The sequence below is a fragment of the Lepus europaeus genome, chromosome 4, assembly GCF_033115175.1.
Source record: "Lepus europaeus isolate LE1 chromosome 4, mLepTim1.pri, whole genome shotgun sequence".
Taxonomy (NCBI): Eukaryota; Metazoa; Chordata; class Mammalia; order Lagomorpha; family Leporidae; genus Lepus; species Lepus europaeus.
This window is the reverse complement of record NC_084830.1, coordinates 26,951,269-27,023,357: the sequence shown is the minus strand read 5'-3', so window position 1 is coordinate 27,023,357 and position 72,089 is coordinate 26,951,269.

The window sequence follows — 72,089 nt, the reverse complement described above, 5'->3', positions numbered from 1 at the left end:
TGTCCCAAATAAAGAATATGACTCTAGTGGCTTAATAGTAAATAACCAGCCCCTCCTACCATCACCCTGTAGCTAGAAGTCCAGGTCCCCAGGAGGATGTTTCCATAATGGCACACAGAAAAGGTTCTAAGTTGCAAACTACACCTGACCATTTTTTACATCTCCCACTAGTGAGCCAGTAGACGAAAAGGAGATTCTGTGTTGGCTGAATGATCAGTTGTGATGACCATAAAGAAACAAGTTTACCACCATACAATAAAGGCAGAGAAGATTGTGTCTGGAACTCAGAAACGTTCGCTTGAGAAATATCCGTTTCCAAAACTAATAACAAATGTGAGTGGGCAAATGAAGACTCCTGAGAAATGACCATGCCATCCCATCCACCAGGCAACCCAGAACAGCCTAAAGAATCGGCTGAAGGTGAGGAAATCTGGAAAGGATAATAAAGGAGGTTGATAATAATTATTAGAGATCCATATCTAGCTCCAGCAGTGAGGGAGCATGACTTGGATGGCTAATCTTTCTCCAGTCTTTCAAGAAACTACCACTTATCATATCCCTGGAACATTCTTTCACTTCCCATAAGTTCTTATTTTTTTATTTTTATTTTTTGACAGAGTGGACAGTGAGAGAGAGAGACAGAGAGAAAGGTCTTCCTTTGCCGTTGGTTCACCCTCCAGTGACCACCGCGGCCGCCGCACCGCGCTGATCCCAAGGCAGGAGCCAGGTGCTTCTCCTGGTCTCCCATGCGGGTGCAGGGCCCAAGCACTTAGGCCATCCTCCACTGCACTCCCGGGCCACAGCAGAGAGAGAGCTGGCCTGGAAGAGGAGCAACCGGGACAGAATCCAGCGCCCCGACCGGGACTAGAACCCGGTGTGCCGGCGCCACAAGGTGGAGGATTAGCCTATTGAGCCGCAGCGCCTGCCTCCCATAAGTTCTTATATAAGATATGCATGTCTTAAAGGGTGAAGAAGCTGCCTGGGCCTTTAAAGTAGTGAACTCCATTGGATAGAGTCCACGATCTTCCTAGCTTCACTTGGCATAACCTAATCCCTGGGCCTTGGTTCCCTGCTTAGTGGAAAGTCCTATCCACTGCCACCATTGCCTCAACTCCTACTATTTATCAATTTTTCCCTTCCTCCAAGAGTATGGGCTTCAACCTGATTTTCCTTATATCTATTGCAATGGGAATTCTAGTGGCTCCCAGATCCAAGGCTATGGCACCCAGATCTATGGAGTCTCTAGCTTTCCCAGTGGCTGCCCAGAGAGTTCAGTGAATTCAAGCTGCCAATATAGGACTCTTAATGGTTTTGAAGGACACTTTTAACCCAATACAAACAAGATGTGAGACGCTCACAGACAAATGACTCTTTCTCTCCCCACAGACTGCTCTATTTACCTCTAGAGCCATCCTAAAGGACAGAGCAACTGGCTCTTCTAAGGAGGCTCTGGGCAGCTCGGTAAGACACTATCTTGTGTTTATTCCCAATTTCCCTGCCTCACTTCTCATTTTCTGCGATTCTTGCTGTCTGAGGTTATATAACCCAATAAAACATTAACAAATTTTAGGGAATCATGCTAATATAATCATTCCTTGAACAAATTCTCATTTACCAATGTTGTTGGTATAAGATTCATGGAGTACATATATCATATATAGATAGAATATCATCTCTCTCCTTCCAGAGAATATCTTAAATCATAATAACTTAATACCACAATTGCCACACATGAACTTTGGTAAAAATAAAATCTCTTACTTTAATATGTGTTAATATACAAGGGCACTTCAAAAAGTTTGTGGAAAATGGAATTAACAGTTAAGTTTATTTTGGTGTCAAAAAATTAAAATCCATTATGGTTTATTCATAATATATATATATATATATTTAATGTATTTTTGAGGACATCTAATTTACCTTTCTGACTTCATAATTTGAAAATTTATCTCTTTAGAATTTTACATTCCAGAGCTTAAGTTTCTCTCTCAAAACTATGTCAACTGTCCATACAAATGATGTGGAAGCACACCAGCTAATGTACTTAGGTAACTGATTGGTAGAACTCAAGGACATAAGTGGACATGACCAGCACAGCATCCCACTATAGGCCACCTTCAGACGGACACTGATTGTTGTTCAAGAGCCCAAGTTGATGAGTGGTGCAATCATTTATGAATCCATTTAGATGAACCTTTATCTATTTAGTCTTTAAGGATTTACTCTGTAATGTGCTTTCACCTCACAGTCTACATCTTTAAACAGAAGTTTATATTAAGTTAACCCTATTTAATATACAGAAGCACTTGAGAATTCAATTATGATTGATGATGTTATTTTAGAGCCAAATTAATCCCTTTGGAAAACTTGAAGAATGATAAAAAATGATTCTGATCAATTTAGTGCTTTAAAATATGCATAATTTTGATTCAGTAATTCTACTTCTAAAGATATACCCTAAGGAAAACTATGAATGGTATGAAATGTACCTAGATAGACTGTTTTATAGAAGCCAAAATGAAAATAACTTTAGTGTGAAATAATAGATGTTTGGCTAAATGAATACAGAAAATACGAAAGTTGGAATAAAATTTACTCACTAAAAATGGTTCTATGACCATTAATGAAATGGAATAAGTATTCATAGTAGTTGAGCAACTGGCTAGATCTTTACTTGCTCTTCTTTTTCTACAATTGTATCAGATAGAAGTAGTAGCAATTTTTATTAGGAGATAAAAGAACTGTATTTATCATTTCAGGGCCAAATGTCCCTGAATAGCTATTTCATAGGAGAAGTGTTATATACGTACATACACGGTGGGAAATAAACAACTAATAAGATGAAAACTTAAAAAAAAAAAGCACTGAGGTATTGAGACTGAATTTGCCTGTATTTGGGGATTTTTTTTAAGTGCATCATGTAAGGACTATCAAGGGACTTTGGGATTGTATAAATTTGTTACATTCTCAGACATTTATTATGGTACTGGTAAGAACAGTGTTTGGAAAGGCAGACTTAACAACAAGAAGCAGCCCAACCATATACCCAATTCAGTGCCTACAAAATATGGGATTGCCATGCAATGAGTGGAGGTAAAGAATTTTTAAGCTAGAGATTTCATTCTCTCTGAGAGTGTCTACTTGGAAATAAGTTGCCTTCCTCTCAGAGACCAATGCTGAGTTACAGTGAGATAAAGTCTTGGCGAATCACTGGTCCCATTTCCTTTTCTGCAATTGTACAGCTTTATACAGCCAGCATCCATAGCCTTCCCTTTCAAAATCATCTTTTTTTATGCTGCATCCTAAATTTGTATTCAATCATTGTGGTTGTACCACATGACTTAGTGAAAACACAAACATTCAACTCATTGGTATTAAATTATACTAACTGGCAAAGCTTTGTATTATTTTCTTACATTTTTATTGAGGTAGAACATAACATACACAAGTGCACAAATCAAAAGGTGCCCTCCAGTGTTTTTCCCGACCTCGGGAATGGTGAGAACTCAGGTCAGAAAACAGGACATTGCCAGCCGTTGAAAGCTCTTCTGTGCTTGCTTGCTTGTAGTTACTACCTCATCTACACAAAGGGGAATCTCTTCTGACTTCTACCATCAAAGATAACTTTGGACTCATTTGAGACTTGGAATTTATGAAGCATAGAGTAGGCTATTTTTTCCATCTCAATTCTTTCGATCAATATTATGTTTGGGATACTTGCCTGTCTTGTTGTAGCAGTTGCAATTGGTCATTCTCAATGATAGGTTTTTCCTTGAGGACTAAATCACAGTTTATGTAGCAACTATTCTGTTGACAACTCTTCCAGTAGTGCTCATCGGGTGCTATTTTAGACAATGTTGTTGAAAGATGTTAGTTCTGTAAACATATGTATACATTTCTGTGGGTATGCATCTACTAGAACACTAGCAATTTTATATTAAAGGATAGGCACATGCTTAGTTTTAGTAATTATTAGACTCAAAAATTAAGATGATATTCTCTATGGCATATTTATATGTCACATAAGTTAAGAACTCTTAAGCTATTAAAGTAAATCTGCAACTATGGGATTAAACTTCCAAGGAGACATTTGAGTGTTAAGGAAACCTAAATTACATTGCAACTTTCTAAACCCAGCTTAGCTCTGCCTATAGTTAATTTTCATGTTGGCACACAGGGAGATCATAAAATATTTTACTAGTTTATAGTAATGCAAAATTGTTTCCATTCTGAAAACAATTATAAAATTCTTATAAGGTCTTAACCAGATTTGTCACAAATCTAAAAGAGCAGACATTTCTGGTTAAATTGTTTGTTTGAAATCCACACTTTCTTGTTTTCATTTAAGACATAGCTTTTGTTCAAAATTATAGAAAAAATGTAAGTTAATATTAGTAATAAAGAAGCATTAGTTCTTTAGAACCAAAGGTTCCTCTGAAGTGACAAAACATTTAGAATAAAAAATATTTGAAGCATAGAAAAGTTTTAAAAGTACTGTATAGTGGTTTCATAGGGAAATCCATCTTGAGACAAATAGTGCAAAGATATTTGCTAAACCTGGAACTTCATCATTCAGAAAGATTTACTTAGAACATGGTTAAAAATTAAAAACATAAGTTAAAAATGAACATATACATGTGTAGTTTTACAATAAGATGATTTCTTGAGATCGGATACTTGGTCTTAGTTTATCTGTACCTCTTCTACGATTGTGTTACCGTCTGATATATTCAAATTAATCCCATTCTGCCTCCTGCAAAAGATCATGAGGGTGAGGAATGTTTAAGTTCTCTTTAAAAACATCTTTAAAAACTATTTATGTGAAAGACAGATGGGGGAGGAGGGGGGGAAATAGAAACAGACAGACAGACAGACCAACAAAGATAATTCTCCCATCTGTTGCTTCACTCTGCAGATGCCCACAATGGCCTGGGCTGGGCCAAGCCAAAACCAGGAACTGGGAGCTCAACCTGATTACTCAATGTGACTGGGAAGGGCTCCCCTGCAGCCTCTCTTTGTGTACATTAGCTGGAAGCTGGAATCAGGTGGAGAGGAACTAGAACCCAGTGCTCTGTAATGGAATGTGAACAGCCCTAGTGGCCCATACATATTAGGCCAATTCCATTCCTTGTGTTCTCTTTATCTCAGGACCCAGCCCAGTGACTCGCATAAATCAGGACCTTGATTTATACTCACATTTGTTCAATCAAGTCTTTCAGAATAGTTTACACTCCAAACTCTCCTACAGTACAACCCTTCATAAATGTAACATACATAATGTCTATGTATTATATGGAATGGATCTGAAGTTTGATATCAGATCTTAATTTGATTCCACCAATTAGTGAGTAGGTAAATTCATTAGATTTTGTGCTTTTCACATAAAGTTAAGATAAAAATAATAAATCCATGTTTGTGCAGATGAAATGTGATCATAACAATAAAACTTCCGATGAAAGTAGGATAGATAGCAGAACCAAACTAAATATTAATTTTTCTCATCTTACATCATTGAAATTTTAGCAGATGGTTTTATCCTTATCCATACATACCTTTACAATGAATAATCTAGAGGATCAATGAAAAAGGGAATCCAGAGGTGTCTTCCCCTCCCCTGCCCACAATTAATGATATGTTTACCTATAGGAGTTTCTGGCTATCTGGAAATGGAGAAGCAAAAGGAAAATGGAGAGGAAGGGACATACTGGACTATCAGCAAACAAGAATAGAAATTCAGGAGTTAGTTTAACCACACTAAATTACAGAATTAAATAGTTATCCTAAATGCTGCCCTTTGTTTTCTTTTCTCTGCCAGATTGTAAATAGCAAAGAGAATGGCATAAGATAAAGAACACAGGTTTTGGAGTTTCAGAGATGTAGCATGACTATCTTGATTACATATAAGGAATTGGATTGATTCTTCTAAGATTCAGCTTCTGCTTGTAAAATAGGTGGTGGTGGTGGTGGTGAATAAGAGTCAGGGTTGTCAGTATTAAATAAGATGCATGCATAAAACTTTAAAGAGTCTTCCATAAAGCATCAGAAACCATTACTTCTCCCTTTTACTTTTTCCTTTGTCCTCTTGCCTTTACCAACTAATGACTCAGAGTACTTCCAAGGAAAGAAAAGGTGGAGAGAAACCAGACAGTATTTTGCTAATTTGATTGGTAACCGCTCCAAAATTACAATGTTCTCTGTAGTTCACTACTATCCATCAATTATGAATATATTGTAATACTAGATATGTGTGTGTTTTGCCATTTTGCACCCCTCATTTTACAGCAAAGCTTGTCTATTGTTTAAATAACAATATTTGTTGGGTTTACTAAGGCCCTTAAGAAGTAGTAATTCAACAACCTTTATATGGGAATTTTAAGGAGGATATATTTTCATAATTAATGTAAATCTTCTCCCTTTCCCAAACTGTTCCTCCTCCCCATGGCATGCTTTGTCTTGGGAAAATGGATGGCAGTTTTTTAAAAAGATTTCCTAACATATAAAAAGATCTTGACCATGAGTTTTCAACACTCTCATACTGAAAAAACAAAAACCACCCCAAACTATAGGGTATAGCTTTTACTAGTCTTCTTCCAAGCATCACCTCTCTTTAATATTGTTGAGTTCACATTCATCTGTGTATCCTGCCCATAAGAATTAGACATGCAAACACAGGACACACAAAATGCTTCCGCTGATCATAATGGCACCTCCTTTTTTCCATCCAACCTTGTGGATGGGATCAAATTGGAAGGGCCATCTTCCAAAGACCCCACATCACTGTTCATAGTGAGGAGCTAGCACTGTCTCTTGCTTGAAGCCAAGTCTGTTAGAACACTTGGGATTTGGTCAAAGGCTGCAGGTCTTAGTGCCTTTTTAGGGTGAAATTATGAAATGCAAGTTTGAGAACTTTCTTTTTTGTTTCTTCATTCTTTCATTCTTTCCTTTCTTCCTACTCTCCTTCCTTCTACTTTCTTTTTACAAATGTATTGATGTTTAATTAAAATACATTAAATTACACATATTTAATTTTTTTGTTTGACATATGCATACAGCTGGAAAATTATTACCACAATCATGAAACTAAACATTTTCTGAACGATTTTTTGAAGGAAATAATCTGCCCAAGGACCCTGTTTTCTCTAAGACTTAGAATTCTTTGCCTGCCTTTTGACTAGATGAGCCAATAAATCCTTTTGCCTAAGGTGGTTCAACTTGAGTTCCCATCATTTGCTACCAAAAATTATGAATAAATTTCTTTATTACTAGCATAATCAGAAAGATTTTGGGTGGTCATTTTATAAGCAAACTAAAATTAACATCAAAATTATTATCCATGCTAAATAAAATGCACAAAAAATCATGTTAAATGAAATAAGCCAGGCACAGAAAGATAATTACTACATGAGCTCAATCATATGTGAAACTATTAAAAAATTCTTCTCCTAGAAGTTGACGGTAGAATGATGTTACCAGAACATGGGGTGATGAGAAGCAAAGGATCTGAAAATGTTGATTATTGGCTGCTAAGTTACAGTTAGATAAATGGTGTTCTGGTATACTATTGCCTAGTGGGATGACTATAGCTAAGAATAATGTGCTGTATATTATTTTTAGAAGACTAAAATAAAAGATTTTGAATATTTTCATCATGAAGAAATAATAAACGTTTGAGGAGGGTTTTGTCAACTTTTGATTGCTCTAACTGAAGTATTTGAGTGTAAATACTCAGTACAGGAAAAGTTTATTTTGTTTTGTAGTTGTAGAGGTTTACAGTCCAAGATCAGAGGACCCATTAATTAGTTTAGCATTCAATGAGAGTGGAGGAATGCCTTAGAGGGAGGCTCACATGGTGAGCTCGGTAGCAGAGAGAGAAGCTAGGCCACACTTGGCTTGAAAAAAACCAAACCTCTCCAGAGAAGTACCTTCTTAGGTTAGGTCCCAATGACCAAAATACCTCCCACTGGGCCTATCTCCTAGAAGCCACAATTAGGTCAATTCTGCACCCTTAATCCATTAACAGAAGTCTTTGGAGTTTAAAAGTCTGTATGAGTTAGGGGAGCCAAATCCTGTTCAATCCATAGCAAGTAGTTACAAAAGAAATCCTAATTTGAACATTATACAATGTATACATGTATCAAAATAGCATAGGCTACCCCATAAATATGTACATTTTTTATGTGCTGGTAAAAAAAAAAATCAAGGGATAGGCATTTGGCACAGAGGTTCAGATGCCACCTGGGATGCAGATGCTGGCATCCCTCAAAGTGCTTGGGTTTGATTGCTGGTTCTGCTCCTGATTCCAGCTTCCTGCTAATGTGCACCCTGGGAGGCAGCAGGTGATGGCCCAAGTAGTTGAGTCCCTGCCACTCACATGAGAAACCTGGAATGACTTCCAGGTCCCTGACTTCAGCCTGGCCTGGCCATGGCTTTTGCAGGCATTTTCTATTTTTTTCTTAATGTGAAAAACTCTAAAAGTAACCCAGAATGTTTAATATGTATTTCATTTTTCTGTTCTTCATGAGCCCCAGTAAACTATGTTATCTTTTCAAAATCTACTCTGCTGAGATAGATGAATTGTTTAAAAGTTCCTGCTGTACAATGTGATAAAACAGATCTTTTCTGGTTAATGGACACTTGACAAGAAGAAGCCTGTGATAGACCTAACTTACAAAACAAAGTGAGGTGAGCCTATTGCCTCATCTTTCAAACTTCACATTTGTAAAAGGTGCTCATCTTGTTTTGGGTAAGAGCTAATTTTTAGGAAATAAAATAAAAAGAACATTTCGTTAGAAAAATTTCATTCCCAAAAGTTGATCCTGAATATCTTACCTTGGTTTTTGCTTAGTCTAAACTTGCCAACAAATCTATAGTTGCATTTTTGTCTCGAAGAATTATGGTAAATCAAATTTCAAAAACAAATATCAGGGCAAGAAGAAACAGGGGATACAAGTTTTACGGTTCATAGTAACATTGTTCTCTCTCTAAAAAATGACCTTGGTCATTGTAAAATGCATGTAATTCAATTCATGTATAAAAATAACATTGTGTGGGTTCTTTATTTTTAGGCATGATTATCAATGTCTTGGAATCACAGATTGAAGTAATGATTTAACCTATGAATAGGATGATGAATTGGATTCAAAGATAATAATTCACATTCTTATGCAAAACTTAAAAGGTGAATACTACGATCAATTTCAGAAAAACAAAAACTTCACTAAGTTTACTCATGAACTCATTACTCATTAATTGACATTAACTAAGTTAATTAACTCTACTCATTTGTTAGTCAACTGCTAAGCCTTAATCAGCCTTCACAAACATATAAAAGCCCTACCTTCGATCACCTTGCCTGGAACATACAAATTCATATTTGTTAAGAAGCTAGACAAAAAATAATTAACAAGAGATGACAGCACATCGCACTATGCATTGTATTAATTCCCTAGGTGTCATCAAAGGCTTAGTGCTTATGTTTGTTTAATAGTTCTTTAAATATTTTTCCTCTTTTCTAATTATCAAAGCTCATCAAGAATCATTTTCCAAATGTTTGAAACATTTACTAGTACTTGTAGTGATGTGATTTACTCAGGATAAAAATCTTTCATAAACTGATATGTATTAATATATTGGTAAGAGATCAATAAAAGAATAATACTTTATATTTTACCTGAGGGAGGGGGTGTGCTCAAAATTGACTAAAAAATGATGTTTAGCATAGCAATACATGATATCTGCAAATAAACTATGTTTATCACATTTGTGATTTTCCAAATTCCTCTGTTTCTATCTCCATGCTTAGGAACCTATGTCTCCTATACCAAATGGATAATGTATGTTCAACTTTGCATCCATGTTGCTCTGTATGAAGCATGTGATTTGTTTTTTAAAATGGCTAAAAACACCTTTAGTTAGACTCTGATGGATCCAGTTAGAGAATATGCTGATTTATATTGCATAGAGGTGGCATGTAGGGTAGGTGTTTGTGGTTGTCTTCTACTAGTTTACATTGGTTAAAACTGATTATTTGAGGCTGGAGTCTTTAATATAACTTATTGCTCAGAGCCTTTTCTGGTACAAATTATTCAAGAAAAGATGAGAGAGATAGGAAGAAGCAACTGTGGAGATATGATATCAAAGTTGAAATGGATATGGAAGATGGTGGAAAGCCAGTTGGTCAAGTTCCTTTGGGAGAAAGGGTGCCTTCCAAAAATCTCTGTTAGTGTGTGATTTAATTATAATTAGACATTATGAATAAGATGAAATAATAAAGAAAGAAATTAAAATATGGGACACATACAGAACTGATCAAGAAGGGATTATCAAGAGACTGTTACCCAACTACCCATTTGCAAGAAGCCTATTCTCACCCAACACTGTTTTCAGTTATGATTGAATGGAAGCTCTAATTGAATAGCCCTTTGTGGTGTCCAAGATCCAAGACAGCAAGTAGTTCTTTTGTATGAGTTCATAATGTTTCCAAGAATGAATTGTAAAACATTCATGCTTTCCCTGAACAGAGGCAAGCTGGTTTACCCAGCTTCTGGCAAATTTATTAAGCAATACAGACTCGCTACTTAATCCCTTGGTTTAAACAATATGCAGTTAACACAAATTAGTGAAGAAACAAACAGATACATAGGTCAGTCACCCAAAGAAAGATGTAAAAAGAACTTGAAATAAAATATACTTAAAACACACTGAATGGGTCAGGGCTAAAGCCCAGTACAAGATAGGACACATAAAAAACCATCAATCTGAAAACCTTCTTGGGTTTACAAAAAGTCTCTTCTGATCTCAGATTGTATTTATCTTCTAGATAGAAAAAAAAGAGGAGCAATAAATCTCTCCATATCAAAGGCCTGTTTAGCAGAAATAAATTGGAAGTGTTTGGCCAATTAGACTAAACTAAATCTCCCCTAGGCAAACTTACTATCGATATATATTTAGATTCTTGACATATTTAAAGGTAACACAGGAGAAGCTGGCTATCCAAAATAAAAAAAAAATGATAATTCTAAAATTTGAGTTCTCTTTTAAGTACATTCACTATAGCAATAAAATGAGCTGTTACTGTTGTACTGTATTTTGTTGGAACCAAAGAATTCACTGGAGAAATAATTAAGCTGTACATGTTACAGAAAGCTAAGACGGTTATTGTGGAAAGAGCATAGTGAACAAGTAAGTAAGAGCCAGATATCTTGTCCCATTGTTGTGTGACTTTGGGTCAGTCCTTAGACTCAATATAGTACAAGTCTGTAAATAAGAAGATAACAATAGATTATTCTTAAATTCCTATGAGCTCCAAAAATATTTGTGACTCTAAAGAGAATAAGAAAATTTTGTGGATGTATTATTGGACAGGATCTATATTACTTATCTCACTTCTGCATAACTGGTAAGATCCAGCAATGAGTTGTCAAGATGCATCCAAGAAAGACCTTTCATTGTCAAAACCCACAAAAAGGCCAGGTAGTTACATAGACTTTTAATAGCACCCTTAGTAAATAATTGATACTATCTACTGGGTATTTACTGTTCTAATTACTTTTATGGAAAGTATTATTTAGTCCTTGATATCATACTTTGAGACCAGCTTATGCTCATTTTGTAGATAAACAGATGCAGTTACTGAATCAGAAAGTTCTAAGAGACGAACTAGAATTTAGTTTCAAACTTTCAAACTCCAAAGTTCTAATATTTAATCATCACACAGTTATAAGTACTCTCTCTGGATTGGTATAGGTAATATAGTACAGTTTTGCATGAAGCTTCAACATGTGCTTCAAGAAGAAGCAGAACACACACAATTTCATTTAAATACTCCAGGTCTCTATGATGGAATTGAACATTATCCCTCTTCCTTTAATCTATGTGAAAATATTCATGAGACCATCTGAGAAAAATGAATAAGTTATGCTAGTTTGCTGAAAGTGCAAGAGTAACTCCTTGGAATTTAACAGTCCCAGCATCCAAATGGTGTTGTATAAACTGCACTAAAAATTATAGATGACTTGCATTCAAGTCCTTACCTCACTCATTGTGGATGAGTCCTTAAGCAAACCAACTCACAGCTCTCAGTGTCAGTTGTCTGACCATGGAGAAGACTCCTCTTTATTGTGAACTCAATGCAAATAGGTAAGATAGAAAGAAAGAGGGTTGTTCAGGTGGGAATTTTGTCAGGCGCCAGGTGATGTTTCGCGAGTTACTCAAACATCTGCAAGTCTCACTCTGCACCTGAAAAATTTACAGGGGTAAACGTTCTCGATGTTTCATACTCTAACTCAGAATAATGAAAAATAAACCCCTGCATGAGTCCTCGAACGCTGTGGCAGTGCTCTACCTAGAATGTAACCTATTCCTGCATACCGCCTCCTGGACATGTGTGTTTGCTCAGTCAGTTGTCTCCAGCAATGGGAATGGATTTGTGCTGAGACAGTTTTCTTTGTTCTGACCTCTCTTTCCCTTCCTCTTGTTTTGTGCCTTGAAAGAATGCATTGTTTTAAAAATATCGCTGGCAAATTTCCTCCCAGTCCACATGGGCATCAACACCTCCTCGACCTTATTAATAGTAGTGTGGGCTCCAACAACTAATTAGTTTCAGAAAAATTAAGAACATTATACACTCCTTGACCTTATTAAAAATAACAGGGACTCCAATGACTAATTAGTCACAGCAAAATTAAGAAAATGACACATGATCTTAATTGGTAAATTGAAAAAATATTTCACAAATTCACATTTTGTTAAAATGTCTAACAATATGTGTATCTTACATAATTTATGGAACTTAAAAGAGAATGGCCCTTTCTGATATGCTAAATGGAATGAATGAATATGTGCATTGCTATTATATGTACCTCATTCTTTTTACCCAGTTGTTGTCTATAAAAAGCCAGAAATGACTGGTAATTTAAATTGTAAAGCTATATTCACTATGAAAAACGAGTAGACCAGTGCATAGAATAGTTCCTATCCATCCTACTCTGAATTACTCTATTCCGTACTTTATATTAATAACTACTTGTTATGTTCTTTTGATTCCATCAGGTGAGAAAATACTAGAATGAAAGACCCTTAAATAAAAATGATAAGAAGGAAAATACAAAAGATATCTCAGGGCTGTCACTTGTGTCAACCATGTAATTTTGTAATTTTATGCTCCAAATGAGGATGCATTGGAAACTGGAAATGGGCACTGTTAAAGATTATACTAGGAAAATAGGAGTGAACCATGTCTCTTTTGGGCAAATCGAGATACACGGTTGATGTATCATTTATGTCAAATAAGTTCAAAGTCCAAAATATTCCGTAAGTGTTCAAAATACATCCAAAACATGTTCTGCATCCCCTCAGCTCCCAGTCTCTACTGCTCCACAATTAAGTCCTATTCTTTTCCCTGGACCTGCTGCAACAGCCTCACAGCAGTCTCTCCTTCCACGCTCACCAGGCCCCATGACTGTTCAGCCAATTTTCCACACAGAAACCAAAAATAGAATTGTAAAGCAGTGGTTTGCAACTGTAAAGTGCAGGGTCTTAGTTCACCCGAACGAGAATGGACTAGGTCTGAGGAAAGGTAAGTGCACTGCTCGCCCATTCCCCAGCCTCCCATGATCCCGGAGACAATCAGACGCCATGGGGAGTCGAGTCAAGTAGGAACTCATTTATTATTGCACAGTAAGCTTCTTTTAAAGCAAAAAACTGCAGAGCTATAGGGAGGGGAAGAGAAGCCAGCCAATCGTTTTAAAGGTTACCCTATCATGCACTTGGTTTCCATAAGGTTCATGTGCTGTTCTTGCACTGATGCCTGTGCTCAATCAAGTTTTCTTGTAAACAACTTGGACTCCACCCATCTAACTTCCTCTTGGTGCCATCTTTGCCACCCTCATGCCCCACAGGAAAGATGTTTGCCCCTTGTTTCAGGACCTGCATCAATGTCTGGAGATGATTTGGTTTTCACAACTTGGGGACCACTAGTGTGCAGAAGCCAAGGCTGCTGTAAAATCTCCTACAGTGCCACATGACAGCCTCCACACCAAAGAACTACTGAGCCAGAGCTGAAAACTTACAAAGTCTGAATCAGATCCCATCATGCCTTTTGTTGAGATTCTCTGATACAGGTCAAATAAAATCCAATCACCTGACACATCTGACCCTTTCTTATCACCTAAATTCTATTCTGTGACTCTCCTCTCTGACTTCATGATCCTTTCTCACATCTGCCTGGATCCTGACCAGGCCTCTCTTTGGAATTCTCTCCTCCTGGGATTTTTTTGTGATGGCTTTACCTCTTCTTCAGGCCTCAGTTCAAGTGCAGAGTCACAGAAAAACCTCTCCAACTGCTGTAACTGCTAGCTGAAGGCACATGTTCTCCCCATGGGCCCTGAACACCCTGTCATACCCCATCCTCACTGTGCCTTTAGTTCTGTTCTCTTCAGAGCATTCTAATGACTGGAATTATTTATTTATTTACTTATGAGGCTTTCAAAAATCAATTAGTCCTGTTAAAATCTCCCCTTTTTTGGGGATAGTATTTTACCCTTGTATCCTCACATGATAGAAAGCAAAGGGACAAACAGGTTTCTCTGGGCCTCTTTTATTTGAGTGCTAATCTCATTCTTGAGGGCTCTGTCCTGAGGACCTTATCATCCTCCAAACGCTGCATCATCCTCCAAAGGATTTCAAGACAGGAATTTTGAAGGAATAGAGACATCCAAACTACAGCAGAGTTGTAGTCCCTATGGCAAACCTAATCTTTAACTCTCGCCGTCTGTAGCACTGCCTGGCTCATTTCGGTGGAGTTTATGATCACTGGGGTTATTTCCTTGGTTTACTGATGAACAAATCAAACCATACAATTTAAGCTCTCAGAATCAAATAGTATGTGTATAACTAGAATTCGATTTCCATCCAGTCGGAATATTGACAATTTTAGTGACAGGTAGATTGGGACATGTTATTTCACTTCTTGGGATCTTGTTTCGTTCATCTTGGAGGTTCATGGTGGAAGTGGGCTAGGGAACTGTTGGTAGACTAGAAGAAATTTGTACTTCATTTTACCTTGAATATTTAAGAGTGTCAGTGCTCATATAGAAGATCTTTTACAGGTAGAAGGTATTTGACAAGTAGATAAATGCTTTTATTGTTGAATTCTACAGAAGACACTTAATATAGACTATGAGCATATGAAACACTCTTCTATATCCAGCAGTTCCCTTTACCCAACTTTTAAAAAGACTTATTCTTTCACATTTTAGGAATTCTCACTCCTATCCTAATAGCCAAAACAGGTAGGTCTGCTCTTTTTCCACACGAAAATGCAGTTCCTTGATAGGTTAAGCTCCTTGGCTTTCAACCTCCTTGCTTATCCACTCAGGAAACTGGTTTACTGCCTCACAAAACAGCACACCCATGAGATTAGCACTTAATTATGACCGACTCAGTAGCTGGGCTATAGACTCAGGTTCAGTTAATTCACTCAGAATATGTCTGGGCTTTGTTTGTTTCATTTGGATGGCAGTGACAAAATTTTGCAAATAATCTACTATGGATTTCATCTATTCTGAAAGAATATAAAACTCTTGACCAGGTATTTCGTCATGTCAGTGTACAATGTTAAATAGAATCTAATATAAAATCCCTCTACATTAAAGAATAAACAAAAATTGGCTACATACACTTAGACCCATATTTAAATTAATTAAAAATATCTCCATTTTTATTAATAGTAAAATCACTGTTAAAATCTCATGAAGATGGCTAGCTGTCTATGACATAAAATACAGCAAATATTTTTGGTTCATCTCTTTTGATTGATTTTGCCAGCTATTTCCAAAATGAAATGAACCCTTAAGGTGAAATATGAAAGGAATTCCTTTGTTGCATGCAGTAGCTAGCCTTCAACATCTTCCCTTGGCCTTCATCCTCTGGTGTAGAACTCTCCATATCATGCTAGAGTTGGTCTGTCTGGCTAAAAAAAGACAGGAGGGAAGAAAGAGTGTCTCCATTAAGATGAGGTCATAAATGGCTCTAAGGCTACCTTCTCTCTTACGCTTTTGCTCTCTTTCTTGGATCATCTGTTCTGGGAGAAGCCAGTTGCTCTGCCTTAAAGAGAAGCCTCCATCCCACAACGCTGGGGACCAAAATCCTTGGAAGGAAGTCCGTTAGTTCTAGTTCCACCTTCAGTTGATGACACTCCAGGGCAATATTCGAATTGCACTATCACAGGATTCACCCAAACAAACTGCTTCTGAGTTTCTGATTGACAGAAACTGTGAGCTAGTAAGTATTGTTTTGGCCACCACATTTCTGGACAATTTGTTATTCAGTAGTAGAGAGCTTGTACTGCAGGGACTGAAGACATTTATTTTGTCATTTATATATTCTACATCCTTTATTCAAGCTCCCCCAAAGAAATGAAAACTTCAGTGGGTGAGATAATGTTATAAAGATACATGAACTATATGACAATTTTTATTTTATGTATTGCTAGTTAAAAAATAAAAAAATTCAGTGTTTGAATTTTGTTTGCTTATGGAATTATTTGGAGACTTCATGGAAGATTTTTATTACTAAAATTTAAGAGACACACATAGAAAATTAGGAAAAAAAAATTAAAACAACTGGAGAAATTAGTCCCAAATTGTAATAAGGGCAATAAGAGAAGTAGCTTAAAAATCTTTTGTGGTTCTATATTTTTCTGTTTTGATTGAGTAAGCTTTTTTTTTTTTTGACAAAGGAATCTTTTATAGAGCCTTAAATCCTGAGTCATAGCCTAAATGTTCCTTTAGGAATCTCAGAATAAAACCAAAGAGAAATTGGACAAAAATGCTAATAAGAGAATTGAATGGGCTCCCACTTGAAATTTTATCAGAAAATGTCTGGTAAAAATAAAATGACAGAAAATATCCTTACCTGCTTCTTAATCTCAGGGAGAAGCTTTCAGTACTTTACCTTTTAACTTGACATTTGATGTGTTGTTTTTTGGTAGATACTCTTTGTTACATTAGGAAATTTCTTTTATTCTTCATTTGCTAAGAATATTTCTTCATGAATAGATGTGAGAATTCTAGCCCATTCTGAGACAAAGCCAAGTAGGAGAAGGGCTTCTCTCTGGCTATTGTATGTTCTGTGAGGTAGATGCATTGACCATATTCCAACTTAAACCATAAGAGGTTACTTCAAAGAGTCTGTAAACACAGAATGGAAAGATAAGCTGATTTTTGGTGCTAAAATTTTTGAAATCCATGCGTAGTTTCTTTATAACATGCATTGTTCATGAAATTTTAGAAGATCCCTAATATGTCACCATCCTTTAATCCCCCTCCATTTGTGTTTTGGAATCAAACGCTGAGCATTATAAATGTATAAAATGACAATGTAAGCATTGTAAATTATAGACTGGCACAAAACGTTGTGATTGCTTTAGTATTATGGTATAAAAAGCTAATTAATATTAACTGTAAATGACAAGAATAAAACACATGTTGAATATAGTTGCAGTAACTTAATTTTCCTCTCTGTAGACACCATACAACCTCTGCTTATCCACATAGTGTCTCTCAAATATCTAAACATTACCAATATTGAAAAGTCGGCAAATTTCACATAAAATATTCATTTTGGAGTTCTTTAAAACATTTGGTATCATAGGACAAACAGTCACAAACGAAAACAATTGCCCGGAGCCACAGGCTACTCTATGAAAAATTCTTCCAAATCTTACTGCATGTAAATGGGGAAAATTGTTAGAGGTTTCTGCAAAAAAAAATTTTTTAAGATTTTATTTATATATTTGAAAGACAGAGTTACAGAGCAAGGGAAAGACAGAGAGAGGTCCTCCATCCTCTGATTCATTCCCCAAATGGCTGCAATGGCCTGAGCTGGGTCCATCCAAAACCAGGAGCCAGGAACTTCTTCCAAGTTACCCACATGGATGCAGGGGCCCAAGCACTTGGGCCATCATCTATTGCTTTCCCAGGCTGTAAGCAGAGATCTGGATGGGAAGAGGAGTAGCAGGTATATGAAATGGCGCTCATACAGAATTTCAATGCAGCAAACAGCAGCTTAGGCTACTATGGCATAGCACCAGACTCAAGGTGTTTTTCCCAAAATTTAACAAAAGTGATAAAAATATTTGACATTGGCAATATCACGTAATAGAGCTAAAAAATTCCTCTGAACTGTCAATAATAGGAAAAAATGATCATCCATGTTTTCAGAATGGTTTTTGCTAAATATACTTCTAGTTGCAACAAAAATATAAAATGATTGTTAGTTAAAGAGGTAGTTGTGTTAGTTATTGACTATAATGAAGTACCTGAGGCAGAGTAAATTTATAAAGAAATGAGGTGTATTTAGCTCTAAAGCATGGTGCTTCAATCAACTCCAGTCTGGCGAAGGCCCCATAGCCGATGGCTTCTCAATGGCAGCAGTGTGGGCAAGAGTGAGGGATCACATAACTAGACAGGAAAGCAAAGAGCAACTGGAGACTAATTGGGGTCCCAAAAACCTTGTTAATCCCTTGCAAGCACATCTTACGGCACCTGCTGTTATCAACACTGAAGACCAAGATTTCAACACATGCACCCTTGTGGGGTAAACGACATCTAAACCAAAGCAACAATAAGAATATTTGAAGCCAAAAAATGTAGAAAAAATTATTTCAGAGATTCAGTAAGCAATTAATTAACAAAAATATTTTTTATTTCTCTGGATTTTATGATGTTTAGAATATTTGCCATACTGCCCAGTTTGCAATTTATTCCATTTTGAATCAGTGTTTTTTTATAATGCTGCATTTTTTTTCTTAGAGGATCCCACAAACTGAGATATGTTGCTATCAGTTATCAATTGAGATAGAGAAAATAAAATAGTCACATGCCAGATAATCCAAAAGAATACAACATATATAGCAAGATATTAGTTGATGCCTTAAGAAAACTATTTAAGGCACATTTTAGTGAAATTAATTCTCACTATGCTCATTCTGCAAAAGTCACATATGAAGCCAAAACATTCTCCTAAAGGTCTTCTGTTTTTCCCCATCACCAGAATGTACTCTGCTGTACTTGGATGTGGAAGATGAATTTGGCAAAGCATTTCAAAAGTTTTCTATGAACAATTTGGAATAAAAAGGGTATTATTTGTGAACCAGGATATAGATAAGCGAATTCACAGTCATTATCACATCAATCCAATTTTTGAGGAAGATGCACATGATTGTTGATTACAGTACAGATTTTCAACACGATGAATGAAGAAATGTTGGCTTTTGGGATAGCCTGCTGCATCTTGGCTTTCTGTAATCAGATGCTTGTCAGCTGGAGTAACTGTTTTCATTCATACAGGAAGTGAGGATCATGAAAATGTTTTTCTTTTGGGTAGCAGAATGATTTAGAACGTGGAGCATGGAAGTCAGAAGAACGGGGTTCCCATCATCTTACTTGTTAGCTGTTTAACTTGGATAAGTGCTTAACCTGGGGAAGTCTGAACCTTCTTATCTCTAAAATTTGAGCAATATCTCCTTCAGGAGGTTTTTTTATGATAAATGAGAACCAAACACTAACTCAATACTTGACATATAGCAACCACTACTGACTTCAACCAAACTTCAATTAATATAGTACTATCAAGAAGCAAAATTGAGGGGCTGAGGATGTGGTTTGGCCACCAACTGCAGTGCCAGAATCCCATGTGGGCATCAGTTCGAGTCCAGGCTGCTCCACTTCTGATCCAGCTCTCTATTGTGGGAAAGCAGTGGAGGATGGCCCAAGACCTTGGGCTCCTGCACCTGCGTGGGAGGCCTGGAAGAAGCTCCTGGCTCCTGAAAAGGTCCAGCTCTGGCTGTTGTGCCCATGTGCGGAATGAACCGGCAGATGAAGGACCTCTCTCTCTCTCTCTCTCTGCTTCTCTGTAACTCTGCCTTTCAAATAATAAATGATAAATCTTTTAAAAAAACAAAGCAAAATTTATTCTCAGAATATGTCATTTATTTCAAGGTAAACATGGAACTGATTTTACTCCAAAGTTAACTTTGAGACCATTGCTAAAGAAGCCATAAAGGTGTAATAAAATTTTTAATGTTTCCAATTTCATCCATTATGAATTCCTAGAACTCCTCAAAGTAGGAAAGAATGACAGAAGCAAAGGCCTCCTTGGAAAGTTGTGCTACCAGAAAACAGGCAGGAAAGAATGTACTCAGTTGTCATTCAGAGTCTCACTCAGAATTTAGACAAAGGCCTCTGTTCAAAAAGAGAGACTGAGAGATATACACTCCATCCCAACTGCCCCAAAGCTCAGTCATTCGAGTTAGCTACAGCAAATATCAGTTTGGTTTTGATCACTGCCCAGATAAGCATCTCACTCATCACTACATCCATAATACAGGTCCACACTTCTAGCAGAATTGTTCTGTTGTGTATTTGGCACTGTGTGCTGCAGCTCAGTTTAGCGAAGCTTGTTTCTTTTGTTCAAAGGAGAGAAGCTGTTTACAAATAATCTGTATATAATTAGTTACCTGGTTTTCAAACTATCTTCTTTTTATTTCCTCTCTTTCTTGTGAAGCCATCTGGGAAAGCTGATTACTCCTAAGTCATTATAAGCTAATATGCAGTCTAGGTAGGCTGGGTTTTGAATCTCTTTGTTAATGCTGGTTAAATACTTAAAACTAATTAGACCATTTTAATAGGAGTCATTTATAGTTCGTGCTGATATATGCTACCAATTATATATTTATAAATCTTAGTTTTTGTGTTCAAGTTCTATTATGCAGGTGTGCAAGAAAAAAAAGGTAATTCCCAGGTGAAGAAAATTACATCAATGCAATATAGGTTGTCACTAATAACAGGAGAGTTAGACACAAAGCTTAAAGCACTAAATACTGAAATATTTTCCATGTATCTTGATGATTTCCACAGGTGAACACATAGATTCTTGCATTACTGATGGGTCAGATATGTAACTTAGACAAATGTAATTGTGCAAAGTTTTCACACCCATCTCAAATTTTAAGTCAAAGAATCCGTCATTGTTCCACATTTGAAATGGTTAAACACAGCACACAACCCAGGGCCTACAAAAACTCATCTTGTTTCAAAGAGACTGCCAATTTCAAAATGAACTTCAAGTTTTATGTTCCTTTGAGATAAATATGAATTGAACATCTACTTACTATGGGATTTGTGTTATGAGAATGTATGCAGACTTTTTTTCTCTTCTGTAGCAGCAAATCCATACTTGTTTAATTTTTGTCTTTATTTTCAGGACTGCGGAGTTTAGGCTCATTATATGAAATGCAGATAAGGATCTCAAGTTCCTGCTGGGAGCTACAGTACGTTCTGAGATATAAATGAGAACTAAAATGGATTATGATTCCTTACTGATTCGAGTAAACACTCTCATACATACATTAAAAGCAATATTTTTAAAGACTTTTAAAAATGTAACTAACTTCCAGCTAACACACTGGAAATAAGACTTCCACCTAGCAGATTTAGGTTCGTTTTCTTGAATTTGCAAATAGTTGTGTGCAGAGGTGTCTTAAAACCTTATTAATGCATCTAATTAAAGTAATGACAGAACTTCCACAGCATCTAATGAAAGAAAACAAAGATTAAATTTAAGTTAATCAGCTTGGAAATGTAAACAAGCACATTCAATCATTAAATGATTCCATTTAATTTTACCAGGTTCTTAGAAGTGAGTCTAATAAACAACCCACCATATTTTCTTCGTTTGCCCCGAACGTTTATTAGCACTATTAATCCATTATTAAAAATCCAGAGGGACATTTCATGCCTGGTATAAACCCATTCCAAGCTTTTGATGAATGGTGGCAGGTAGTTAGCTCAGATTTTTGACACAATAAATTCTAAAAATGGCTCACGCATGTTTCAGAAGTAGGGACTTCTAAAATACTAAAACGAAAAAAGAAAACTGGTGCTAATTTGAAAGGACCTCTCAGAATTACTGTCCCAAGATGTTAGTTTTTTGCTTTGAAAAGGGTGATGGTGTTTTTCATAGGGGAAGACAGCAGAACTAGTGTTCCTGGTAAACATGTCAGCAGGGGATGTTGGAATCTGTTTCTACACTCCAGATAGTTCTGAACAGAGGGAAACGTTTTTACATTTTGCAGAGTTTGGAGATGAAAGGACCAATTTCAAGGTTGGTGAAAGAAGACATTGCTCAGCAGGTGTTGAACAGCCATGATGTAATAACATTCTTCCATACAGTTTTACCAGGAGCAAGAGTCAGAAGCCCAAATCATTTTTGACATCAGGAAAAGTCTACTTGATTCTGTGTACTCTTCTTCAAATAATCAATGGTTTCTTTGGTTGGTTGGTTGGTTTTGTTTTGTTGCTATGTGGGTTTGCATTTCTAATTGAACAGAAGTTAGCAATGTGCTATCTTAGGTATATGAACAGTGAATCACTGCAGAACCCTTACTATTTCTTTTACTGTGATGAAACAGGGATGCATTGCCTGTATAGACCCAGAGTTATCAGTCATTCTTCACATGCTACCTCTTAATTCACTCATGCTACTCAATAAACAAATTAGCAAGCAAATGTTTAAGAATTACTTCACCATTATGGTAACCAAGAATCATTTATAGGAAAAGTAAACCATCCTTAAATTCAGGGAGGCTGTCTACTATTATTTATTCATTTGCCCAATAGTTAGTTTTTTATTGTAGTAATAACATTTAACATAATATATACCCTTTGAAACTTTTTAGGTATACAACATGACGTTGTTAACTACAGACACAACACTGTATAACACATCTTAGAATGTATTCAACCTGCATAACTGAAACCTCCCAGCCACTCTCCATTTCTCCCAACCCTCATCCCCTGGCAGCTACATTCTGTTCTCTGCTTCTGTGAGTTTGACTATTTTAGATAAACTCATACACATGAAATCCTCCAGTATTTGTTCTTTTGTATCTGGCTTATCTCACTGAGCATAATGTCCTCAAGGTTTGTTCATAGGTTTGTGTATAGCAGGGTTTCTTTCTTTGTTATGACTGAATCATATTTCATCGCATGTATAGACTGCAAGTTTTTAACCCATTTATCTACTGCTGAACATTTGTCTGTTTCCACATCCTGGCTGTTTTGGACTGGTGCTGCAAATGTCACTGGAGTGCTAGCATCTCTTCAAACTCCTGATTTCAAATCTGTTGGAAAAATACCCAGAAGAGCAGACACAGTTCAAGGGAATGAGGATACATTAGGTATCAGGGGATAAATTACCTGTGAAATTCCTTTAAAATGATCTCATTTTACTAGTTACAATATTTGAGATTATTCAAATGTCCATTCTCTATACAATAGTCAGACTTTTTTTTAGAACACACAAAGGCAATCATCTACTACTACCTTACTTCATATACTACAAGCCACATCAATTCTCAAGCTCCCCTACCCCATTGTCATGAACTGGCCTCTGCCACTCCCCAGCCCCTTTCTGCATCACGTAATTCTGCCACTCTGGCATCCTTTCAGCTCCCTGAATGCATCAATCCTTCCCAAGTCTGTTTTCTTTGAGTAGAACACTCACTTCTTTGTTTTTAGTAAACCTGTCCAAATATTTTGTCCTTCAGATCTCAGCTTAAATTCAAGTCCTACAGGAAAATCTTCCCTGAGTCTCAGAGTAGGCTGAATGGCTCTGTTGCTCATCCTTACAGTGACCCATGACTTGCTTTAGTAGTCTTTGTCTCAATTTGAACCAAATATTGTATTTGTTTAAAGCTCATCTCCTCTGAAGGACAATTATGAGGGGCCACAGTACAGAGGTTATGTTTCCTTTATCCCCTACTATTTTTCAAGTGAGCAACACAGTACATAGTATGTAACAGAACCCCAATGAAAAAAATTGTCCCATTATGGTCCAAATGAACCGTGTAGTGTCCCATAGATGAGTGGTTTTCAAACCCTTTTTTGCCATAGGGTCTCTTGCATTGACTGATTATTGTGGAAACGAGGCTTAATCACTCACTAACCTTTACAGCTTTTAAGGGTATGATGAACAACACAGTTTCAAAATAGTTTCTATTTAAAATCAGTCCATACAATGGAATATGACTCAACAATGAAGAGACAATTAGCATATACTATATCATGAATGAACCTCAAAGATATTACTAAGTAAATAAAGTCAAATTTTTAGAGACCAAATAGTATGCAACTCCACTTACATGACGTTTCCAGAAAAATAAAATCTATGGCTACAGAAAGTAGGCTAATGGCTACCTGGGGATGAGAATGGGGATGACATATACATGGGCATAAGGGATCTTTCAGGTGGAGATGAAAATATTCTAGAATAGATTTATAATGATGGTTGTACAATTTATAATGATGGCTGTACAATACTATCATGTTATGAAAAATTATACACTTGAAATGGATGGTTCTTATCTCATATAAAATATATGTCCATAAAGTGATTTAGAAATCATTTTACTCATTGTTTGATTTCTTCTAGTTTGGCTTTTTTTTAAAAAGATTTATTTATTTATTTGACAGGTAGAGTTACAGAGAATGAGAGAGAGAGAGAGAGAGAGAAAGTCTTCCTTCCGTTGGTTCACTCCCCCAAAATGGGGATCCGAAGCCAGGAGCCAGGTGCTTTCTCCTGGTCTCCCATGTGGGTACAGGGGCCCAAGCACCTGGGCCATCCTCCACTGCCCTCCCAGGCCACAGCAGAGAGCTGGACTGGAAGAGGATCAACCGGGACTAGAACCCAGTGCCCACGTGGACATGGGATGCTGGCGCTGCAGGCAGAGGATTAGCAAGTGAGCCACGGCGCCGGGCCCTCTAGTTCGGCTTTTAAAACACATTATGCTTGTGTTGTCTCCTGATAATTTCATGGGGGCTCCTTTTGTCTAGAAACGGCCAATCTGCAGTAAACATTTCTTGGTAAATTAAATACTTGGTAATTAAATACTGATTGGCTGGCTAATCCACAGTTGTATTAACCAACTCAATGATACACACACACACACACACTCCAAAACTCTATGGTAGGAAAATGTTATGGAAATGATGAACGAGGAAGAGGAACATTCTGCCTCTGTGGATAAAATGGAAGAAACTTTGAAGAAACAAATGGAACACATCACACTTTCAGGCAATTACAGCCTCTTGGCTGAAATTCAGGTTCAGGCTTATCTTGTGGGGAGGAATTTTTAAACACTTCAAAGTCCAACCCAGTGTTATAGCTGTCACCTTAATCTACCCCAAAAACATCCATTTCAGAAAGCTAAAGTTTCAGAGTATACTGCTGAAGAATTCTGTAATTAGAGTAAAATATAACTGTGAATGCCTACAGGGATTTTTTTCTTTTGATACTATGGGTAAACTAACGTCAAAGAAAAATAACTGAAGAAGCCATACATTAAGGCATAGTGGCTCATTCCTGAGCAAGGGTAAAGTAAGCCCCAAAATAAAAGTATAAGGATATTTACTTTATCAAGTTACACACATTATCTGTGTCAATGAGGAGCATTAGAATGAACTTCTAGAAAGAAGAAAGAACATAGTAGGGTAGACTACACTCCAGGGATTCAGGAACTAGAGGTTTTCACAAGAAATAAAACAGATATAAAATGTCATTCTATTTTTAGAGTTATTTTCTGTAGGATGGATTGTGATATTTTTGCTGTTCATTTCTGGATCTGAAAAATATTTTAAAGGAGAAAATGAATATGTGTCATCAAATGTTTGGTAGTAAATATTACCAGTAGTACAACACTCATGTTTAGCAGCAAAACTTTTATATGTTTCAATTGGCAAAATAATAAAATATACATATGGCTTATTATTTTAATTTTTACTAATATTCTATCCACTTATTATTTATATTTACAAAATACAGCAATATTTTTAAACTTTCCCCTTTATATTATAATAAATGTAAATTGTGCTGCATCTTCTCCTGCATAGGGAAAAATACAAGAGTCACAAGAGTTCTGGACCCAAGAGCTGGTCACAAGAGCCTTATCTGACTAAGTCCCATGAAATGTTCTGATTAGCATTTGAAACACAGACGCTGGGTGTTCAGCTGAGTTAGTCATCCATTTCTTCTGGTGTACAAGACACAAGTAGAAATATGTGATATGAAAATGTTGTCACATTTCTTCAAGAATTTGCAGTGGCAAAATTAGGCACAGATCCTTGTTTTATGCTGTGGTCAAGTTTCCCCACAATTTCTGTGCTTTCAGATCTATAAATTATGCCCACAGCCTTGTCTAATTCACAGTGAAACTAGAGAATAAAATCTCCTCTGGCTTTACACTAATGGACCTTCATCACTTTTATGTGCTGTACTGTATGTTTAGGTGTTATAGAATGTAGACTTTTCATATTAGCTCAAAGTGGGGCATGTGATTCTTCTTTACTTCTCTCTATTTTTCATGTACAGAGAGTTATGAGGGAGATGTCCTCGCCAAGAAATATTTCCTGTTTCAGAAGTGTCTTTTGGTGTTTTATGTAAATCACTATCAATTTTGTAAATTTTTAAAAAGTCTTCAGCCTTGCTTTGTTTAATTTCTTATTTATGGAATGAGAGAATGGTCTTTATGACCTTTTCTAGTTTAACAGTGAGCAGTGAGTCCTACCTGTGAAAGCTCATAACCGCAGAGTATAAGTCCTGTCCATATTGCACTTGCTAATGATTCACGCATAATCATGCATGCAAATAGAATATGCATGATGGAGCCAGGCATTAATACAAATAATAAAGCATCAATGCATACCAAACCTTGATAGCATAGATTCTACAGAAAAGTATAATCATGCTTATTGGCATTGTACATTTTCAAAGATGTCCTTTTGTTGTTATTGTTGTTTATCCCAAGTTCTTATTTGTAATTTGCTGTATGTATGTGCTTGTACAACCAGGTGGTATAATAGATGAGGATATACATGTGACAGTATTAAAATATTGAAGAATAAGTTCTTTGCTAAAGATACATAGAGGAGATATCTGAGATTCAATGATATGTGTTTCTGTGTGTATGTAATGAATACCTAGCACTTTTGCATGGCTGATGCCCATCCCTACCTTGTTCAGGTATCAGCTCCTATTTCAATTTTGCTCTTGATTCCATGCCCCCTGTTTCCAGCTTTGGACAGCAGATTCAAGACATCCTGGCAGAACAGTTTATCTCTCCGGCCACACTCACTTCTGAGAAAATGGGTTTTCAATGAGCCAGACCAATTCAACTTGATTCTGTTTCTCCTGGAAGCATTAGCACGGCAGAAAGTTCTCATTTTAACAGAATTCATGAGATATGGTAAGCTGGAGGAAGTACCCTGCAGCTGCTGATGGCTATCTAGTTCCCATAAAGTAAAAATATGAAGAGAAGGAGTCAACAAAGTGAAAAGCAGAGACAGGAGACTGAGATGATAGAGATACAGATATGGATAGATTATTAGATAGATAAGTAGATAGATAGATGTAAGTAGATAGAAGAGCTCTGAAGATAATATTTCAGCCTCCTAACCTAACCATTTCTGAAAGTATCTACCAGACTTCAGTTCTACGAGCCAATATATTCCTCTTCATTATGTAGTCAGTTTATGTTCAACTCTTAGATTCATGATAAAAATGGAGCTTGTTTTCCAGAGATCATCTCTATTTGCCTGTTTCTCTTTGTGTGCAACTTTCAGATTTAACTCAGGCATTACACTGTCTGAGAAGGCTTTTTGGAACATACTTAAATTTGAGATGGTGAATATCTTTTGCATTATTTGGCACTCATCATATTATATTGCTGTTGACTGTTAATATTTGTTCTTCCCCTACTATGTTTTGAACTCTCTGAAGTCAGGAACCTTCTTTCCCTACTCCTGTATTCTTGGAACCTATCAGAAGCAGTTTGCTACCACTTGATAAATGATCAAATATAAAGCAGTTAATTTGCAGCCTTTTAAATTTCAGACAAGGATAATGTGCCCCAATAATTTTCATGTTTCTAGGTTCATATATTTTTAATGTAAGCTTATTGTTTATTTTAATTTGCTTTCCTTTACATTTGTCAACCAGTGGTCTATCTTACCAAATTTCACTTAGGAGATTTCAATTTATTTTTTCATTCATTTGACAATATTTCAAGTTTTTCCTGTGATCTAAGAATTATACTGGGCACAGAGAATACAGCATTGAACAAAATAAGTTCCTTGTTCTCAAAAACTTTACAATCCAGTGTTACAAAAATAATAAGAACCATTTCATCAATGTGATTTGTGCTGCACCTGCCTCCTATGGCGGGACATAGGAGGAACTCCCAACTTGGTTTTAAGAGGTCACTGGAGGTCAATGGAGGAAACAACTAAGCTAAATGTTCAGCTATGAGTACATATTCATCTGCTCAGGGAGGATCAGGGAGTGTCCCAGGCAGTTTTGCAAATGACATAGTGATGAAAACTGAGAGGCAGTGAGGTAAAACCCTTTCCTGATCACCAGGAAATTCTTCTTCGATAAACAGAAGGGTAGATTAAAAAAAAAAAATTCCTTCCTTCCTTTTTTCTTCCTTCCTTCCTTCTTCCCTCCCTCCCTGCCTTCTTCCCTTCCTTTTTCTTAAAAATAAAAAAATTATTTATTTTGAAAGTCAGAGTTACAGAGAGAGGGGGAGAAACAGAGAGATCTTCCAACCATTGGCTCACTCCCAATATGCCCACAAGAACCAGGGCTGGATCAGGCCTAAATAGTGAGGCTGGATCTCAATCCAGATCTTCCATGTGAGTAGCAGGGACCTGAGACTTGAGTTATAAATGTTGTCTCCCAAGGTGTATGCCAGCAGGAAACTTGAATTAGATGTGGAGCCCAGGATTCAAACCCAGGCACTCCAATATGGGCCTTGGGTATCCTGTATGTCAACTGCTGCACTAAATGCCCTAAAATCTTCCAGGAGCAGATTTTAAGTAATGATTTCTCATTGTTCATGGGACCTATTCCCCTTCTTTCCAATTCTTTTCTACTAAAATTTCTGCCATCATAATTAGAGTCTTTAACGTATTTTTTATCATATTGCCTCTCTTTGCACTAAATTAATCCAGGAGGGCTTTATTTGGGTTTTGACAAATGTGGTTTTTTTAAAGGTTTATTTATTTATTTGAAAGTCAGAGTTACACAGAGAGAAGAGAGGCAGAGAGAGAAAGAGAGGTCTTCCACCCGATGGTTCACTCCGCAATTGGCTGCAATGGCCGGAGCTGTGCTGATCCGAATCCAGGAGCCAGGAGCCTCCTCTGGGTCTCCCATGCGGGTGCAGGGGCCTAAGGACTTGGGCCATCTTCCACTGCCTTCCCAGGCTATAGCAGAGAGCTGGATCAGAAGAGGAGCAGCCGGGACTAGAACTGACACCTATATGGGATGCTGGTGCTTCAGGCCAGGGTGTTAACCCGCTGAGCCACAGCACCGGCCCCAACAAATGTTTTCTTTCATATCACAGTGACTCCTGAAGACAATAATAACTACCATTTCTTGAGAGTCATAGGTTTAGTCTCCTTGACAAATACTTTCCCTGTGATGTGAGCATTATTGGTTACAAATTTTAGGTGAAGTAACTGAGACTCAGAGATCAGTTCAAATGTCATTCAGTTAATAAGGGGAAGTCTGCAGTCTGATCCCAGATTCTGAATTAGTGCATCATTGCAATTGTCCACCATATCGAATGGTTTCATCCTGACATCTGGCCTTTAGATAATATGATTTTGATCATTTGGGAAGAGTGAGAAGAGAAGTGTGGTGATTTTAAGGCTAGAGTCTTGGGCTATTGCTGTACCAGGGTTTTGGTTCAACAGAGTTAAGCTAAGGGAAGTGATTGAGAGAAAAGAGAATATATTGCCAGCAAGGCAACATGAGACATATTGGTTACAATTACAGATGTATGATTGGTCCAACATACATTATCTGATACAGAATTTTCTATTTCCAAAGGTATCCTATTAGACCTTGGTCATTTAGGGGTCATTTAGGGGCCAGTGTTGTGGAGTGGTTGATAAAGTTACTACCTGTGATGCCAGCATCCCCTATGGGCTCCAACTGCTCTACTTCTGATCGAATTCCCTGACAATGGCCTGGGAAAAGCAGCAGAGGATGGCCCTGGCATTTGGGTCCCAACTACCCATGTAGGAGACTCAGAGGAAGCTCCTGGCTCCTGGTATCAGGCTGGCCCAGTGCTAGCCATTGCAGCCATCTGGGGAGTGAACCAGTGAGTGGAGGATCTCTCTCTCTCTCTCTCCCTTTATTTCTGTAACTCTGACTTTCAAATAAAATACGTAAATTTTAAAACAAAGAATTTGATCATTTCATAGGATATATAGTAATTCTCTAACATTGGAACCAGATTATTTTTATGATGATGTTTGTGAAATACAGTAAAATATTGATGCAAAGCATAACTTAGGCGACTATCTCCTAAACTATAGACTTAATAACAATAATGGCCTCATTTGACAAAACAAATGGCATGTGCTATTTATATATAGTAATAGATCCTTTTGTTTATTTGTTTTCACAATTTCATTGCAGGTTCTCTGGAACAAAAGAACCCAATGAAATTGCAAAGTTGTAGGAAACAAAAACATTAAACAAAGATAAAGAAGAAGTGTTAACATAGCCCCTTAAACATCAGATTTCTCTGTACATCAGACACTGCTATTAGAAAAATACAAAGCAAAATTTTAAAAGATGTTTTAGCAGTACAAAACTCCTATATCTTTTGTTGTGCAGAAAATAGTGTATATTGTTGAGTGGCACTAACTTCAGAGAAACAGAAAAGAGGACCACAGATGGCAAGAAATGTCACTACTGTAGGGACTCTGGTGGCAGAATGCTCTTTGATTTTAGGGACAATTTATTTGGAATGTTCAGTTTCAATCACAAATCAAGCCAAATTCAATTTCAAGTAAAAGATGTTTCAGATATTGATGAGAGTGGAGCTAGGTACTCTTCCAAAGGAACTAATAATGCTGATGTTAATTTATGGCTTACATAAAGACCGAATGCGGATGTGTAATCAGCAGGTGGCTCTTCTCCAAGGCCTTTCCCACTCTTGGCTCTCCCATCCTCCATGGGAGATTTCCCGGGTCCTCACGTTCATCTGCATTGGGCTAGGGGTAGAGAATACGGAGTGAACAAGGCTCAGCTACTAAAAGACACATGCAGTGATCTATTCTCATTCACAAGGCTCCACTGATAGAGCTTAGAAATGTAAATCCAAGCCCCTTGCAACTGATTCCCAGAAAAACTCGACCTGATGGAGATTGATGGGGTGGTGGGACACATAATTTGGTGAACAGTCATCTAGAATTAGAAGCATCTGAGAACCAGCATCCTGTGTCCCTTTATGGGCTTCTCCAACAGCTTCCTCACTATGAATTTTCTTCTCACTACAAAAATAATGACAGCCCTATTACTTCTCTAAGCTTATTATAAGCTTTCAGAGTCAAAATTTGCATTAGATTCATGAACTGGATACAAATATAGATGTGTAGACATTCAAAAATTTGCTATATATATCACCCAGATATTTGAAATATGATTATTTTTATCACTTTGATAAAATTTGAGGGTTGAACTCGGACGTGGGAGCAATCTCTCTCCCTTTGTCTCTCAAATAAATAAATAAAAATAAATAATTTCCTTGATAAATTACCTTAATTCTCCTTGATAAATTAATTACCTTAATTCTTAATTCTCCTTGATAAATTTGATAGTGAAATACACATACCTTTAAATATTCATTCTAATAATTTTAAAGTCCTAGACACCTGAAAAGCAAACTTTCTCCTTTATATTCACTAATCCACCCCTTATTTTTGAAACACAAAGCTCTGAGGCACTTGGTTTGACTCCCACCAGATCATCCTTTACTAGTTACATGCACTGTTAAACTGAGTATAGAAGTTGTTTCCTAAAGGAAACTTGAGTGCAGGGTCAAATGCAATACTTGGCTTATATTGGCCATCTGGTTCCTGCTTCAACGGTGTTTATTCCCCACCAGAAGGCAGACCAGAATAATGACTTTGCTTTTCTTTCAGACATGATAAAAGAAACGTACAGGTTTCAAATGCTGCCTCAGTAATCAATTGGAAGTCCTTCTTCCAGGACCATCATTGTCTATACTCTTTTTTCTAAACACTACAAATAAAATTCAACCATCCAGTTTTATTTAGTTTTATTTATTTATTTGAGAGACAAAGGGAGAGAGATTACTCCCATGTCCAAGATCAATCCTCAAATGTCTGCAACAGCTGGGGCTGGGCCAGGGCCAAAGTTGGGAGCCAGGAACTCAATCCAGGTCTCCAGGTCTCCCATGTGAGAGACAGGTACTCAATTACTTGAGCCATTATTGCTACCTCCCATGGTACACATTAACAGGCATCAGCAAACACAGCTGGGTCTCGAAGCCAGGCACTCTGAGATGGGATTTGGACATTTTAGCCACTAAGCTAATTGCTTGCCCCAACATCCAGTTTTATAACACACCTTCTGCAGTAAATTAGCCTGCCACCTCAGTCATAGGAAACAGATCTCTTGAAGACCCAGACCTGACATTTAGTGTCTTCCACAAAGTAAAATATTTCCACATTTATTAAATATTCTTTTTACCTCAATGGGTCAATATTAGAAGTTATTTCACATAACTTCTAAATAAATAATATTTTGAAGAATTTTAGTACAAGTTCTACCTTTTTTTTTTTTAAGATCAACACTGGGGAGGAGTTTTCCCCTTTCTTTTATCAGTATAAATAATGCATAAACATGATTTCTTTCCTATTTGCTTGAAAGAAGAGGTAATCAGTTGTGCATTTGCTTGTATGCAATCTTTGTTCTTTATACTTTTCTCTTTGAAGGTTAAATATTATTTCTCTGATTCTCTTCTTTTTTATCCGATCGTATCTATAAGTCATTTACATAAAATTCTGTTTTCAGAATAACAGGAGATAAATGTCTACTTTGATTGAATTATCTCAATCTCAGATTCAGTCCTATCTGAATTATTATGTAGTATTGAGAATAAAGCCATACTTGAATTTTATGTCATCTATTTCCAAGACTATAATCATCAGCTTTTCCAATGTAATTTTGAGTCATTTCCTCATATATGCTTTCTTATATCACAATAACAATAATATTGTAAGAATTGTATAATAAAGTACATATTCTCTGCATTCTGTCTGTTACAGGAAATGTGAACTGAAACTGCAGAGGAAAAAATGACTAAAGGAAAGAAAACTTTCACATGGTAAGGAGTGCCACTTAAAACCAGTAAGAAAAGAATGGGCAAAATGAAAGAAGAGGAGGGGGAGGAGAAGGAAGAAGGAGAGGAGGAAAAGGAGAGAGAGAAGGAAGGAAGGAAAAGAAGGAAAGAAGGAGGATACTTGAAAATAATTGAAACCTTAAGGATATTAAAACAGATGGGAAAGGGTCTTTTACATTGGAAAAATGAGTTCCTTATCCCAGGAAAGAACCTCAAAGTTGACAGGGCCATTTTTGAGATTTCAACCTGTTCTGATTCTGTGCTGTGTTCTAGAACCTGTCTCTCCCTCTCTGAGTTTTTGCTTGGTTCCCAAAATTTGATAGGACAATCTGGTGGCTTGGTCAGAACGTGGCAGAAACACATATCAGAATGTTTAGTAGCCACCATTTGCCATTATTCAGTAGTCACCATTTTTTAAAAAAGATTTTTTAAAAGGCAGAATGATAGAAATAGGGGGAGGGGGAAGAGAGAGAGATATCTTCCATCTGCTGATTCACTCTCTAAATAGCCGCAATGGCCAGGGCTGGAACAGGTGGAAGCCCAGAGCCTTGAACTCCATCGAGGTCTCCCATGGGGGTGCAGGGGTCTAAGGACTTTAATCATGTTCTGCGACATTCCCAGAACATTAGCAAAGAACTGGATCAGAAGAAAAGAAACAAGAAGTAGAAGTGGCTATGGGATATGGTCTACTGTCTTTACAAGCTGTGACTTAACCTATGGCCAACCCTAGTGTTACCATTTTAAAATGGATATTTATCTTGTTGAAATATTTACTTTATTATGGGGAGTTGCAATATTTCTCTTTTCTATCAATGAAATTCTGTGGTTAGATTAACTATCTTTTTTTAAAAAAAAAATTGACCCTAGACATTTACTTTGTGGATTTTGACTTATTAATCACTCAGTTATGCATTCACATGGTAAATAGACAAATATAATTGCAATAAACAATAAGAAAAGCTTAAAAAAATCTCATGACAGTATATATCCATAGTCAAAAGTTTGACTGTACTTTGAATTTAAAACATCTCAAGGTCTTTAAGTTTTCAAAGGTATCTTTTTTCCTTCTCCTTAACTGTTTATTATATATTATTTCTAAAGAATGAACCCAATGGATGTCATTTTCATTCTTATTATCTATATACTTCCTTTCTAATCTCCAAAAGTTTCCATAAGCTTTGCTATAATGATCATCTTCAACACCAGAAATTTGATATTTTATCTACTTTAATGAGAAAATAAAAATTGGAGATCAACATTTGTTAGCAATAATATGTATTTTGCCAGATTCTGATTGTATAAACATAACTATAACTATTGTCATTATTTTCCATAAAACAAAAGATATTCTATACAAAAATAAATACTATATCTTTCATGAAATATCCACTACTATGTCTTTCATTTTTAAATTCTTTCATCAGTTCAAGTCCAGATACAGATATCTGATGATCTTCTGTACTATCTGATCACAAAATATTTTGGTTACTTTGCTGTTCATATTGTTTCCCATTTAACATACTTTGGAATATATTTGAAATGTCTCAGTGTGCTTAGGATCATTCCTTCTGTCATATTAGTCCCTTATATTCCAATGTGTGTATAAATAGGGAAGCTGCTCCCATTACATGAGTACATTTCACAGAGTGGCATATCTCTACATTGTCTCTATATAAAAGGAGTAGAATCTTTCCTCTGATGTCAGATGTCCATTATTGCTGTTGGAGGGAGGCAGAAGTCAGGATGTAAGAAGCAATGCAAAATATGGTTTCAGAAATTTTTCCCCTTTAATAGAAATACAGGCAGATCTGTCTCATTTAGAAGGAGGTATGAGTATCACAGATGTATTGAATTTATTCAGAGAGGAGAATTTGTAAGATTCTCTTCCTGGAAGTAAAGAAATCAGTCATGTTATCCTATGATTGGCTATTTGTATAATATTGGGATTTGAAAGAACCTGGCATCTTACTGATATTTTTCTGTTATCTAAATATGGTCTGCTAAAACCAAGAAATGGAGACCAACCAAAGAGAACCAAATATACACATAGTTAGAGGGTTTTGAACCTGCAGACTTGTCTAGCCAGGTTCATTTTGACAGATGGGCAGAAAATTTAGTTTACTTTTACTGTATCCAAACACAGGATAATGTTCTCCTTTGAAAGACAGAGATATAGACACAGTATAATTACTGATGGAAAATGAGTGCAGATAAAATAAGAATAACCTAGGCTTTAATTCAAACCTCAAACCAGAAGCCCAACCCAAGGCTTTTTTTAGGTTCATATAGGTCCAGATAACTTTGTACTTTTAGAAAACACCATTTTCAGAAAGTGACACTTCTTACTTTGTACACTTAAGAACAAGCAGGGTAAATATAGAGTATAAGAACAACGCCTGTTAAGAGCTTGGGATCCTGGCATGGCTTTTGCAATTGCTTGCCAGCTGATGAGCTAGAACAAAGAGAGAATGCAAGGGATATATGTGTGTAATCCAATTTAACACTCATTATTGACTCCCTGGAAGAGCCCAAAATGCCATCAAATGATGTGGAATTTAATCTGAAAAAATAAGACAATGATTACACAATATCTAACCAACAAGGGCAGGTGTAGATTACATTTTCCCATCTGTATACATCTTTATCCTTCTTGTCATTTACTTCCTGCCAAATGTCATTGAGTTTATAAGACAATATATTTTTCTTGCTAACCCTCTTCTGTCATTATTTTGTGTTTTCTTACTCTACCTCATTGTTTTGTTTTTTTCTTGTATTGTTTTTCTTTCCTTTCCTCCTTTTTCTTTCATATTTATTAATACTGAATGCATAACATTCTACCAGTCATGTTAGAAGAGTATTACAAGACCCCCTTCTTTGATTCCAGCAGGTATATTACCAGTTACCAACTGATTCCTTGAATGGAGGGAACGGCAGATAACAGTAAGACTTATCCTATATTGTTCCAATTTGACTTTAGAATGAAATATTTCTTGTTCTTTCCCTTTTTGTTTCATTAGAAGTATATACATTTTTTTATTATGTAAGCACACTGCTTGATGAGCCTGTAAGGAAAATCTCTTGTTTGGTTAATCCCTCTTGGTAAGAAACTGTTACTTTGCCTGTGCTGTCTATGATGAGATTTGCTGCTGCTGTAGCCACTGTTGGTCATTCTAGATGCAGAACGAGAGGTGGCTAGGGTTCTGCCTTGTTTTCCAATTGGTCTAAGGGAAGAAAGACATCTCTCTCCCAGTGGCCATGTTTCTTACCAGATGGAGGAAGCCAATAAACATCAGAGCAAAGTCAACGATGCACAGAAGAGAGGACAAAAAGTAGAGACAGTTCCAGGGCCTCATGTGCCTTTCCTATTGTGTCTGGGACAGGGTATATAGAAGTCCTAAGCATGCCACACTTCACTATAGAGATTTATGAGGCATTCATGGGAGAGCCAAAAGTAATTCAAGTCAAAGCTAGCAAAGAGGATTGAGCACTTTAAAATTAATAACCTTTCAATTGTTTAGTTCAGTAGAGCTGTTCTCATTATAATGAAGCAGCATTAAAAAAAAAAAGACTCCAGAGATAGTTCAAGAGAGTGGTAGATGTAAACAGAAAAGCTGAGATTTGGTAAAGTGGAGATGACATTGTCACTAGTCCCTCTCACTGATTTGTCAAAGAAGATACAAATAGTTTGACACATTGACCTGATCCAATGTCAGACAGACTTCAATTCAAATTCTGGTTCTACCTTTAAACAACTGATTGAGTTACTTGACTTCTGTATTTCCATTTTCTCATTTTAAGATGAGTCAAAAATACTTCCCAGATCGTCAAATTAATGTATTAACCGATGACAGTTATGTACAATTCTCAGGAGAATGTGTGGCATAAAGTAAATGCTAAGTAAATGGTAGCCATTATTAATGGTCAACCTCTCTGAAACAGCTATACAGGAGCAAGCTTCCCTGAGTCACTTTCAATCTAGTGATGCAATAGAGTTAAGTCTTCATATTTTTCCCTCTGGCTGAAGGGAGGAGTAGCTTCAGATTAAGGTTTGTGCTTCAGCAAGAGTACAATGGCTGAATTCAACTAATGTGAGATTACAATGGGTGGTCTCCTGTAGGTGATGAAGGCAGATGCTTGAAAGTGACCAGTCGTTTGTGGATTGTCTGTGCCTGTGACTGTAAGAGTTAAAATAACTCTGTTAGAAGGAAGCGGAAGCCTCAGAAATTAATGTCCTAGGATTTGGGTGTATTCTAGTTTATGTGGGAACAGCACCTTCTTCACATCAAGAGAGATACCTTCTGCTAACACTGCTTATTCATTTAACAAATATTCTCCAATCCCCTATTGCATAAGGCATCGTGGCAAATACCATGGTGAAAAGAGGATTTATGATCCTCTCACAGAGTTTCCAGTCAAACCTACAGCATTGGTTCTTCATTATGACTGACACTCATTTCCAGGTGGTTCTCACTTATGATCCCTATAATCATTTTTTTTATTTTTTCCACAAAAATATTCCACATATGCCATCTATAGGTAATAGAATACTGGCTATCTGAACAATCATCATTTTTAATATGAGCTATTTCTGTTTTCTATGAGTCCTCAGCAGCTACATAACCTAGAGAATGGCCTGGTTCATTTGTGATGCTGATTTTGATGTTAATTCCTTCTTGTCAACCCATTGCCACTTATTTTCAGTGGTTTCTGGGACCAAATTCACTGCTAATTAGATGAAATCCTATCATTCCAAAAATGCTTTTTACTTTTCTTCATCCTCCCAATACACACACACACACGTGCTACTGGCTACATACTAACATTATTTCCTTTTTCTTTTTATTCTGATTTGTTTCTTTTCCTTAACCATAGCCAAATACATCACATTTCTAAAATAATATATTAGAAGGAGGCAGGGCAGACAGAAACAGAGGTTTTTATTATACATTTGAAATGTTCAAGATGCTATTTCGATTTGGTATCAGGGTATTCAAGTTACTTACAATATAATTAGAATTTAAACATGAAAAATTGCTGTGGGGAAGAGGGCAACTGTTCTGTGATTTCTATTTTGAAGCTGTGAAACTGACACACCCAGGTATAGTCATAAAGATAAATCAGAAGTGGTGTCGAGAAGAAAATCCAGTCAAGATTTTCTAGACAAATGTGCCATCTACTTCATCATAATGAAATTGAAATATATGAATATAATAATGTCATCAATTCAATGAAGCACTTGCTTCATTATTTTTGAGTTTTACCTCCTGTGACCTATGTAGGCTATTAAGCCACAATTAAATAATGAGTCATATACTGAACTTTAGAGCCATTTATGCATAAAAAGACTCTCTTTGGCCCTTAACTTGCCTTATTTGTGGCCAGCAAGAGCAAATCCAGAAACAGGTAACAGCACACATGCACGCATATGCACTCCCTTCCACACACATGAACAAAGGCACATGCACACATGAAAGAAGAGATAAATTGGGAAAAGTAAATGACCAAAAACCTTGGCATTCAAAGGACCAAGACTGGCTCTTAGAGTTAAAGCAGTCTTTCTTTTCAGAGCATGTACATATTTCAGAAGAAAAATGGCATAAGGTAGAAATAAAGGAGAAAAAGCTAATATTTATTGATTACTAATTGTATGCTAGTACTTGAACTAGGCTGGTTATATGGATCTTCAAATATCAGTAGAAGTTCTTATATTCTTCATATGCAGGAACTTGTAAGGTTTAGGAAGGTTCAGTGACTGCTAACTCAAGAAGCTAGTGAGTAATAATCAAGAATGCAAACCTCAGATTTAACTGATTCCAAAACGTGTGTTTTCTCTTTTTCTACCCTATTGTATAATGACAACCAGCCAACAAAGCCTAACACTGTAGTGTTTGTTGTTGCTTTTTAGGGTGGGTTTGGCTATTAGCTTAGAAATTGATGCTTCAGAAATATTTTATGTTATATCCTTAGTAGTTTATTTATAATGTGGCACTCAGCAGGAAATTCTTTGAGAATTTACTACAGCTTGTTTTTTAAAAATATTTACTAATTTATTCAAGGGGCAGATAAAAAGAGAGAGAGAGAGAGAGAGAGAGAGAGAGAGAGAGACTGACTACCTGGACTCAGAAGCAGAGCTGATACTCAAACCTAGGCAGTCCCATATAGCATGCAGGCACCCCAAGCAGTATCTTAAGTATATGATTCCCCCTTTTTTAACCTTTAGCCTTCTCACTTTGGAAGGAAAAGTTGAAGACTTTTTTGTTTATGCTTAAAGTTTATTGTGTAAGCTTTACTTACACTTTGAATTAATTAGTTCATGATTTTATATATTCTCCACTGAAATTTCAAAATAGAAAATTGTAGTAATTGTTAATTACATGTGGAAATACAGAATGAATTTAAAGTTGCAGTAAATTCACTTGAATTATCTCTTCTTATATCCTTGCTAATCTTACCTTTTTTCTTTCTTATTCCATATTTTAGGATGCTTGAATGTATGACTTAGGTATATTAGGGCTAATTCCACAAGTACAATAAAAAGTAACAAGTCAGGTAGGACAGGCCAATCAGCTCAAGCTTTGTTCGAAGGAGTTAAAAATATTCTAGACAAGATTCAATTTCATTTTATTCATTTTGTCAGATGTTCTGAAAGTATATATGTTCAGGGGTTACTAAGATCATTTTATGATTTTATGCATCATCTTCCAACAGCTGGATTTGCAGAGATCACCCCAGGACACTGTGCTGGCCTGGTTTGCTTAGAGTCACACGGGGCGCTGAAAAAAGAGGCCATAGAGGAATGTTGCCTCTGTCATCAGTTAGGCAAAGATGAAATGCCAATGTTTCAGGAAAGATTCTCATGAGCGAGGCTGGGTGTAAGTCAGGACTTCCCTCTAAACCCTTGCATTCTTTTCTACCATGTCTAGTGTACACTGTGTTCTTCTGTAATTATAAATGTATGTTTCCCATCACCACAAAGACTTCTCATTGCTTGAAGGAAATGCAGCTTCAAAGAGCTTAAATTGTGAAGGGCAGGCCCCCTTCTGAGAGCTACCATTGCTCCAGGGTGATTCTTCCTCTAACTCATCCCCAGCAATACCACTGGCCAGCTTGGCTGGCTGCATCTTGCCTTGTCTAGATTGTCCTGAGGCTCTGGTGGTTTCAGCTTTTGAAAAGAGGATCTTTGAATTTTTGATAATGTAAATCTCAATATTGTCTTGCAAGAAATATTTCGTGCAGCATGCTTCCTTACCATCTTAAAAGGCAGAAAAGGGTTCTAGTCTTTTGTGATTCTAACCTCATACACAAAGGACTTTTTGATGAAAACTGGCACTTTGATTACAGGGTAAACCTCACACTGAGACTGAGTTTCAGTTTTAAGTTGCAGAGAGTCAAAAGTAAAGTGACATGCAATAGAAGAAAGGGCACCAACATTTAAGTTTGAAATGTGATGATCTAAAATAGCATCTACCATATGTTATGACAGAGCAATTTGAGATAAAAACTGCGTTATTTTTAGCTATCTTTTTGAAAACTCTACCCATTGCACATTTTGAAATCTTCAGGATAGCAACCTTCAAGAATGAACTCGTATCAGTCAATAACCTTGTGCCAGACACTGTGACAAGTTCTCTTCTTTTTGTTTACATGTGTGTGTGTTTATTTATTTATTTCACCTAGAAACCTCTTCTTTAAGGTATATAAACTTCATGCATTTCATATACACAAATTTAGGAACATAGGTCATATCCTGTCATTCTCTCAATTCACTTATCAGTGTTATTCCACGTTACATCTGAGGACCATGAGTTATCTAAAGACGAAGGCACTCGCCCAAAATCCCACAGCGGGAATACTATATAATACATTTTGAAATAAGACCATGTGCATTTATAACTTGTATCTGTAGCATTTGTACTATGCTGTCATGAGCATTTCTTTCTTAGGAATAAACATTTTGTGGCTCTTAATATATGGAACACAAACACCTGAATTTACTTCTCCTAATCCTTGTTGGTGTTCAGCTTATAAAAATATCTCCACAAGGTTGCTTTCACATTGATGTATCAGTAGTACCAATATAAAGTCCTGAAGAAAAAGAATCTTTTTAAAATGTGGCTGATAACAACAGAGGAGGTACCATTTAATGAGTGTTTACCATATGTGCTAGACAGCATCTAAGGTGCCTTATAGAAATGTTCTCATCTAATTCTCTCACCACTCTATCAGTCAGGTGTTATAATTCCTGTTTTGAGTATGTGATGATATGAGCTTAAAGAAATTGTGTAACTTGCTCAAAAAAAGCAGATGATATGGGCTGGGGTGAGAAATGGAATTCAGCCCTGCTGGTTTGATTCCAAATGTCATGCTCTTGAATATAACACCAAACTGCCTTACATCAAGATGTAAGCATAAACAGGTGTATTTATCCATCTTACACATTGTCTTGGTTCTGCCAGCAGTTTTCATATGTGTTAACTTTACATTTCCCTTTTTTTTGTTTTTAGTGTCCCCATTTTTTTAGAACAAAAGAAGGTCCCCAACAATATAATTTCCATAAAAGGTTTAGAAAAGGAAAGAGGTAAGCTTTAGAGAATACAAGACTCCAATGCAGGTCTGACTTGTGCAAGCCCTTCATTATATAACACTCATTGGACAAAGGGAACTCTGCAACCCCTCATCCTAAGAGCAACTAATCTAACCAAGATATTATGCAAAAGGATGCATACTCCTTTGATTATTCATGCATATTTTCACACACTTTCACTGTTAGAAAGGTCATGCTGGAATTTTTAATGTAAATAATGAGTACTCTTTCTTTAGACCTCCTATGCCTGCAGAAAATTTTCACCCATAGTCAGTAGTAGTTGTGATTATAAAGGGTTTTTAATATCCTATTACGGCTTGAAAACACCATTTTTCATGGCATTGCTGAAAGGTATTATCTCTTCTATTTTGGTAATGTGCTTGGTACTGAACTGGTTCTAGCGCTAACTACTTTTATGATCTTACACTATGGCATTGGTTAAGGATGAATAAATTTTATTTGCCTAACTACTGAATCTGCAATGTCCAGATAAGTAGAATCTTTTATTTAATGGCATCAAATGTTTATGAGATATTCATGCTGTTGTTCTCTTACTGATGACTGTTCCCCAAAAACAAATACGAAGAAGAAATACAAAAACTTATAAAGTTATTTTTCCTGCTTTGTGTAGCTTGGGGAAGACAGAAACCAGGATGTAATTACAGGAAGGATGTCCCTCAAAGTTCCAAAGAAATGTATCTTTTATTAAGAAACAAAACCCACCAATGATTATGGTGACCCCAGCTCCAAAAAGGTAAAAGATTAAATGGTAGAAAAGGAGAGAGAAAGAATCAATCAGGACAGCCAACAAAATCTGGAAAATCAAGTACAGCCCAACATGACAACTGCTTCCAGATCAAATGGAAGAGCTGAAGAACCTAAGCTCCCACGTGTGGGTGTGTTTTTTGAACGAGCCATCAGTGTCAAATACAGTATCCTGAGTCATTTTATCTCAGTGATTCACACACAGGTCTGGGCCATCCCAGAGAGGCTTTAATTGCTTGATGCGGAAAATAAGATAATGAACCTCAAAGCAGCCCAAGTTCTCCTTTTGGCTTTATTCTAACCCTGGCTTAGACAATAGCTTGTCTGTGATAACTTGCCTATCCTGAAATGCTAAGGCCAGCCCTGGGGAGAACTGCCAAGCTTCCTCTGGAGACTGAGCTGTTTGACCACAGGAGCCTCCGATGCTGTCCATCTCCCAGACCCGTGGTTATCAGTTTAGAAAGGCTGGATTTAAAAGTCACCACTCTGACATTGTCACACTTGACCTAAAGCCACTCCTACCGCCAGTTTAGCCTTGACCTTGAGACAGAGGCTTTCCTTTGTGTCTGAGTCTCAGTTCCCACACTGTCCTGATGCAGGTGATCATTTCCTCTATTTTCCGCTTATGAATACAATTTTAGTAGTCTTCCTAACCCCAAAGATCTACACTACTGAGAATTCCCTTAAATTTTCAAACCCTAGAGTTAGGATGGCAAATATCACTACATACAATGGGCCTGCTCTCTGAAATTTTTTATCAATACTCACAACCTACTGAAGCACACCTGTAAGCCCACTTCCAGAGACCCTTTCTAAGCTCGCAACAGCACTTGCCTTATTGCACAGGTATCAGCATAGCCTCTAGATTTGGATTCTGGGCTTGAAATCTCCACCATTACCAAGTAGATGACCAGGACCAGTTTTTTTTTTTTTTTCCTCAATTTGGTGCCTTTGCCTAAAAATGAAGTCATAATATGTTAGGAGACCTGATAAAACTGTTGTGATTAAATTAGTTGACATCCATAAAGCACATAGATTACTCAAAATATTCAATAAGTGGGGGTTATTTCCCTTTAGACATCATGTTAGAAATGAATCTAGTCTTATTTGTGTTTAAGCATTCATAATGTTAGGCGTTGTCATTGTTGTTATTTTCTTTCATATGCCATGATTTTTCTTCATTTTACTGCATTCTAGAGGTGGCACTCCTGTATTTAGATGAGGTTCCAAGGCCCTCCTCTCCTGTGTCTGTCTTGTTTGACTGTAATTAATGTGGTCTTGCTCAGCAAGTGCTTAAGAATTTAAGAGTTCTGGGCCTAGTATGGAGGAATGAGAATAGCCAAGGTTGAAAAAATTGCATGTTTACTCTTACACTTGCCAAATTCTGAAACAAAGAAATTGTGGTGATGATGCATTAAAGCTAGACTTTTCCTAAGTTGTTTGAAAATAATAATCCTTTTTTTTTTTTTTTGACAGGAAGAATTAGACAGTGAGAGAGAGAGAGAGAGGCAGAGAGAAAGGTCTTCCTTCCATTGGTTCACCCCCCAAGTGGCCGCTATGGCCAGCGTGTTGTGGTGGCGCACTGTGCCAATCCGAAGCCAGGAGCCAGGTGCTTCCTCCTGGTCTCCCATGCAGGTGCAGGGCCCAAGGACCTGGGCCATCCTCCACTGCCTTCCCGGGCCACAGCAGAGACCTGGACTGGAAGAGGAGCAACTGGGACAGAATCCGGAGCCCTGACCAAGACTAGAACCCAGGGTGCCGGTGCCACAGGCGGAGGATTAGCCTAGTGAGCCACGGTGCCGGTTGAAAATAATAATCCCTTTGAACATTACTCATCCCAATGTACTTCCAAGCTGCTATCAGCAGAGGGGCAGAAACAAGTGATATCAAATGCCATTTCTTCTATTCTCCAAAAAAATTATCTCCAGACATAGTTGTCCTTCTTCATTTTTAGCTCAAAACAGCAGCGAGCATGGCTGTATTATGATTCTTGTCAGTTAATCGGACAAAAGTTCCTGTATGACTCTTAGGCATTGATTTTGCAAAGCAGTAATACACCAATTCTGGCAGATTCCACAGAATAGGGAATGATATTTTCTTAATGGTGTTTTTGATTCCAACACAGTTGCCATTCTTACCTGCTGACAGGAATAAATCTGAAGAAACAAAATGAAGAAAACTTATGTGCAATTTCCATTAATAGGATCTCTGTGGCAGAGAAGGAAGGACCAGTGCCAAGAACAGCCATCAATAAATTTTTCATTGTTGCTGAATCAGGAATTGGTAGTCTGAAAGGTTTACTTAGCTCAATTCCTGATTGAGGAATATGGCCTTCGGGTTCATTTGGATAAAGCTTAAGGATTTCCTTTTTAAAAAAAAAAATATATATTTTCCCTACTTACATACTCTCTGCTTAATTATTTTCTTATTTATGAAATATTCTTCCTTCTGCTACAAACCTTCATTATTGATTGAAGCCTACTCATTGTTTTGCAAAGATTGCTTCTTCTTAGCAGACAAGTGAAGTGAATGTGTGTGTGCATGTGTGTTTACTGCTTCAACTGAATTAAAGTTAAAAATCAATGTAGATGCCACTAGAAGAGACTCCCTAAGTTTAGTAAACCCCAACAAATGATGGACAAATTGTCAGGGCCACTTGTGGACAGAAGAATCCTTAGAATCAGATTCATGAACAACAGTGACAAAACAAAATGAAATAATAGCTCTAAGGACATTTTGAAAAATCAGGTAACCAAATCTGGAGAAGAAGGATGGTAAATGATAACAATGCTTAAATATATCACATTGAAGATAATTGGATTTTTTTCAGAAAAGACAAAACTTAAAGGAATGTTTCTACTTTCATAAGAAGGTTGATTGGGATGTGGAAGAATTACTTAATTTCAAGAGAAATTGAACTCTAACCCATGACCATGTGTCACTGATCACCAAAGATTTTTTTAACAGTTTTTCTACGTTGGATATTGTATGCATAAGACTATATGAAAGCAAGAAACCAGATCATCTATTCTCTTTGCATATCTCTAATTCATTTGTTATTTATTTTCTCATTCAATTCTCATCGCAGTGCTAGTTTATTATCACCAACTCTACTTTTCAAGCAAGCAAAGTAGATTTAGAGTGAATAACTTGCCCAAGGTATCAAATACCAGAGCTGAGACTTGAACATAGGTCACCCCAACCCCACAATAAAACTCATAACCACCGAGTGTACACTGCCACTGTGGCATGGACCACCATCATGAAAAATGCCAGAGTCAAATTTTGAAAGGTGATTTTGAAAAAATGTTGGAAAATCTAAAGTTTTTTTCTGCCCAGTGTTCACACACAGAGTCACCCTTTTGTTACAGTTGCTTTTTACAGTGCAAAGCTGTTTTTTTTTTTTTTTTTTTTCCCATTGCCACCCCTAATCTGAAGTCTAGGACATGGACATTGAATCAAACATTTCAGCCCTATCAGCATTACATATTTAAAGCACAACTCAGCTAGACACTGAAAAGATAGGTATGTTATGGGCATATGAACTTAGGAACAAAAACAAAGCTGTTGGTTAAAAACAAGCAGCCCGTTCCTGATATCTACTCTCAGGCTGTTCTCTCTGTATCTCTTACTTCGTTCTCTCCATATCTCTTACTTCGTTTTGGAACATGCCTAAGCCATAACAGATCAGATTATAAATCTTTTTAATGTGAATTGCTGTCAGCTGTGTAAGCAAGGCTAGTTTCAGAAAAAAAAATCATAAATGAAGTCAATTTCATCTTTGGTCCCTCCTTGCTGTTTTCTCAACAACACGGTCTATGGTCCATTTTAACATGATTTCCTTCCTTCCCACCCTAATGACTGAAGCGGAATGCTTGAGACACTGGAGACAGTCTGATTTTGTCTCCCTTCCACTCCACAACCCATGTGTGAGGCTTTACTGTTAAGAAATATCCACTATTAGCAACGTCATCCCTACCTCCATCAATGTCTTATGAGCTCTCTATTCCTACTTGGCTTCACTCTCAGGCAGAAAGTGTCCAAATGAAAAATTTCAACACTAGCAGTTTCCAACTAAGATATTAACAGCCTGAAATTGCAGCACAAAGGTGATGCTCTCTTCAGTAGAAAAAATATCAATCTCTACTCTACCACCAATGGCTCTACTCCCAACCTGTGTGTACTGATGGTCCTCTCCCCCACTTAATGTTATATGATTTCACAATTTCTCTACAGACAAACCCCGCTACCTGCAAAAGTTAAGTGGCCTCTCTCCAGTCTTGGCTGGAATCAGCTTTAAGCCACATCCATCAAACTGTCCCCACAAGGGTTCCAGAGGACCCCCCCCCCCATTTCCTCTCTATGAAATCCTCTCATTACATGGTTAAGGCTACTCTTAGGATCATTGGTTACTATTCTCACCCTGTCTTCTATACTACAGCATCTAAGTGTTTACAGCAGGTGATAATGGAACAAACGAAAAAAAAAAAAAAAAAAGAAATTTCCATCACTAAGATAACAGGTAATTGATACCAAAAAGAAAAAGCTTAGTCTTATTTTACGCTTACATAAATTTTCTTGCTTTTTTTTTTTTTTTTTTTTTTTTTGACAGGCAGAGTGGATAGTGAGAGAGAGAGACAGAGAGAAAGGTCTTCCTTTTTGCCGTTGGTTCACCCTCCAATGGCCGCCGCGGCTGGTGCATCTCGCTGATCCAAAGCCAGGAGCCAGGTGCTTCTCCTGGTCTCCCATGGGGTGCAGGGCCCAAGCACTGCACTCCCGGGCCATAGCAGAGAGCTGGCCTGGGATAGAATCCGGCACCCCGACCAGGACTAGAACCCGGTGTGCCGGCACCGCAAGGCGGAGGATTAGCCTGTTAAGCCACTGCGCCGGCCAATTTTTGTGCTTTTTAGGGATCTATTTTTGCCTCGTTTTCTCTTACTTAATAATTTATATAATTTCCAAAGTACAGTTTATGAATTACAATGGCTTCCCCCCACCCCGTAACTTCCCTCCCATCCGCACCCTTCCCCTCTCCTGCTCCCTCTCCCATTCCATTCACTCAAGATTCATTTTCAATTATCTTTATATTCAGAAGATCGATTTAGTATATATTAAGTAAAGATTTCATCAGTTTGCACCCACACAGAACATAAGTGTAAAATACTGTTTGAGTACTAGTTATAGCATTAATTCACAGTAGACATGATTTTTAAATCAAGAATAGGTCACTTTTAATAGAAGTGAGAGAACACACTAATGTTCTGATACACCATATGACTTGTTTCCATATGGGTAATAGACTTGAAATGGAAAATTACATTAGATTTTATTTTTTATTTATTATATTGATAAATAATTATATTAGGAAAATTCAAATTTCTGTTTAAAGTATATGACTACCTATATTAAAATATTTGGAAGACCAAATGATCATTTCTGTTTGAAATTACATAAATGTTAGAATAAACCTATTGAAGTTGCTGATAGGTTCAGTCTGATGTACGTTTATCATATGCATTGGGTACCTAGATATATTTTTATATACTCCACAATTTTATTTTGATACTATATTCATTAAAATCTTTACACAGTCTTTTAAATGAAAGAATAAGCTAATCAGAATAAGGTGATTGTAGTTTTGATCATCAGTCACTTGTTAATCAACTCAGTGATTAGAGAAGATTAAATGATGAACAATAGAATGAACTACTGAATAAATACTATTGTTATTTGACCACTATAGATAATCAAAATAGGACTTAGCACCAAGGGTTTCTTTCTTCCTCTCTCCTAATGCCAGAGGAATGTAATCTTTTAATAATTTAATCTGTCACTCAGCCCTTCATATTGTAACAATAAAAGTGAAACAACTCTGCATCTTATCAACCAAAGCCAGGGATTTTCTGAAATTTTAGACACACTTACATTCTGAAATTTCTGCAACTGTTTTATTTACATTTAAGCTAAGCTTTTTAGTACAACTTGGTGGAAACAACTAGTGCTTTCAGCTATAGTCTTTATGCCGGATGTGAGTGTTGCAACTGACAAGTGGCATATGGCTCCACAATGCATGATATTGATATTAAAAAAGACAAAACAATAATATGTTTTGAATAATGCATTCTTCCATTAAGTTGCCTTCAATGATGTTAGTGAATTCAAGCCCCTCTACTCTCAATGAACAGCATTGGAAACTGCCTGGATGTTCTATTAATTTCTCAGGAGATAGATTTCACATTTCCTTGAGTGACACTTTATCCACATTATAGGCTGGAGCATGTTAATATTTGAAAGTATTGCAAGTATATGTAAATCTTCAATTATGGAACCATAGATCTCTTAATAAACCATAGCACTTTTGGAGCTAAGATCAACTTTGCTTTGACATGGAGAAGAGAAATAATCAATTTAATGAAATTTTAGGCAACAGTGATAGTAGTGAAGTAACTTTCAACTTTCAGAAGGGAAAAGCACTTGTATTTTGACCAGATCATTTATTTTAATATTTTAAATATTATTTATAATTTTAATAAGTTTGCTTTTAAAATTTTAAATTATATAAACAAATATTTTTAAAGGGTAAACGTTTTTAAAAGTTGCACAAGGTGAAAGTACATGATTTGTAAAACCTAGGTGCTTTATTCTACCCATCAATGGTTTCATTTTCATGTAAATATCAAAGGGTTCATATCTGGATAAATGGCAAATGACTCACACATGCCTATTTCCGAAACTTTTCACCATCTTCTTTTGCAGTTTTCTCATGGGTCACTGAAACCAAGTTCCTATCTCAAATGCAGAAAAGAACTTAAGGAGGAGATGTAGGCAATGGTCAGCAGAAAAACATTTGTTTGCATGCAAAGTGAATGTACACCCTCAAGAGGAAGTGTGAGCATATTGAAGAGTATGTTGTATTCAATGAGGTTGAAGGCAACTGGTTAACATGATCTGGAGGCATTGGAGGGTGGTGTCTGAGGTGAAGTTTGGGACCAGGTTTAGGTATCACCCGTTTCCTTGTCCCTTTTTGGAAATCTTGGAAGTGTAGTAACATCAGGTGCATGATGGGAGTGGAAATGTCAGGAACATGTCTCAGGAATTCACTCAGCAGCCCATGTTGGTTATTTTCAGCCAGCCACAGTTTGCAGAGGTGGTTTTGCAGAAGCTCCAGTTTTTTGTTGGCTAGAATGGTGTGGGGATTTGGGTAGTGTAGGCAGCATGGCAGGGTGGGGCTGGCAACCTCAGCTCCTCCTTGCTTATATCAGTCATTTGTGCTGCGTCTGACCCAGAACATGAATGTTACTATGAAAGACAAGAGAAGAAGAAAAGCTTTGCACTTTTCAAAGCTTGTCAACACACACAAATAGGATACATTTTGGAGTTTTTAGAGAAAAATTCGTGGAGGTCAACATGGCAAATGGCCATGTTGTTCCTGCCAAATGAGACAATTAATTTATCTGAATTGAAATAGATCAACATTGCTAAAGAGAAGAACTTCTCTTAGACATAGTGTTAATTTATTTTTGCTTTATGAGCACTTATGTCACACTTAGCTTGGTGCCAATTATTGTTTTAAATATCTTACAAATAACAAGTCACTTAATACTATCATCCTGTAAATAGGTATTGTTTTCATTTCTATTCTTTAGAAAATATTTATTTATTTATTTATTTATTTATTTATTTGAAAGAGTGAGAAAGAGAGAATCAGTCTTCCATCTGATGGTTTACTTCCCAAATGGCTCCAACAGTTAGGTCAAGCCAGGCCAAAGCCAGGAGCCAGAAACTCCAATCTGGTCTCCCACATGGGTGGGAGGGATCCCCAAACTTGGGCCATCTTGTTCTGCCTTCACAGGCATATTATCAGGGTGCTAGATTGGAAATGGAGTAGCTGAGATTTGGACTATGTGATATGCCAGTGTAATAACTGACACCTTAACCTGCTGCAACACAATGCTGGTCCCTGTATTTCCATTTTAGAATGGGAGAACAAAAGCATTTGAAAGAATAAGTAGACAAAAAAGACCCTGCTATCAATGATATCTGAAATATTTTGGGACATACTGTACGAGTACTTCTTTGGTCAAACTTGAAGACTCATGGTTTTAATCTTTTCATATTATTTTCTGTCATGAACCTGATTTTTGTTTTGCATATGTGTGTAAATCAATCTCAAGCATGCTGAGTGACCTTAGACTGAAGTCCTTTCTTACTAGGTCCACCCAAAATCTGAACTCTGAAAGCCAAGAGCCTGGTGGATAATGGTTTTGGTCATTTCAGTCCACCAGTAGGACTTTAAAGAAAGATCTCTTCTTGGGAGCATCTGTCACTTCCCATCAGACAGTTTCTGTCAGAGCTCTGGTTGGACTGCCTACTTGCACTCCCAGTTTATTTTTAATTATTGAAAACTGTCATTAGAAAAAAATAGTAATGAAGTTATCATAGCTGGCACCGCGGCTCAATAGGCTAATTCTCGCGTGTGGCGCCGGCACCCCGGGTTCTAGTCCCGGTTGGGGCGCCGGATTCTGTCCCAGTTGTTCCTCTTCCAGGCCAGCTCTCTGCTGTGGCCAGGGAGTGCAGTGGAGGATGGCCCAAGTGCTTGGGCCCTGCATCCCATGGGAGACCAGGAGAAGCACCTGGCTCCTGCCTTCAGATCAGCGCGGTGCGCCGGCCGCAGCGGCCATTGGAGGGTGAACCAACGGCAAAAAGGAAGACCTTTCTCTCTGTCTCTCTCTCACTGTCCACTCTGCCTGTCAAAAAAAAGTAATCATAATACATTTAACCATTTTACTATTGTGACATCTGATTAAGATTACCTTAAACTAAGTAAATAAAGTTGTATAGTAAATTAGAATCCTCTGGATACTTCCTCTAAACTTTTCTTCCTACTAAAAGTGAACTACTGGCTTGAAGTATATGCATCACATTCCTATGAATTTAATTTTTCTAAGTATGCATGTATTCATAAAAATTAATAGGAATATTTTGAGTATGTATTAATTTGAAATAAATAGCATCACATTGCACATGTCATTTGACAACTTGCTTTATTTACTGAGCATTATTATGTTTTATTTAACTGTTGATTCAGTTCTAATTCATTCTTATTAACTGATGTGTAGTACTCATTAGTTAATTATATAATTTGTTTATTTGTTATAATACTGGTAATTTAGTCTATTTTCAAGTGCTTGTATTAAAAGCCACATTCTAATTAAAAAGTCATACCTACTTGCACACCTGTAAGATTTTCCATGGGGTCAATTGTCTTCAAACATTTTACCTTTATGACTTCTCTAAGAATTTTCAACCCCTTTGAATCTCTTACACATTTTATAAAGCTAAACTCTACACTTTACTTGGATTTCATCTATTTTTCTATTAATTTGATACTGCATTTAGTTGCTGGATCTCCCTGTCTCCTTCTGGTCTGTGACAGCCTATCAGTCTTCCCTATTTTTCATGTCCTTGATTATGAAGCATACTAACCATGTAGACTGTAAAATGCTGTGATTTGTTGTGTTTCTCATGATTTGCTTGGGTTTATGGGTTTTCAGAAGAATATCAGAGTTGAGATATCTCACTTATCATTCAGAGGGTACATGATACCCTATGACATCACTTGGAATTGTTAGCCTTCATCATTTGGTAAAGATAGTGTTTGCCAGGTTCCTTCACTGGGACATAGTCTTTCCCTTTCTGTACCTGATTCTCTGGAAGCAAGGACTAAGTGTAGCCAACTCTTAATAGATTAAGATGGATTTAGCTCCACCTTCTAGATTGAAGGAAATTTATGTATATTTAATAGAAATATCCTCCTAATATAGTTTAAAATTAGCATATAAAAGTATTCATCTTCAGTTCAAATAGTTATAAAAAGTTGCAGTTCTCAGCATATCATAATATTGACATACTTTTCTGAAGTAAAAGTGCTACATTATACTTTAAAAGGTATCCAATAGAATCTAACTACCCTAATAGCCATTTGATACCCACTATTATGCATTTAAAAAACCCACATTAAAGGGCTCTTATTTAACAGTCAAACATTTTCATTGTTATTTTTTTCTCTTTGAACACATACTCCTATCCCAATTTCTTTAGAGAAAATTATAAGTAATATAACTCCTCAAGCATTTTATGGAAACACTTCTAATATTAAACGGACTTTTAATTTTAAAAGTATTTTTTATGACTGTAGTTTCAGATTTTTAAAAATGTTGTTCTAGACTTACTTTTTATTGCAATACTTCTTAGTAGACAATTGATCACAATAACATATTATAAATTTAAAAGTAATTATTAAACAAAATGATAAAATATCCTGCAGATTGTCATTAACATAAATCAGGCTAAAAGAATCACACCTGTTTCTTTATCTAAACATCTTAATTTGTTAAGCCTTAAAATGTTTTTGGTTTTTCTGTAATTTCCTTACCAAATCTAGTTCTGACCTTGAAGTTTTCCAGACAATACTATGCTTGTGAGGAAAATATGATCTTTGTAATAGTCATGTAAGTTTCAAAATTTATTTTGCTTCTACAGCAAAAAAAAGTATTGAGCATTTACTAACATGTACTAGAAAACAGTAAAACTACATTATCAAAAGTAATTTTCACAAAATTACTACAAATAATTTAAACTTTATTAACTATGAATTGTGTCTCTTATAACCCCATTTAACTAAACATAAAATCAACGAAGTAAAAAAATAATTTCCTTAATGTTACTAATTACATTTGCCAGTTGCAAAAAAAAAAATAAAGTGGTACCTTCACAAGTCATTTGTGGAAGTGCTTAGTGTTTGATAGCCAAGTAGCAACTAAATGCTAGCTCATTACTGTATTTAACAAAACAAATACTGAGTAAATAAATGGTTTTGTAATTAATGATAATTTCTAGGAATTAAATATTAATTGCATGTTTCACAAGTAGGAAAAGTACTTTATAATGTATACACTAAGACATCATTTTTTTTGGCAATGAAAATAATTTAAAGTAATTTGAGATAAAACTGAGGACTGTTTCATGTGTAAAGTAAGATACTGAAAATCAAGAAAGCTTAAAACAGTGTGGGGTCAAAAATAGGAAAACACAAATGGCTAATGATAGAATGTGCTAGTTTTGTTCAACTAAAAACAATCAAACAAAGAGACAAAAACCTATCAATCTGATGAGTGGAGAAATGAAATAAAACTAAAATTAATTCATTTTTAGAGTTTGAATTGCTTTCTCATGACATAAATTCTATCTGCTAATAGCTTCCAATAAACTAGAAACTTTTATTGTTCTTCTACAGAGCTTGGAAATGTAAGAATAAAAATCAAATATGCAATCATTCATTCATGTATTTATTAAACATGTAACATATTCTCATAGGCCTTACCCTTTATCAGGCTGCCATTAAATACACTAACTCCTAATTAATTATTTAAAAATTAAAATGTAATTATGAAAATTCTTAAGAAAAAATTATACCTTAAGACTGTTTAATTGCTAATAACACGGTGATGTTATGTAGATCTTCAGTTTTCTCCAAATGTAAGTAAATTTTCAACCTAGTTCTGAGGTGGTAATAAGGTTGTTTCAGAGTTAAACACTCAACACACATTTTCATTTTTGCTGTATATCCTCCTTTTAAAAATTTTTATTTTGGCTGGTGCTGTGGCCCAGTGGATTGAGGCCTTGGCCTGCGGCACTGGTATCCCATATGGGTGCCAGTTCGAGTCCCAGCTGCTCCTCTTCCAATCCACCTTTCTGCTGTGGCCTGGGAAAGCAGTGGAAGATGGATCTAGTTCTTGGGCCCCTGCACCCACATGGGAGACCAGGAAGAATCCCCTGGCTCCTGACTTATGATCAGCCCAGCTCTTGCGGTTGTGGCTATTTGGGTAGTGAACCAGCAGATGGAAGATCTCTCTCTCTTTTTTTACCTCTGCCTCTTTGTCTCTGAAACTCTGCCTTTCAAATAAATAAATTTTATTTTAAAAAAAAGACCAAAAATTGTCCCTCCAGGAGTAAAAATATGGTATAATTTTCACAGATTTTGCCCTCAGAAGGATTTCAGTCTTAACAGTACTCAAATTCTCTTTAAAAAAAAAAATAAACACTTACTTTATTTATTTGAAAGAGTTACAGAGACAAAGATCTTCTATCAGCTGGTTCACTCTCCAAATGGCCTCAAAGGCTGGGACTGGGCAAAGCCAAAGCCAGGAACCAACAGCCAGGAGCTTCTTCCGGATCTTCCATGTGGGTGAAGGGCCCAGGCACTTGAGCCATCTTCCACTGTTTTTCCCAGACTCATTAGCAGGGATATGGATCAGAAGCAGAGCAGCTGGGACTTGAACCACTGCCCATATAGGATTCAGGCATAGCACTGGTTTTACCCATTATGCCACAAAGCTGTCCCCAGCACTCAAACTTCATAAAGCAGTTTGTTCTTGGAATAGAATAGAACAGAATGTTCAATGTAATTCTATAATTTGGACTCAAATCCAGTTAGCTTACAAACACTAACAGCAACAACAAGAAAATTCTACTGGTTTAAGCCATGCTGTTGTAAAAGCTGTAAAATATCCTAGTTTTATTGGGTCAAAGATAAATCTTTACCTCAATTATGATTATTAAGCATTAGTTAATTTACAGGAACAATAGACTGATATTAGGAATTAATAAATTTCAAGAAATAGCTCAGAGACTTCTTAGTTCTCTGAATATGACTTAATTTTCAGACTATTTTATAATGCCCTTTGGCTGGTTTAAATCTGACTCTTTGGGCTGGCGCTGTGGCTTAACAGGCTAATCCTCCGCCTTGCGGCATCGGCACACCAGGTTCTAGTCCCGGTCGGGGCACCGATCCTGTCCCGGTTGCCCCTCTTCCAGGCCAGCTCTCTGCTGTGGCCAGGGAGTGCAGTGGAGGATGGCCCAAGTTCTTGGGCCCTGCACCCCATGGGAGACCAGGATAAGCACCTGGCTCCTGCCATCGGAACAGCGCGGTGCGCCGGCCGCAGCGCGCCTACCGCGGCGGCCATTGGAGGGTGAACCAACGGCAAAAAGGAAGACCTTTCTCTCTGTCTCTCTCTCTCACTATCCACTCTGCCTGTCAAAAAAAAAAAAAAAAAAAGTTTAAATCTGACTCTTTTTTTCTCTCTCTCTCTCTTTCTTCTTTCCCCTCCCTCTCTCTCTCCCTTTCCTTCCTCCCTTCCCCCTTCCTTCCTTGCTTCCTTTTTGCCAAGTTTCTCATAAATGGAATTTATAGTCTCTGATATTACTAACAACCACATTGTTAAAATGAAAGATTTACTAAACTCTGCTCAGATTGTCTTAAAGAGGGAACATGAAGGAAGTCAGGTATTTCTAGGTGCCATCGCCTTGGAAATACTCTTGTGAAGTTTCATGGTGGATGTAACAGGCTTATTACTGTGGGTCCTTGGGTACCCCAGGGATACATTCCTGAGGGTTTGCTGAAATATCTCATACATTTTACTTTATAATTTTATTTATTTACTTTTGATAGCAGCAAAGTTTTTAAGGTATTTAAAATAATCTTATGATAATATTAAAACAGGTAAGAACGTCATGATCTTGGAGATAAGGTGGATATCTAAAATTGAATTGGTTGTCTTAGTGCCAAATTATGGTTAATACTAATTTTATGATGGTGATTTAGATAGAATCTGTGATTATTGTATTGGTCCCATTTATTTTGATAAGCTTATGTATGAATTCCATTGTGATCAAAGTCAAGTGTTTTATATCTATTGTGACTGACATCTATTTCTTCCAACATTTGAGAGAAGAAAACAGAAGCATCCTACTTCTAATAACCTAAAGATCAAACAAACTCAGCTATTCTACTTTCAGATCCAGCTCCCTACTAATGGCCTGGGAAACCAGTAGAGACTGACTCAAGTGATTGGGCCCTTATAATTACATGGGAGACCTAGAAGAAGCTCCAGGCTCCCTGCTTCAGCCTGGGCCAGTCCCAATCCTTGTGGCTACTTGGGAGGTAAACCAGTGGATGGGAGGTATCTCTCTCTCTCTCACTTTCTCTCTGTCTCTCCTCCTCTCTCTGTAACTCTACCTTTACAGAAGCTAGGAACTCAGCGCAGGTCTCCCATATGAGTAGACAGGACACAAATACTTGAACCATCATCTTCTGCCTTTCAGGATACACATTAGCAGGAAAGTAGATGTGAAGCAGAGGCAGGACCTAAACACTGGCACTTGCTAAAAGATGTGGGTTTCTCAAACAGGGGCTTAACTGTTGTGCCAAATGTCAACCCCAAAGTCCCTTAGCTTTATATAAAATTCACTTAAAACTCCTGTCTCATCTGAAATTGGAAAATGAACACTGTCCTCAAGTCTTCTTTGCAATCCTTGGACTAATGCAACCAAGATTTTCTATTTATTTCTTGCACCCGCTGAACTCTATCCCAGGCTTGTCTTGCTCTTGCTACTAAACCCTTCAGTGAACTTTGCATTCACATAAAGGATTTTTAGTAAGGGCATAGAAGTGTCTCAGATGGTAGAACAATTTAAAATATTCCATGTTGTGTCCCCGTTAGATGGGTGTTGGCCACTGTTACTGGGAATTTTCTTCCCACCACTCTGTTCCCTCCTGCTGTCTTAGAGCAAGGCCAGGGCACTGCAATGTAGTTTGGATTTTCTTTCTGTAATAGTTTCCTTTCACTGTGCCTGCCTTCAATGCTGAATCCCTGTTCTCTTCTGGTATAAAGCATTTTGGCTCTTTGTTTATTGTTTTGGAGTATATAACTAAGCAGTTTCACAAGTTTCATTTATTTCAACTAATAAAATGTCCTTAAAAAGGGAGGGGGATTCAGCGTTTATCTAAAGGCAGAAAAGCTTTGCTAGACCTAATACATATTTTCTATGGTTAATTAGAAAAGAGTTTTAGCTCTTAATCCTGTTTATACTATACAATCTAAATAAAGTGCGGTTCAAACAGATTTTCCAGCAACACCTAAGAATTCAGTACAAAAAGTTTTGAAAACACACTGATAAAGATAAGGAGACCCAATATAGTCTTTTGACCCATTTTCAACACCTAAATATAAAGACAAACTGTGATTTATCAAGCCTCTACTTGCCATATATAATTCATTCTTCTGTATCAATCATAAAACCAACTTAAACTTTTCAACTTATCATAACCTTATCACCACTTACTGTTACACTCATACTGATCATTAAGCTTAGGCAGCAGATTCAATTGAGAGCCTTTTCAAAAAACTAAAGGATAATATATTTGTAATTTCTAAACCTTCACCATATATCTGCCATTATTTCCAAATAAATGGAGATCTGTTTTCTCAGTTCTTCTTAGACACACATTTTTGGCATAAAATAGTTAAGAAAATCTTGTTTCTTAACTCTTTCCCACTTAGATGCCAGATTCCTTGAGCCAGAAGTCATAAAAGGACCCTGAGGTTTTCTTGAAGACATACAGTGTGGCTTGAGGGTGGTGGTGAGCAATTTTATTTGTTTCTCAACTCAGAATCTCAGTGAGAAAGTCAGGTTTGACAGGTATTTATATTAGCCAATTATCTCACTTTTGCCCACTTTTTCCATTTTTAATTTATATACTTGCCCCAAGTGTAAAACATATGTTATTTTTGGCTGCCAAAGTGGTTCTCCTATCCCTGTGCACTAATTTCTGTACTTGTGCCACCTTGAGAGTCTAATGTTGAACTAACATCAACTACAAGAGAAACAAGGCAACCTTTGAACTTTAGCTGTCAGCAAAAGTTGAAAAGAACAGTAATGGGACCAAGATGTGGCATGGGGATGCAGTTCTTCAGGTTGGAGCCTCACCAGAGATGGCTGTTCCTTACTCTCGGGACAATAACCCTACCCTAATTCTTTGTACCTTTCACATGAGAAAGTAAAACTTGAATAAGTTGGTGAAAAATCTGTCTTATGACCTTGGAATTTTCCAAAGGTGGTCTTGCACCACCTAGCCTGATCATTAATAACGTTGACCCCACCAAGCAAAATCTAATATTCAGAGTTTAACAAAATCAATATCCGGGAGTTGTTAGTGGTTAAAAAAAAAAAAAAGTAACCTTTGAAATTTTGGCACTCAGAGAAAAGAGCATACCGTCACCTCACCACATAGTATGCACTATTTATTCTAGCAGGCATCCAAGCCACATCTACCTTTGGGAGACAGAAAGCTGTGTTCCTGTAAATGTCACATGAAACATTAAAAATCAAGTAAATCTAGTCTTATTGTATGAAATGGAATCAGAAAAAAAGAACAAGCATAAGGGGCAAATTTTAATGAACTTAGAATGTTTTTCTTAGGAACTTGATTTTGACCTGCTCCAAAGATAATTTCTTTCAATTTTTTATTTATTTTTAATTTTTTTGACAGGCAGAGTGGACAGTGAGAGAGAGAGACAGAGAGAAAGGTCTTCCTTTGCCGTTGGTTCACCCTTCAATGGCCGCTGCGACTGTCGTGCTGCAGCCAGCGTGCTGCGCAGATCCTAAGCCAGGAGCCAGGTGCTTATCCTGGTCTCCCATGCGGGTGCAGGGCCCAAGCACTTGCAGAGAGCTAGACAGAAAGAGGAGCGACCGGGACAGAATCCGGCGCCCCGACTGGGACTAGAACCCGGTGTGCCAGGGCTGCAGGCGGAGGATTAGCCTAGTGAGCCGCGGCGCCGTCCAGATAATTTCTTTCAAACAGTTTTATGAGTCTCCCTTATTTTTATAAAAAAAATATTGCTAATTAGATCAAAACAGTTTATATGGCCTTTATTTTTTTATTTTTATTTTTTTGACAGGCAGAGTGGACAGTGAGAGAGAGAGAGACATAGAGAAAGGTCTTCCTTTTGCCGTTGGTTCACCCTCCAATGGCCACTGCGGCCAGTGCATCACGCTGATCCGAAGGCAGGAGCCAGGTGCTTCTCCTGGTCTTCCATGCAGGTGCAGGGCCCAAGCACTTGGGCCATCCTCCACTGCAGAGAGCTGGCCTGGAAGAGGGGCAACCAGGACAGAATCCGGCGCCCTGACTGGGACTAGAACCCGGTGTGCCGGCGCCGCAAGGTGGAGGATTAGCCTGTTGAGCCATGGCACTGGCCTTATATGGCCTTTATAAATGGACTTATTTGAACTTGCTATAGACAACAGGTTATTTGACAAACCAGAGCTCAAAACTGTCCTTGAACTCTGCTGTCCAATTACTCTGGCCATTGGTCTTATAAGTATCTAATAGAGATATAATAAAATCGAAATCACGAAAGACAATTCCATTGGAAAACACAATATGGTGCTCAAATCAGTGTCAGATACAAACCAACATGTTCTTGATTCAAGACTATTGAAAACTTACTTGTAAAAGATATTTATTCCTGGAAAGCAAAAATTCACTTATTAAGATTTTTCACTAAAGAAGGCAAAATTTTTGTAAGTCAATAAAAAACACACACATATCATTGCCTATAACAAAGCTAAATTATGTTCAAGACTTTAGCATTTACCGAAAATATGCTACAGGCTTCTGAGGGAGAAGAGATAATTTTGAGCTAGTTCATGAAATGCAAATTCTTGAAAGTGAATGACACTTGGGCTTAGCTTTAAAAGTTATCAAGATTTTGGCCTGCGCCATGGCTTAACAGGCTAATCCTCTGCCTAGCGGCGCCGGCACACCAGGTTCTAGTCCCAGTCAGGGCGCCGGATTCTGTCCCGGTTGCCCCGCTTCCAGGCCAGCTCTCTGCTATGGCCCGGGAGTGCAGTGGAGGATTGGCCAAGTGCTTGGGCCCTGCACCCCATGGGAGACCAGGAGAAGCACCTGGCTCCTGGCTTCGGATCAGCACGGTGAGCCAGCCGCAGCAAGCCGGCCGCAGCGGCCATTGGAGGGTGAACCAACGGCAAAAGGAAGACCTTTCTCTATGTCTCTCTCTCTCTCACTGTCCACTCTGCCTGTCAAAAAAAAAAAAATTTCAGCAGATGTACAAGAACAATTCAAAAAGTTTACAGATAAGCAGAATTTTTTTAAAAAACTTGCATTCCAGTGCAAAATAAATTGAAATTTATGCATATGAGGGAATCTTCAAACATTTCATGGAAAATGCATATTGTGAAAAAAAGCTATGCATAGATTTCAATAGTTTTTGCACCAAAATAAATTTTTATGATTTATGTATTTATTTGAAAGAGTTACAATGAGAGAGAGAAAGAGAGAGAGAGAGAGAGGTCTTCCATCTGATGGTTCACTCCCCAATTGGCCGCAACGGCCGGAGCTGTGCCGATCCAAAGCCAGGAGCCAAGAGCTTCCTCCCGGTCTCCCTCGTGGGTGCAGGGGCCCAAGGACTCAGGCCATCTTCCACTGCTTTCCCAGGCCATAGCAGAGAGCTGGACAGGAAGAGGAGCAGCCGGGACTAGAACCAGCACCCATATGGGATGCTGGCACTTCAGACCAGAGCATTAACCCACTGTGCCACAGCGCCAGCCCTGTGCACCAAAATAAATTTACTTTTAAATTCCATTTTCCATGAACTTTTTGGCGTACTCTTTTATTTAGTGTGAGTCCAAGGAGGAGAGAAGCTCATGGTGTGACCAGAATTATAATATGACAGTTAGGAAACATTAAGAGAAATGTTATATAAAGGGAAATACTACAATACAATTTGAAGTTTGGGTATATTTGTCATTAGAAAGGGCATAAAGTGATTTATATTGTTTGCTAAAGTTAGTCTTCTATTCCATAATGATTGCTCCATTATGCTGGAAAAATTACGTATCACTATCATTATTTGAAGTACATAATTTTATTAAAATATGAATCTCAGAGGCAATGCAGAACACCTACCCCTCATGCCCTAATGACTTTTGGCACATTGTGTGATGATCTTGGACTCCTTTAGTTTTTTTTTTTTTTTTTTTTTTTTTTTTAACCTCTGTGGTATTCTACTATCAAACAGAGGCAGAGTGGATGAGACGTCACTGTTTTTCATTTGTGGCATATTCATGATAGTTTCCTCCTAACTTCTATGATTGAAGCTGCTGTCTGTGATTACAAGTTTTTGTTTGGCTTGCTCTCCTTGCAGGAAGAGACTAATCCTCTGTGGTCCAATAATTTTCTCCCACATTTTGGCACTACCACCAACACGTGCATTGAGGTCCCCAGTGACCATCAGGTTGTCAGATGGTAGAGCAGCTGTGATGAGTTTATGCAGATCTCTGCAGAATTCCCCCTCCCTGGAACATATGACAGTCAGGATGTTTGCATTGACAAAAGAAATAAGTGGTCATTTGATGAGTTTACATACTGACCAGTCAAGTTGGAGATAAGTAATCACTTGAACATACAATGCCTGAAAAAAAAAATCCCCAAAAGTCTCATTTCTCATGATATGTCTGTAATCACCAGGAATAAATATTCAAAATATTTTGTCTCTAATATGATTTCTTAACAGGAGTTCCTCCTCATGTTTTTGCAATTAACAAAGAAGACCAACAGAGAGCCGTATTTTCATGATCAACCTCCCAGTGTCTGAAATGACCCCACCCTAACATCACTGCCATCTTGGAGCGCTTTATTATCAGCTCCAAAGAGGAAAATTAACCTACTTACACTTCACAAATACACTTATAGTTGCAAATTGCAGGTTATAGCAATTTAGCAACAAACCAGTCTGAATACTTCTGCAGACTGCATTGGGTTGAGAAGACAGACAGATTTTTGTTCTCTAGAGAGAATCTTCAAAACTCCTGGTCCATGTTATGTCCATAAGATAGACATGGAGTCTCAGGCGGATTGGTATTGTGTTCATTAAGGTGTTTATTTTATTTCTGTCTCTTGGACTAAGGAACAGGACAAAAAACATATGTTAGGGAAATGGAAGACATTTCATAGCTTACAATATTAGGATTAAAAATTATAATATTTATTGTAAAAAAAGACTCCAATTACCATTTTACTGGGCAGAATCTTTGCAAGATGTATGCAAAGTAGAAACGGAATTTCATCTTTAACTCATTATATTTCCATAAGAAGCCACATGGCGGACTTTAAAGTGCAGTTCCACCCATTAGTACAGTATGTGCCGTTATTTTTTTGTTTTTTCTTTAAATTATAACAGCAACTTCATTCTATATAAGTTTGGATTTTAAAATGTCATGTTTTAATAAATGAAAATATAATTCTAATTAAAGCAAATAGGAAAAATGGGAGGCTAAAATCAATTTTGAAAGGAATGAAGTAAGCTTTTGATTTCAAAACCTCCTCTGAAGTAAATTTCCTTAGTTTTCTCACTGAGTATGTCCCAGATGCTTTCTCATGGCCTCGTTTCTAGAGGGAGATGACTTAGGAAATGCAAAAGAATGTCCTGACTTGCTGATGGTAGCTAATATTCCAAGAGATTTTCTTGATAGCCTCCTTCTATGAACCAGACCTAGTGGAGGGGAAGGGAACAGAACATCAAGTGACCTTGTAAACACATGAAGCTTCTTGTTTAAAATAGAGAAGCTAGTTTTCCCCCACTTTTATTACATAAGGAACTTTTCAGATTTCTATTTCTTTCAATGGAGCCAGGTATACTGAGGATCCCGCCTGTGCACAAGATACCGCTGGTGGCCACATTCCCTGAGTTTTCCTTTCTTACAAAGTACTGGCTAGATTATGGAATCTGGAATCCAGTAGTCAGTATTTTTTGTTTGCTTGATAAAGGCCAGATAGCAAATATTTTGCTATTTTGTTTCTACCACAAGTATTCCACTTTAACATTATAGCAGGAAAGCAGCCATAGACACTGTGTGAATGAAGATGTGTAGCTGTGTTCCAATAAAACTTTATTTATGAAAACAAAAAGCAGGCTTTGTTTGGGGGGCATGAACCTATGTTAGTCTAGAAAAACACTATTTCTCCATGCTCTGATACTCCTCAGTCAGCAAATTTTATTCACACTACACATAACTGGGGCAGCCACAGTTAACTCAGCCTCACAAGGCTGTGAGCTTCCATGTCAACTAAGAAAATTTATTGGTTCTCTAAAACTTTTTTCTACCTCGGTTTTACAAGCTGTCCAATCTGTATTGTCTAGATTTGGGCAGTTTCATAACTACGTGGTTCTTTCTGTCCACTAAAATAGAAAGAAGTGAAATAAGTTATATGGCACTGATAGGAAAGTGGTGGGGAGAAGGGAACACTTTTTCCTGTGCCCAAGAGAATTGGCACTGCTATTTGTTTCCCTCTTAAAATGTCAATATGATTTAGAAATGCAAGTTTAATCAGGAAATTAAGTTATCTTAGGAATTGCTAATGGAGATTCTGTCTGAATCCCTACTGCCATTATTAAATGGGATAGAACTGCTCCCTTCAGCACTTTTCCTACCCTCATTAGTGTCTTCCACTAAATCTTACAAAAAAAATGCTTTAGTTTTCATCTTATGACTAAATCTCTAAAAGGAGGTAATCAAGGTGAATTGTCAACCCTGGCATATTACTCCATATGCCTTTCTTGTGTTACTTCCTCTGAGAAAAAGGGGGATTCAAAGGACAATAGGAGTTGGCTCCTTGTCCCCTTTGACTTCAAAAATAAAAGATGTGATGGGTTTAATGATCAAATAGAGCCATATTCTGATGGGGTAGAGTTCCCAGAAGAGGCGATGTAAGGTAGTCAGAAAGCCCTGTGAGACTATACTGGAAACCACTCTGCTGCCATGGCAAAAGTTTTGGTGACGGGAGTCTTCTCCATCCTAGTTGTCATCTGCAACTTCCGTTGCATTGTGGAATCTATCAACTAGAGGACTGTCCTGTGGGTACTTACAAACTCAGCTATGCTTTCTCTATTCTGTCTAAATTGTAATTGGAAAATATTTCTAGGGCAGAAAAAGAATTCCATAGTTCATTTAACCCAGTGGTTGCCCAATCTGGTTGAGCATCAATATCTCCTAATGTCTTTGTTAAAATTAAAGTTTTCAAGATCCGAAAAGATTCTGATTAAGAAATTCTCTGCAAATAGACAGAATCTTTGTTCCCAAGTTGGTTCCTATGTGAGTCTTGTGCCTCATGTCCATAGACCAGGATTTACAAATCACTGATTTGGTTTGCCCTAGCATTTTAGAAATGAGAAAATGTAATTTGGGAGATTCAGTGAATGCAAAATCACACAACCAAGAAATGGCTGAGCTGGGATCTGGGTTAGGAAATACTGGCACAACTGCAGCTACTTCCTACTGCTGGGCTCACAACAAACTTCCCTCATCAGGAAAAGAGCACTTTTACCTGCACTAAACAGCGTCATAGCACAGCACTCCAGGTGGCCAGTACTGATGGAGTGAGTTGTCACATAAGATGAAATGTATTTCTTATTCCAAGATACATCACTAGAGTTGCCAGGTACCCATTTTTGAAACAGATGGCCTGGTATTTTACATTTCTATCTGGTAAATAGAAAAAAATGCAATTTCTATTTTGATTTTTTAATTGTCTTATTATAAATCATGACCTTCTGAGAAGTTGACTTCAAAAGTTATGAACCCTTGATGTCTAGGAGGAGGGAAAATAAAGTTATTCTAAAATGCACAGAATACATTTGCTTATGGTGGCTCCATGGAATGAAAAGAGGCACTTATTTGCAGGAAAGCATGCATTTGAAGGGATCATTTCTGACAATGCTCAAGTTGGTACACATAGAAAGTAAAACCTTTTCATGGTCCTTTGATAGCACCAGACATTGGTGAGGGAGTACAAGTTCAAATACTTCACACCCAGATCATAGTACATCCTGTTCAGTCATGTAGAATGTTGTCCTGAAGCAAGAGGGTGGACACATTTTTATAGACATTTAACTACTAGTTAGTCTACAGGGAAGACATTAACAAAATACAGGTATCTACAATCTACATAGAATGATAAACCAGAATTAATATATTCCCAGGAATCCGGGATACATTGTTCCAAATGAGGAGGGATAAATTTTGTTTATGAAACGTATCTTGTGAAATATCTCAGCTTTTCAAAAATGACCTGATACTCAAAGGGAAACTGCTTCATGTTGCACCCAAGCTTCACAGCTGTTGCTGGAAGTAAATGTCTTCAGTGCCACAGCTTTACTTTCAGTGGAAAATAATTCTTGCCATTCCTTCCTTCATTTAAGGCAGCTGGCCCTTTACATTTTAAAAATCCGTATAAACATATTTACCTTTAAATCCCCCACAAAGTGGGAGCTGGCATTGTGGTAAAGTCGGTTAAGCCACCACCTGTGATGCCAGCGTCCTATTTGAGCCCTAGTTCAAGTCCTGGCTGCCCTACTTCAAATCCAGCTCCCTATTACTGTGCCTGGGAAAGCAGCAAAACATGGCTGGAGTGCTTAGGACCTTGTCACCCATGTGGGATACCTAGATGGAGTTCTAGGCACCTGGCTGAAGCACCTAGTATAATCTTGGCCATTGCAGACATTTGGGGACAGAACAAGTGGTTGGAAGAGATCTCTCACTCTCTTTCTCTCCCTCTGTGAAACACTACATTTCAAGTAAATAAATCTTTAAAAAAATCCCCACAAAGAAAAAATACAAATGTCTTTTTGTCATGAGTGCGTCCCAAACAATATGTTCATTAAGAATAGGCCCTACCATGTTCTCCATTTTCTTCAGTAATGCACCTTTGCATTACATATAATGGGAGCTCAAACATTTGTAAAGTGATTAAGAGTTTACTGATTGAATAGTTAGATTTTGCATTACTGAAATTTAAAAGAAATATATGATGATTGCTCTTTCTACCAGCAGCTTCAGGTCTTTCTTCCCACAGAGCCCATGTGGCTTCCTAATGCTTTTTATGCAAATGATGACTTATTTATACATGCAGTGTCCTAAATGCATGCAAAGGTGCTAGAAATTTTGAAGCCATTCCATTGGGCATCCATTGCAAAGCATATTTGTCCTCTGGATAGAAACAACCCTTTCTGAATGTCTTGGTGTCTTGCATATTTATTAGTTTTCTAGTAAGGAAAGGAGCCCATGAGGATGATAAACTAACGTGCTCAGGGAACTGTGGCCATCTCTAAATACTGAATTTGATTGTCAGTTCCTCAGTAGTCTCTTTGAGAGCCTCCTTCCTGTCTTTTCTGTTAAGAGGCACGTGTGCGTGTGCGCGTGCACACACATACACACACACAGAAAGAGAGAGAGGGAGAGAGAGAGACAGAGAGAGTTTGTGTTTCCTCTCACTGGCTCATTTCCCATTTCCCAAATGCGTGCAAATGACTGGGCTGGGTGGACTGAAGTCAGGAGCTGGGAACTCAGTATAGATCTCCCACTTCCATAGCAGGAAGCCCATTATTTTAGGTTTCCACCTGATGCCCCTAAGTCTGTGTATTACCAGAAAGCTGGAAATAGAAGTTGCTGTAATATGGGATGTGCGTATCCTAACTGGAGGCTTACCTGCTAGCCTGAACATCCCTCCTCTGTTCATCTTTACAACAATCTTCCTCTACTTTATAACAACTAATTTGTATCTGAAGGTGACTGATTTTGACCAGCTCCAGGTCCGGTATGGCTGAATTCATTTTATCATTTGCTAGGGAGCCACAATTTTCTTGACCATACACTATCAGGTTTATTGGACTAAATTTAGGATAATATGCCAGAGCAAATAAATGAGTGCCTCTTATAATACTCATGGGAAATGCACAGACACATTCTAGGTCAAAAGTTGCAAGAAAATGCAGATGTTAGGAGTATGAAAAATGAAGACACCTTGGCCTAGAAATAGTGCTTGTTCTTGATATATAAAATTCAGGAAAAAACCTAAGCTTCATGTCTTACGTAAAATTCTTCTGAAGGATAATACTTGCTACCTTGAAAATACAGCTATGTAACCACGTCCTTATCCCACTCATGCTTTTTCTTTTCTCTTTCTTCTGAAAATAAGAATTATTCATATTTATTTCCTTACCCACGAATACTCATTATGATTTATACATGTCTGTGTTTTTCTTAATGATGAAATGCACACAGAATTCATTACTCTTATTATGTGTCCATCACTTGACATTAAATGTAGTACATGGTGCCATGTGTGAAAATTGTTGAGCCCCCATCTATGTTATCCATGGAGGACCACTGTCTGCGCCTTGTCAATACCTTGTCTAAATGTTTAGATTAATTAAAGGGCTATGGCTTTGCCATGCAATTCAACACACCTAATTATGTTAACCAGTCCTTACTAAAAAAAAAAAAAATCTTTCAACATCATTAACATAATTTGGAGTAATGTGATAAGAGATGTAGATCTTGGGTGTAGAGCTCCAGATAACATGTAAGAATGGAGCAGGAGATAAAGCGTTTATGGTCCTATTGACTGACCTGAAGTCCTGATGTCAATAACATTGTTTTCTCTGAGTCCTCAATACATGATCCCCATCATGAATTTTGGAAAAATGTGAATGTTTTCAAGTTTAAAGGGCTCCTTTCCTTGGTATGTCTACCTGGATAAGACATATAAATACAAAATTACAGGGGTTGATATTGTGGTGCAGCATTCCGTATGAGCGCTGGTTCGAGTCCTAGCTCCTCCACTTCTCATCTGGCTCCCTGCTAATGTGCCTGTGAAATCAGCAGAATTGGGCCTAAGTACTTGGGCCCCTGCCATCCACATGGAAGTCCTGGATGGAGTTTCAGGCTCCTGCTTCCATCTGGCCCAGCTCCTGCCTTGCAGTCATTTGGGGGAGTGAACTAGCTGATAGAAGATCCCTCTCTTTCTGTTTTGCCTTTTCTTTCTATTGCTGTGCTTTTTAAATAAAAAATATTTTTTAAAAAATCAAAATTACATAAATTCACCTACTTACTATTTATCCAACATTTACTAAAGGATTCTGTATTGTGAGAACTGTCTTGGGCCCCTTGGGATACATCAGAAAATGAACTAGACATGGGCACTTGCCCTGTGGGATTTGCACATTTCAAAAAAACTCAGTATGGCCCCATATACAGAACATCTCTGATGCTGCATTTCTAGTTCAATGGATCTTGTTCTTCCCTGGTTCTTCTATGTTTGTGCAGTGATCTGCAAATATGAATAATGAAGAACAGATTCTGTAAAATTATCTCCTTAACTACTATGATAATACCTAAAGTCACAGTCACATTGGGAAATCCCATTCTGAGTTATCAATGTGCTTTAATTTTTCAGGGTCTCTTAGTATAATGTACGTAACTTCCTGAGTTCCAAGCCAGAGGATCCTCTTCACTGCTGGGGAAGCAAGCAAGATGAGGACCTGGGGAGGAGGAACGGTCCATAGACAAGATTGGAGGAAACAGGAAATCAGCAGGGCTCCTTGGGTAGCTTCATTCTTCTTGACTTTGGCTTGGGGGTGGGCTAGATTTATAATGTCCATTTTTAGCTAGTACGTGAACAGCATTCACAATGAAGATTTTTCTGTTAAAAAGTGTGTTCTGGAGACACTTGCAGGAAGACCCCTCTTTTTCATCCTTCCAGTACTTTTTACATAAGATCTCATATATGTTGTGCTTACACACACAGACTAATATGGATTCATGAGCATATGTGAGCCACTGAAAAGTGGCAATAAGCCTGTTCATAAAAATGTGAATTTAAATACACACAAAACAGGCTAAGGAGGTAAAAAGACATTGCATGCAAGTCATACATAGACATTTTTATCCTTGTAATTTTCTTCCTGCATTACTTGGTCGTTGAGGTCACTGAGTACAACTGAAAGAAACTTGTAATCTCACTTGAAAAACTACTGGACTCTAGCACTTGGTTGATTTAAAATTTCATTACTTAGAAGTTCATCTATAAGAACTTTTTAAAGAGAGAGGTCTGGTGTAATCAACAGACATACATTTTTTTTTCTTTTGCCTTTCTTTCCCGGTTCTGCAAATGGAAGGCAGTTCTTCAGTGTTACATTTAAATGTTGTAAATAGCTGGTGGGTATTGTGGAGCCTGCTGCTTGGGATGCTTGCAACCCTGATGAGAGTAATGGTTTGAATCCTAGCTCCTCTGCTCCTCTGCTTCCAATTCAGCTTCCTTGCTAATGCAACTGGGAAGGCAGTAAAGGATGGGAGACCTGGATGGATTTCTGGGCACTTAGCTTTGGCTTGGCCTCACCGCAGGTACTGTACGCTTTTGGGGAGAGAACCAACTGATGGACGATCAATCTCTCTCCCCCAACTGTGTTGCTCTGCCTTCCAAATAAATACAATTTTTTAAAATAAAAAAGTTATAAATATGTTTAGAGATGTTGTTAAATAGTCACACAGCTTTGTCAAAATATTAAAAACAAAGAGCAAATCACCCTCATCTCTTTTGTCATTTGAGTTGATCCTTGTCTTTGAAGATTAGCATGTTTCAGGTGAAGATGGTCACGAATGGATGTCATTAATAATTTACTGTTGCAAACTAAATTTAGAATGAGGTTAAGAATAAGTGTGTGGGATAGGCATTTGGCAGAGCGGGCAATATGCTCCCTGGAGCACCCACATTGCCATGTAGGAGTGCCAAGGGTTCAAGTTCTGGCTTTGCTCCACTTTCTAGCTTTTTGCTATTGTACACTAGGGAGACAGAAGGTACCTGGGTCTCTGCCACGCATGTGGGAGACGCAGATATAGTTCCTGGCTCCTGGCTTCAGTGTGGCCAAGCCCTGGCTGGTTCTGGTTTCCTTTGGGAAATCAGGGAATGGAAGCACCCTTGCTCTCTCTCTTCCTCTCCCTCTCCCTCATCCCCCCTTCAAATAAATAAAAATAATCAGAATGCATCTATCTTCCTACATCATCTAGGGCTGTAATGTTGGCATCATCAGCTGACATGCTACTACTCTATTTGTGACTTTTTTGACTTTCTTTGTTCACCACTACTTCATTATTTTCAGAATTTCTTTTTAAAAAAAAGAGCTGTTAGCTCTACTTAAAATTCAATTATAACCTAGTACCTTTTATCTCCTTTTTAATTTAGATATCTTTATTTATTTGAAAGCTAGAGTAACAAATAGAGAGGGAAGGAGGAAGAGGAAAAGGAAGAGAGAAATATTCCATCTGCTGGTTAACTCTTCGATTGGCTGCAACAGCCAGGTTGGGGCAAGCCAAAGCCAGGATCCAAGAACTCCCCCTTGGTCTCCCACATCGGTGGTAGGGGTCTAAGTACTTGGGTTACCTTTGCTACTTTCCCAGTTGTATTAGCAGGAAGCTGGATCAGAATCAGTGAAGCCAGGACTCAAACCAGCACTCTGATATGGGATGCTGGTGTTGCAAGAAGTGGCTTAATTTGCTTCACCACATCTTAATGGTCTTGCCTCTAAGCACATACAATAGCAATTAAATTCTAATGATTTGGGGAGGGCACAAACATTCAAATCATAGAAGGAGGTAGAGAACCAAGGAAATAGTCACTAGTCACTTTACTGAGACGCCGCCATTTGCAGAAAACTCCAAGAAACGCAACACGTCAGGCCACTGAGGTTGGACCTGCCTGGGGAAGAAGACAGAACCATGGAAACTGCAAACTCTCTGGAAATAGTTTCTGCTGAGGAACCACTGCCTGCCTGGGTCTGAAACCAATTACCTGATGCCATCAGCTAAGGCACTGTTTGTCAGCAGAATCACTTGCCAGGAAAAGGAGCTGGACCAAGAAAGCAAGGAGAAGCCAGAGCCTTTAGGACACCTCTACAGGTGTTTATCACAAAGTCTCAGCACAGCCTGCTGAGAGTAATGGCTTTGGCTTTACTCCCATCTCCCAAATCTCATACAAGCTCCTCTCGTAGCCAACTCTATGCCCGAACCAACACAGAAGAGAATTCTGGTATGACCCTACCACCAATTATCCAATTAAACACATAGCAGCTCCAATTGTGGAAATAGGAGAAGCAGGTGTTTTTCTTTCGCTGTCGTACTTATTTATATTGTTTCTCTTGTTCCCAGTACAGTATGAAAAATGGTGTCTAGGGGTGAGTATTTAGCACAGTAGTTAAAACTCCTGTTAAAATGCTCCCATCCTTTATTGGAGTACATGGGTTTGATTCCCACCTCTGACCCCTATTCCCAGATTCCTGACAATACAGACCCTGGGAAGCAGTAGGTGATGGCCTGAGTGATTCGGTTTCTGCTAAACACATGGGAGCCCTAAGATCCCAGCTCCTAGCTTTGTCCTCAGCCAGTTTTTGTGGATATTAAGGAATGAATAAGCGGACATCTCTGAATCTCTGTCTTTCTGCTTCTCAAATAAGTTAGTTAAAATGTTAATAAAGAAAATAGTGTCTCAATAAACACAGAAGAAGTCTACTTTTCGAGAAGGTAACACATTTTGCCTTAGTTTGCTAATAATCTGAATTTAAGCTTGACTTATATATGCATTTAAAAACATAATTGTGTTCAATGTACACTTCATGACTTTTTTGCATTTTTAAAATATTTATTTATTTATTTATTTTAAAAGGCAGAGTGACACAGAGAGAGAAGGAGACACACAGAAAGAGAGAGAGAGAGGTC